The sequence below is a fragment of the Dipodomys merriami genome, unplaced genomic scaffold (genome assembly GCF_024711535.1).
Source record: "Dipodomys merriami isolate MVZ:Mamm:240054 unplaced genomic scaffold, mDipMer1.0.p SCAF_12, whole genome shotgun sequence".
Classification (NCBI taxonomy): domain Eukaryota; kingdom Metazoa; phylum Chordata; class Mammalia; order Rodentia; family Heteromyidae; genus Dipodomys; species Dipodomys merriami.
In genome coordinates, this window is record NW_027202493.1 from 34,935,711 (window position 1) to 35,001,869 (window position 66,159).

Genomic DNA, 66,159 nt, shown 5'->3' on the forward strand with positions numbered 1-66,159 from the left:
GCTACAATGACAGGCATCAGCAACAGGTGAGTGTCCAGCTTATACAATGCATCTTTATCAGTATGACCCCTTCCATCTCTCCCAACCCCATTCATCCATTTGAGTTAGTTCTATTTTCATATAAATACATTGAGATTTATGATTGTATTTATCGCCTATTGCTTTTTAATGTGAAATATTAGTAGGATCACTTCTCTTCCATTGAATACATTTTTTATTTGAATTTGTTCCTCATTTAAAAACCATGTAAAGATCATCAATTTCCTTTTAATATACCAAAATAACAAAGAGTCTTATTGATGCCATTTGGTCTGTAGCCTTGGTAATAATCACCTGCATATATTGCTCCCTCCAACAAAGTTGAGCATCGGTTACACTGGTGACCATGTTGTTTTTTCAGGTTTGCCAGACATTGGAGGATTAGGAAGACATCCACATTCTCAAAAGTGTGTGCCTTTTTTGGAGTTATGGGTTCTTATGAAAATATATGTTTTGGCTCAGATAGTAGCTTGATGCGGCATTTATGATCAGTAATGTTTTTTCAACCAGCACATGTGCCCAAGAAGACCCTGGGAAAATTTCTGAGTATTATACTAAGTATTTTACCACACCCAATAGTCTAATTTTATACATTTGATATCTCCAACATGTCTAATTCGCCATTTCCTCTATAAAGGGAGAATGCCAATTTTGGTCACATGAATTTTTGAAACTAGTCATTTCTTATTTAGGATGATTTAACTTCTATAAGTATAGTTATTAGCTCTCTCCTTAGTGCTAATTTGGAACTCAACAATAACAATAGATAGCCAGGTAGGCTTAAGAGAATCAATGTAGGGAATGACAACTAAAAGGCATTGGATTGGTCTAGACCAGGAAATGATCAAAATAAAACCAAGGGTCAAAGTAAAAAAAAAAACATTCAAAAATTAGGTCTTTCAATATAGTACCCTAAAGTGCCAAGAGTCAGAAAGTAGAGAAATGAAAAGAAATGGAGTGCCAGAAAGAAATAAGGCCCCAGACAGACACCTGAAGCAAGGGTATCTTAATTGTACAGATCAGAATTGACCAGCCGGCTCAAGCAATCAGGAATCTAATTGGACACACTCTTGGGAAGATCCACACTAAATCCCATTCTGTACCCACCAGGATTGGTTTTAAGTGTTTCCATCTGTGAACAGGAGCTAATCCCACCAGAGAGAGAGAAGAGAGCCAGAAAGAGAGAGAGAGAGAAAATAAATCCAATTCACTATACTACTATACTTGGAGTGGAATTTCACCAATTCATTACTTCAACAAAAATATACTGAAAACACACAATGGAGAAAACAAAAATTCCTACTTTGTTGCGTAGTCTACTTCCTATAGAGGCATGCAAATCATGGGGACCATAGTCACAAAGGAACACAGCTTTTCAGATTTGAAAGGTAGCCTATCTTTACTTAGGCCAAGCTGCATAAATTGCTATCCTGAGACCTTGCTCTTTTTTTTTTTTTTAATCTTTATCACATCTCTTTATTTTTATCTCATTTCACGTCTGGAGCTGTTGTGGCTCTCTACATTCTCACCCTCCCATTCTTAAAATATCTCTTGATTTTCCCATACTCTGTTGACAATGAATTCAATAGCTGCAGTACCTGGTGAAGACATCAAGAGGAGCAAGCACAAGGCTCTTGGTCCCAGAGGTCTTTGTTTCTGCAGGAGTCCATATGTCCTCAAGAAGCTGTCCGACAGGAGCAGTATATTACAGCCCACAAGGGAGGCATTAAGTCCCAGGGTGGTGAAAAGGCTATGATAACACAGGAAACTTTCCAGATTCCAGAACAGAATTAAAATCTCAGTGATTGACAAGAATCAGGAAATGCTCATAAAAAAACCTAATAAATGTATAAGAAAATGCCACTAATTGGATAAAATTTGATGAGCAAATAAACTAAAATTTAAGAGTAGGGCTATGTCTGGTCCTTCCTTATAGTCCTAGAATTGGCAGGAGTATTGTAGCAACATAAAGTACTCAGCAAACATTAGTTACCTGATGTTTTCCCTATCTTTTTTGAAATGCTGGGGATGGAACCCGGGCCTTGTACATGCTATAACCCCAGCCCTGCTGAACTAATCTTGAATGCTTGAATTAAAACCCTGAAGAACCAGTGGAACTCAAACAAAACCGGGGCACAGCAGAACTTTCCAAAGGAAGGAAACACACAGCATGAGCAAAAACAACAAAAGAGAAACATGGAAGTTGCTAGAGCTCCACTTGGATGGAACATACATAGAAAAAAAGGTGTTTGGTTTTTCTTTGGTTGGTTGACCAGTTGGATGTTTTGGTTTCAGTTTGTTGCTTGGATTTGTTTGTTTGTTTTGAGACAAGGTCTGATTATGTAACCGAGGCTGGCCTCAGACTGCACTCTCCTGCCCCAGCTGGAATTCATAGGAGTGCCCCGTGAAATGGAGAGCATATTGAAGGCCAGTGATGTGTGCCTGGGAGTATACCTCAGTTGGGAAACTGCTTGCCTAACAGACAGAAGAAGCAAATTCATCTACCGTAACACACACACACACACACACACACACACACACACACACACACACACACACACACACACACACACACACACACACACACACACACACACACACACACACACACACGTTTATTGATGCCAGGCACCAGTGGATTATGCCTATAATCCTAGCTACTCAGTAGGCTGAGATCTTAGGAACATGGTTCAAAGCCAGCCCAAGCAGGAAAGTCTGTGAAACTTTTATTGCCACTGAAGATGGTGTTTTCAGTAGCATTGTCACTTAAAACCTTGTAACCTAGCTCATTACTCAAGGCTAGCACTCCACCACTTTGTGCCACAGCTCCATTTCTGGTTTTCTGGTGGTTAATTGCAGATAAGAGTCTTATGTACTTTCCCGCTTGGGCTGGCTTCAAACTGCAATCCTCAGCTCTCAGCCTCCTAGGTAGATAGGATTACAGGTGTGAGCCACCAGTGCCCAGCTTACAATTTTTTTTTTAAATTTTTAAAGAGAGGAATAAGTGAGACCACATTTGGGTCTGTTCTACTTTTAACCTTGTTTGTGTGCTTATATCGAAAACAGTCTCAGGAATTTTCAAATAAACCCAAATGACTCTTAAGCAACAATTTTTGTTTACTGGATAAATTATATAGGATATAAAACTGCTAATAAACTCTGTGCTAGAATTCTGTAAAGGCATATTTAGGACTTTGAGATTCATGAAATATATAATCTTTGTTGAATTGTAGAGTTTGAAAGGCCTGTCATTCAGAGTTTAAACAGAGACTAGAACTTTTGTATTTGAGTCTTGGCCTTCATGATTTTGCTCATGACTCATAATGAAAAGACTTCGAAATAATGGAAATAACGTGACCTTAGAGGTCAGGCAACTTAAATTTTATTCCTGGCTTATGTCACTAAGTCATTTGGTTTTGGTCAAATTACTTGATCAAATTCTTTGCTTAAAAAATTGAGACATTTAAAGAAGTATTTAGAGTACTGACCTAGCATGTGGAAGGCTCTGGGTTCAGTCCCAGCACCACGAAGGGAGGAGGGAGTGAGATACACTTTTGGGTGACACATTCCAAGGTTCTATGACCCCTAACTTGAGCTTTATTTTGATTACTTTTGGCTGAAAAACCTAGAAGGGTCATGAATTTATTTTATTAATGTGAAATAAGCATTTACTACATTGCAGGAATTTTGTTGCATTTTTATGGGAGGAAAATAAATGACCAAAGCATCTGTGATGCACATACATTGGAGGAGTTGCATTCTAATTGATATATGAATAACAAAATACAGGAAAAAATATTGATCAGTGTTTAGGAGATTCATCCTTTCAGTTTGACTCTTTGACAAGTCATAATGATCTAAGGATAGCATTCATCATAATCATCTAAGGATATCATACAAAGCAGCATTGCCCTTTTTTTATTTTCAGTGAAATCTAGTCCAAGTAATCTTATCCCAGGATGTTTCAGTTGTTCAACATGGTCACTTGTTTTCTTGACTTTCTTTCATCCTGATAACTAGTCAAGAATATTTGCCAACTCTGTTTTTTGTTTTTGGTTTTTTGGTCATGGGGCTTGAACTCGGCCTGGGTGCTGTCCCTCAGCTCTTCAGCGAAGACGAGCACTCTACCACTTGAGCCACAGCACCACTTCCGGTTTTCTAGTGATTTATTGGAGATAAGAGTCTCACGGACTTTTCCTGCCTAGGCTGGCTTTGAACTGTGATCCCCAGATCTCAGCCTCCTGAGTAGCTAGGATTACAGGTGTGAGCCACCAGCGCCTGGCAAACTCTCTCTTTTCAACACTGATCACCCAAGATTGTTTTATACTTTTTTTATTGTAAAAATGCTGTACAGATGGGTTAAAGTTACATGAGCAAGGTAATGAGTACCTTTCCTATTGAGCATTGCTGCCTCCTCCTTTGTTTTCCCGGTAAGAATGTTAAGCCAGGCTCAGTGGCAGATGCCTGTAATCATAGCACTCTGAAGGAAAAGGCACAAGGATGCTTAGACTCCAGACTGCCTTCGTCTTGAAGGAGGAGGCCTGGTGAACAGTAACATACCCAGAGCTAGGGGGAACAAAAAGACAAGCCAAGTGTGTGAAATAAGCCAGATGAAATGTAGAAGTGGAAAAGCCAGGAAAGGAAGGGGGAGGAGGAAAAGAAGGAGGAGAAGGAGGAGGAACAGAAAGAACAGGGGGAGAGGAGGAAGAAGGGAGGAGAAGGAAGAAGAGAGGAGGAGAAGGAAGATGAGAGGAAGAGGAGGAGAAGGGGGAGGAGGAAGAAGATGAAGTCAGAAAGCAGTAAGCTTTCCTTTAGGATAAAGTCAACCCAGAGACACAGAGTTGGAATTCTCCAAAGGGAAGAACTTAAGGAGAGGGCCTTAATGTCTGCCGAAATGTGGGAGAGTCAGGAGCAGATCCATTGGGGCCCTGTGAAATTTCAAAGATGGACATTAAATGTTTGGCTGTACCTGGTGCCCGCAGGGTTAGAAGGCCAGAATTATCCCTGAGGAGGAGGAGGGGATGGCTCTAAGGGAGGACAAAGGATGAGGGGCTCAGCCCTCCGAGGCGCTGGCAGAAGGGAGGGAGCTCTCAGGAAGGGAGAGTGCCTCCGATAATGGGAAGCAGCGAGAAACCAGTGAGAAGGAGAGAGAAGGTGGATGGGGATAAATTGTAATCCTGTGCGGAAATGTCAACACGAATCCTAAGTAGCTGGGATTATAGGCCTGAGCCACTGGTACCTTAAGGAAGCTACTCGCTTTTAGACATCTGATTAGTCTATAACACAAGTACAAAAATGTATGGAATATTGATATACTGTCTTGCCAAGAGGTGAATTCAATTCCTAATTGCAGGTGTGTGTGTTTTACTTCTACTGAAGTCAGAGAGACTTGCTGAAGTGAGTTTCTGTCCCAAAACACGCTGAGACAGCACACATGGATCCAATTACTTCATTTTCTGCTGCCTCGCAATCAGTTACATCACTCATTTCAGCCAGTCTTCCAGGTCTCTGCAGACAAACTGACGGATGGCTCTTCCAACTCACCCTCCGTCCTCACTGGAAGAAGTCAAACAGCTTGCACACGCAGGGGGTGAGGTTTGTGTGTGTATGTGTATGTGTGTGTGTGTGTGTGTGTAAGTAAGATGTCTGGGGTAATCTCATTTGAAAATGAAAAAAAAAAGGGTCATAAGAGCCAGGTACTGGTGGCTTTTGCTTGTAATCCTAGCTACTTAGGAGCCTGAGATCTGAGGATGATGGTGGTTCAAAGCCAGCCCTGGCAGGAAAGTCACTGAGACTCTTATCTCCAACTAACCTCCAGAAAACCAGAAGTGGCACCTTGGCTCAAAGTCGTGCTAGCCTTGAATGGAAAAAGCTCAGGGACAGCGCCCAGGCCCTGAGTTCAAGCCCCATGATTGCCAAAAGTAAAAAAAGTAGAGACTGAGAGGGAGCAAGACAGGAAAAGCTAAAAAGAGAAGGCTCGGATGTGAAGATGTTTCAGTGGATTCTTCACCTCCATAGAAATCCTTTGCAAATGTAACTCCCACACAACGTGACAGTTGCGACCAGCCTGGGTTACACAGTGAGGACTTGTCTCACAAAACCAAATAAATAAATGAGTATATAAAGTAAGAAAGCAAAGGACAGTGAGGGTTGTTCAGGACAGCCATGTTGGTCCCAGCTGGTTTGGGGAGGTCTTGTTTTTATAGTGGCCTCATGGTCTCATGATGTCTTTACTTCTTACAGCTACTTCTACAGCATCAGCCTCTAACCACCGTGCACGCTGCCTCTATTTCCTCAGCCTATCTAGCATATGTCAGAGTGTGTGTGTGTGTGTGTGTGTGTGTGTGTGTGTGTGTGTGTGTGTGTGTGTGTGTGTGTGTGTGTGTGTGTGTGTGTGTTTGCTGGTTTTGGGGCTTGAACTCAAGGCTTCAAGCTCTCAAATGACTTGCTTGCTTACAGCTGGTGCTCTATCACTTGAGCTATGCCTCCAGTACAGCATCCCCCCACCCTCATTAATTAGTTCCAGATGGTATTTCTTAGACTGTTCTGCCTGGGCTGTCTTTGGACCATAATCATGAGGTCTCAGCCTCCAGATTAGATAGGATTACAATAATGAGTCCCTGGTGCCCACCTTTTCTTTTATCATTGTGTCTGCCTTCATTTTGGATTATTTAGGCAATGCATTTATTTATTTATTTATTTATTTATTCATTCGCCAGTCCTGGGGCTTGAACTCAAGGCCTAGGCGCTGTCCCTGAGCTTCTTTTGCTCAAGGCTAGCCCTCTACCACGTGAACTACAGCACCACTTCTGGCTTTTTCTGTTTATGTGGTACTGAGGAATCAAACCCAGAGCTTCATGCATGCTAGGCTAGCACTCTACCACCGAGCCACATTCCCAGCCCAAGGCAATGCATTTAATGCATGCATTTCATTGCATCTGCAGAGAGAGTTCATAGCTATGGGAATATTTGTAAACAATCCAGCAACAAGAGAGTTTTGAAAGAAAGGTGGATTTGCAGAGTCAGAGCTGTAGCTTTTGGATGCTTGAACCAAATGTCTCTAATTCTCCTAGGCTGTGGTCTTAGGGGCGCCCCTCTTTCCTTGAAGGGAAAACCTTATCAAATGTATGTTCTAAGCAGCACATTCCTTTCTTTCTTTCTTTCTTTTTTTTGCTCAGGGCTGGTGTTACACTACTTAAGCCACAGCTCTACTTCAGTCTTTTGTTGGTTAATTGCAGATAAATCTTACAGACTTTCCTCTCAGGTTGGCTTTGGACTGTGATCCTCAGATCTCAAGATTCTTGAGTAGCTAGGATTACAGGTGTGAGTCACTAGTGCTTGGATCCTTCCTTAAAAAAAAAAAAAAAAAAAGCATGATCTCTCATTATCTGAAAGCAATACCCATCTGAGGGTGGTAACTTTTGTAAGTCCAAAAAAAAAACCCCAAAACATAAAGAAGTCATAGAGGAACTAGTTTATTTTTGAGTAATCTGAAGGCAAAGAAATGTTGAAGGACAAAGAACAAACAGAATGTAATTTAACATTTCTTCACTAAAGAGCTGACTTTCAAAGGCCTTGAGCAGACAAGAAAATCATAGTTTCCAGACTGAGTTAGTTCAATCTTCCTTGTGTATGTTTTTGTATTCTGACCACCCATGCTACAAACCATTTTTACGGCTGAACAACATTTAAGTTTGGGAGGAAATGTTTACATTGCAATGCAGTTTGGATTTTTCCTTTTTTCCTTTGTGAACGTGACTAATTTCCCATGAGAGAATTCTGTCACCATCCGCAGGGAAGAGACAATAAAGCCCAGCATGGCGTAGTGTGTCCTGAGGACCTGCCCAGTGGATCACCACATCCCAGACAGAGGGAGCTGTTCAAATACTTCCTCCTCTCTTTGTGTTCAAAGCTCAGAAAACAGCTGTCCACTAACAAAAAATCACCTCTGGATTAATCACCAGTACACTTTACTTATACAAATGCACAAAGGTACAATCTATGTACTTACAAATTAGGCGAATAATAGCCATTTTAGGTGGTTTTGTAGACCCTGAGAAACTCAAACACCTTGGTTTAAGGGAATAAAAATGATCACTTTAATTTAAAAGCTGTGTTCAGATTTTCAAAACAGTAAAGAGTTATTGAGATGATCAGCTTTCACATTTTTTTCTAAAATTTTCCTTTTGAAATCTTAAAGTTTAGCTACAATTAGTTCAATTATTTTATCATGTTGGCAAAACTGCCAAAACTCCCAAATGTGTTGGCTTGTAGTAGCTCAAATGATAGCCCGCCTGCTAGCCTAACATGCATAATGCCATGAGTTCAAACCATAGAACCACAAACAATAGCAGCAGTAACAATAAACAAAATAAAAAGCTAACGGACAGGGCTGGGAAGATGGCTCAGTGGTAGAGCGCTTGCCTTGCATGCCTGAGGCCCTGGGTTCAATTCCTCAGCACCACATAAGCAAAATGAAAAAAGCCAGAAGTGGAGCTGTGACTCAAGTGGTAGAGCGCTAGCCTTGAGCTGAAGAGCTGAGGGCCAGCGCCCAGGCCCAGAGTTCAGGCCCCACAACTGGATCCCCCCCCCCCAAAAAAAAAAGCTAACGGACAAAATATATCTTTGCCTGTTACTTTCCATGAAAGTTTTCTGATTCAACAGAAAATTCAAATGATGTGTCAGGAACTTAAAAACATCTGAGCTTTCTTCTCTTTAATTTGGGGATTTTTCTTTTTTTGTGCCAGTCCTGGGGCTTAAACTCAGGGCCTGGTCACTGTCCCTGAGCTTTTGTGTTCAAAGCTAGTGAGCTACCATTTGAGCCACAGCTCTACATCTTTTTTTTTTTTGTCCGGTCATGGGGCCTGAACTCTGGGCCTGGGCGCTGTCCCTCAGCTCTTCAGCTCAAGGCTAGCGCTCTACCACTTGAGCCACAGCACCACTTCCGGCTTTTTTCTTTTTGCTGATGTGGTGCTGAGGAATCGAACCCAGGGCCTCATGCATGCAAGGCAAGCGCTCTATCACTGACCCACCTTCCCAGCCCATACTTCTTGCTTTTTTATAGTTAATTCAGGATAAGAATCTCTTGGACTTTCCTGCTAGGGCTGGCTTTGAACCACCATCCTCAGATCTCAGCCTCCTCAGTAGCTAAGATTACAGGCATGAGCTACTGGTGCCTGGCCAGATTTGAGAATTTAGAACCATAGGTTTTTCTCCACTCAAACTTAATTAGGCTCAATCAAACTTGATAAGGCTGTGAGGGTGGAAAGATGTGAGAAAAAAGGAAAAATGTAATGTACAATCCCACCTCTTGAGGCTGTCACATGGTTAAGGTTTTGGAGTATTCCTTCCTTTCTAAATGTTTTTTTTTTTCATTCTTCTCATTGTCATGTTGCCGCTTATTGCATAATGGAAATGTCACTCCACACATCTTACTCATGACTAACACCTTGTTCTGTCATTCTGTTCATTTGAATAATGTGAGGCATGAGACTGCTAGACTTAGGCTAATTTTTGTCCTATAATACCTCACTTTTGAAAATTGTGCCTGGGGCTGGTTTATGACTCAAGCCCTGAGCTCAAACCCCATTGCTGAAAAAATGGGGTGGGGGAAGGGAAGGAAGAATGAAGGAAAGAAAAAGAAAAAGGTAGAGAAAGACAAGTAAAAGGAAGGAAACAAAGAGAAAAAAAAATGATGACATAGTGACACATAGTGACATATACCCGTAATGCCAGCACTTGGGAGGCTGAGCCTGGAGGATGGTGAATTTGAGGCCACCCCAGGCTACATATTAAAATCTTGTTTCAAAAACAACAAATACAAAACTGAACACACCCTGCCTCCGCTCTGAGATACATAGCTTACTTTTAGGGCATTTGCCTAATTTGGTAAGGCCCTAGAGTTTGATCCTCACTGCTGCAAAATGAAAACAAACCTAGCTTTTAGAAATTTCTCTTTTTAGGGGCTGGGAAGGTGGCTCAGTGGTAGAGTGCCTGCCTTGCATGCATGAGGCCCTGGGTTCAATTCCTCAGCACCACATAAGCAAAAAGAAAAAAAGCCGGAACTGGCACTGTGGCTCAAGTGGTAGAGCACTAGCCTTGAGTTGAAGAGCTGAGGGACAGTGCCCAGGCCCAGAGTTCAGGCCCCACAACCAAACTCCCCCCCCACCAAAAAAAAGAAATTTCCCTTTTTAAAATAAATCATATTTCATAACTGATTTATGAAATACTTTGGTATAAAATTGCATTACCCTATGTTAGAAATGATGTTATTTTTGTGACATTCTCATTTCTAGAAAGATATACCTTAGGAAAGAAAAAACAAAAAATAATATTATTGATGTTTGTTTCTTTTTCTTTTTTTCAGTCATGGTACTTGAACTCAGAACCTGGGCACAGTCCCTGAGCTGCTTTTGCTCAAGGCTAGTACTCTTACTGCTTGAGCCACAGTGCCTCTTCCGGCCTTTTCTATTTATGTGGTACTGAGGAATTGAACCCAGGGCTTCATGCATGCTAGGCAAGCCACATTCCCAGCCCTTCTTTATTGACTTTTATTTATTTGTTTATTTATTTTTGTTGGTTATGGGGCCTGAATTCTGGGCCTGGGCGCTGTCCCTCAGCTCTTCAGCTCAAGGCTAGCACTCTACCACTTGAGCCACAGTACCACTTCCAGCTTTTTCTGCTTGTGTGGTGCTGAGGAATCGAACCCAGGGCCTCATGCATGCAAAGCAAGCGCTTTACCACTGAGCCACCTTCCCAGCCCCCTTCTTTATCTTTTAATTAATTTACTTTATTGTTATTATAAAAGTGATGTACAAGCTGGGCGCTGGTGGCTCACGCCTGTAATCCTAGCTACTCAGGAGGCTGAGATCTGAGGATCGCGGTTCAAAGCCAGCCCGGGCAGGAGAGACCGTGAGACTCCTATCTCCAATAAACCACCAGAAAACCGGAAGTGGCGCTGTAGCTCAAGTGGTAGAGCGCTCGCCTTGAGCTGAAGAGCTGAGGGACAGCGCCCAGGCCCAGAGTTCAAGCCCCATGACCGACAAAAAAAAAGTGATGTACAGAGGGATTACAATTACATGAGTCAAGTGATGAGTATATTTCTTGTTGTACAGTCTTCTGTCCCCTTACTCTCTCCCATTCCCTGGGGGGTTTCTAAGCATTTAAGGTGTTGATGGAAGGTAATGTTGGTGCTTTTGTTTTTGTTTTAGTTCTTCCTGCTGTTCCCAAAACTCCTGGAGTGGTCAGTCCTTTGATGTTTTTTGTGTTTTGTTTTTTTCCATCATGGGGCTTGAACTCTGGGCCAGGGTGCTGTCCCTCAGCTCTTCAACTCAAGGCGAACACTCTACCACTTGAGCTATAGCACCACTTCCGATTTTCTGGTGGCTTATTGGAGATACAAGTCTCATAGACTTTTCCTGCCCAGGCTGGCTTTGAACCGTGATCCTCAGATCTCAGCCTCCTGAGTAGCTAGGATTATAGACGTGAGCCACCGGCATCCAGAGCTTTGGTGTTTTTACAAAGGTAGGTAGTTGTCAGCTGGTACAATGCTTTCTTGGAATATGTTGTCAAAACCGAACACAGGTAAGTTCTGTTTCAGTTCAGAACAGTTTCAGCAAAATATACTCAAATAGGGTAGAGTCCTTTACAATAAGGAGTAGGTTAGGCTAATGTGAGTTGGGGCCTTACAGTTTCTATGCTTTTAAGGAAATGACAATGGGGAAAATTGCCCCTTGAACGATGATGGCTTCAGGAGATGAGGCAGTAGAGACCTTTATGCAGAAGTTTCTTCCTTTTATACACCCTTGTATGGCTCCTCTCCCTGGCTGAGGTAAAAGGTTAACAAGTGTCTTCATATTGGTATCTTTGTCACTCTTCTAGTCTTTTCAGGGGTTGTATTTAAAAACATAGATCTATAACTTCCCTATTAAAAGACTTCCAGCTGGCATTGATGGTACACTCTTTTTTTTTTTTTTTTTTGCCGGTCCTGGGCTTGAGCTCAGGGCCAGGGCACTGTCCCTGGGCTTCTTTTGCTCAAGGCTAGCACTCTACCACTTGAGTCACAGTGCCACTCTGGCTTTTTCTGTGTATGTGGTACTGAGGAATCAAACCCAGGGCTCCATGCATGCTAGGCAAGCACTCTACCACTGAGGGTGGATTCACTCCTATAATCTTGGCTATTCTCTGAGATCTAAGGATCATGGTTCAAAGACAACTTAGGCTGAAAAGTCTTTGAGACTCTTATCTCCAATAAATCTCTAAAAAGCAGCAAAGAACTAGAAGTTGAGCCATTGCTCAAGTGGTAGAGTGTGAATCTTGAGTGAAAGAGTCCAGGGAAATTGCCAACACACACACACACAAACACACACACACACACACACATACACACACACACATGCATGTAGTTTGATGCATTTAAAAACATTTATAGGGCTGGAAAGGTGGCTCAGTGGTAGAACGCTTGCCTTGCATGCCTGAGGCCCTGGGTTCGATTCCTCCAGACCACATAAGCAGAAAGAAAAAAGCCGGAAATGGCACTGTGGCTCAAGTGGTAGAGCACTAGCCTTGAGCTGAAGAGCTGAGGGACAGCGCCCAGGCCCAGAGTTCAGGCCCCACGACCGGACCCCCCCCAAAAAAAGCATTTATACTTCATGGTTTAGAATAATCTAAAGTAGCCATCTGTCTATTTACAAAACTTTTCCAGGTGAACAAATAAATGGACCTTAACTATTAATCTCAAAATACCTAGTTATTCAACATTGTGGTCAAGCTAAGAAATAAATATGAAACCTTGCTTTCATAAATAAGAATGCCTTCTTTCTCACTTAGTCTTGCTCAGGAAGACTTCCATACCCATAAATAATCTTTTAAAAAAAACAAACATCTCTTTGCAGCTCTGGAATGTGGGTGGAAATGCTATGTATTATGGTTTTTCTCAAGTAGCTAATACCTGATCTTTTCTTTCTTCTCTGTACGTTGCTTATATTGGTTCTTGCCTCTAAATCAAGAAACATTTAAAGATTACAATTTTTTAGGAGAAGGTAGATATTTATTTTCCAGTGGGAATCAGGTCAAGGAAGAAGCTCTAGAGCATCTTCACATCTCTCAAAGCACCTGTGGCAGCTGACCCCAGGCCAATATCACATCCAGTCAAGTACTGGTACATGCATGTGTACAGAAAATGCTTCATTCAGGTCTCGTATAGTGACATTTAGTGTATGTAGGGAGAAACATCATCTGCATATTTCACAAGGGAATGGAATTTGGAAAGAATTCGAATAATATATCCTCATGCATTTCTTTGTCCCTCCTTCTTTTGGTCAGTCATTGAACAGAGGGCCCTGTCTCTGATCTTTTTTGCTGATGGCTAGCACTTTGAACCACTTCTGGTTTTCTGGTGGTTAATTGGAGATAAGAGTCTCACAGGCTGGGAAGGTGGCTCAGTGGTAGACTGCTTGCCTCCATGCATGAGGCTCTGGTGCGATTCCTCAGTACCACATACACAGAAAAAGCCAGAAGTGGTGCTGTGGCTCAAGTGATAGAGTGCTAACCTTGAGCTGAAGAGGAACAGCTCCCAGGCCCAGAGTTCAAGCACCACGACTGAAAAAAAAAAAAAAAAAAAAGTCTCACAGACTTTCCTGTCCAGGCTGGCTTCAAATTGAGATCCTCAGATCTCAGCCTCCTGAGTAGCTAGGATTACAGGTGTGAGCCACCAGGGCCTGCTCATGCATTCCTTTTTTAATCCTCTTTTTCTCTTATTTCAACAACATTATAATATAGTAGTTATGAACTCTATAATCTGAATCAGGAAGATCTGGGCGCAAATCTTAACCTACCAGGTTAACTGTGTTTCCACAGTCCCTCTCTGTAAAGGAGTATAAAGTTTGATAGGAAAGGGTAGAACAGTTAAGAAGAACTCAGGGCTGGGCTTTGTCAGTGACAGTAGGGCTGCATGTTATATTTTATTTTTATTATATATATTCCATTTCACAACAAGGCTTCATATATAGCCCAGGTTGGTCTTGAACTTAAGCAGGTATTTTTCTCTCTGCCTGTCTGGTGCTAGGATTACAGGGGTTGCACTATCATACCCCATACTGAATTTTTTTAGTTGTTTATTTTGGTGGTGGTAGTATTGGGGCTTGAACTTAGTACCTCAAGTTTGCAAGGCAAAAAGTCTACCACTTCAGCCATGCCCTTAGCCCTTTACTTAGTAATTTTTTGGATCAGGTCTCAAGTTTTTGCCCAGTCTGGCCTCTGCCTCCTAAATTATTTAACTGGGATTAAAGACATGGACCACCACATTGGTTCCTAAATTTAATGGTTAATTACAATGAAGGAGTGTGGTACATAGGAAAATGGAAACATAACAGTCACTTCTATCCTTTGAATTTCCCATGCCTAGCTGGTTAGATTGCGCTTTCATGAGTGGCAGTTGGGTGCAGGGCAATTGTAGATTCCTATCTTTCTCTCTGTGGGTACAGCCAAACTTCCTGGTCACAGGGAGTTGCTGATGATATATATTCCTGGGGGACAAAACCCTGTACTTTGCATTATAATAGGTTTCAGGCCCATTACTGGTAATAATTTAAAACTGTTTGGATTCTCAGGCTTGAGGGAGGTGCTTCTGCTTTTCATGAAATGTTACTGAACAGGTGCTAAGCTCTGCAGTCTTAATGCTTTCCAGTCTCTGCTAAATCATATTTTAGAGTAAAATATTTGAATGTGTCCCAAATTTCAATAGTTACAGTAGTGAGGGAGTTCACATTTTCTAACCCCTATTTTCCATCATGTGGGTCAGATTTGAAGGACAAAATTCTCCCCTGCTGCTGGTCCACTACTGAATGGAGATAAGTGGTTGGGAAAAAAAAAAAAATTACAATTTGTTTTTATTTTTTTAAACTGTTTGCATGGTTACAAAACCATTCTGGAAATATTCTGTTGTCTTCTCTTTTTCTAACCATACCACGACGTACTGAAAGGAAGGTCCCTCTGCCAAGGAATGTTTGAAGTAGATAAATTTGTGCCTAGGAGTTGGGAGGTAATTACAAGACAAATGACTCACACATCCGGCAGAGTCACGGAGGGTTAAACTAAATATTTCAAGCTGTTATTTGGTTTGTTTACGTATGTTTATATGAGGTTAACAACTTCCACAACAGCCTTTTAGACAGTTGCTTCCAGGTGTCTTCTGTTTAGCTACGAGGCTCAGTACAGCTCCTTTCTGAGGCATATTTAGAATAGAGACAGACAGGGGCGGAGCCAAGGATAACTGGCTTTGTAAAACCTAGAATTCAGAGTTTCGCTGTTCTTCTTTGTAACTATAATATAAAGTGGGGGAAATCAAGTTGCTATGGGTAAAAGCAAGATCGTGTGTGTGTGTGTGTGTGTGTGTGTGTGTGTGTGTGTGTGTGTGTGTGTGTGTGTGTGTGTGTGTGTGTGTGTGTGTGTGTGTGTGTGTGTGTGTGTGTGTGTGTGTGTGTGTGTGTGTGTGTGTGTGTGTGTGTGTGTGTGTGTGTGTGTTGTGATCACTACAAATCTTTACAGGCCCAAAAGAAAAATTATTGGAATGAAGAACAGAGTCACTGAAATACATCTCTTGATTTGCAAGATTGACAGTCATTTATTTACTTATGTTAGATTTTGGAATGGGTGCTGGGAATTGGACTCAGGGACTCTGATTTCCTGCTTTGAGAATTTTCTTTCCTTCCCTTCTTCCCTTCCCTTCCCATCCCTTCCCTTCCCTTCCCTTTCCTTTCCTTTCCCTCTCCTTTCCCTCTCCTTTCCCTCTCCTTTCCCTCTCCTTTCCTTTCTCTCTCCTTCCTTCTCTTCTTTTTCTTTTCTTTTTTGTTATCGTCATACACAGTAGCAATGCATTTTGAAATCATTCCCTTTCTTTTCCCATTCCCTTTCTGTCATCCCCCTAAATAATCCTATCATTAGAATTATGTTCTAAGTACATGTATATGTAATATACATACATTCTTATGAATATGCATATCATTTAGGTCTAGCTTACACACATGACTGAGAATATATATTTGGCTTTTTTATTTAATTTTATTGTCAAGGTGATATACAGAGGGGTTACATAAGATAGTGAGTACATTTCTTATGGAACTTGTTACCCCCTCCCTCATTTTTCTCCCATATTCCCTCCTTCCAACCCCTCCCCCCAATATATTTGGCTTTTTAAACTTGGTTCATCTTATTCAACATAATGCCCTCCAATTCCATCCAGTTTCCTACAAATGAAATAATATCATTTTTTCCTATGGTTGAGTAATATTCCACGGTATAGACTTTTTTTTTAAATCAATTTATCAGTTGTTGCCCATCTCTGCGCTATGTTATTGTGAACACAGCTGCAGGACAAACACGGAAAATTCTGGTGTCTTTCTTGTATATTGAGTTAATACTCTGTCAGATATTTGCCCAGTAATGATGTTGTGGGGTCAAAGGGTAGGCCAATTTTTAGGGGTTTTTTGAAGAACTTCCATATAGCTTTCCATAGTGGTCACATTAGTTTACGTTCCTACCCATAGTGCATGAAGATTTCTTTTCCTCCCCAAATACTTGCCAATATTTGTTATTTCCTTGATGATGTCCATTCTGACAAATGACATGAAATCTCAGTGTAGTTTAGCTTTACATTTCCTTTATGACTAATGATATTGAACATTTCTTCCTGTATCGATAGCCATTTGTATTTTTTCTTCTGCGAACTGCCTGTTCAATTTACTTTCCCATTTAATAATTGGTGTATTTATATTCTTCTGTTGCTTAATTTTTGAATCCTTTCTATATTCTGAATATTAATATTTATCTATTGAATAGCCAGCCAAGATATTTTCCCTCATTCCATGGGTTGTCTCTTTGTTCTGGTAACTGTTTTTTTTGTGTGTATATTTGTTTGTTTTTGTGAGTTGTTTGGGTTGAATTCTGGGACTGGGCAGTGTCCTCAGCTCTTCAGCTCACGGCTAGTGCCCTATCACTTGAGCCAGAGCGCCACTTCCAGCTTTTTTCTGCTTATGTGGTGCTAAGGAATCAAACCCAGGGCCTCATGCATGCAAGGCAAGCACTCTAACACTAAGCCAACTTCCCAGCCCCGTAGTTATTTTTTTCTGTGCAGAAACCTTTTAATTTGCTATAATGCCATTCACCTGTTTTCTGGGCAATTGGGTTCTTTTTGTTTATTGATCTATTGTGGGACTTGAACTTGGGGCCTGCCACTGTCCTTGAGCTCTTTGTGCGCAAGGCTAGCACTCGACCAGTTTGAGCCACAGTGCCATATCCAGTTTTCTGAGTGGGTTTATTGGAGATAAGTCTCAAGGCCTTTCCTGCCTGGGCTGGCTTTGAACCATGATCCTCAGATCTCAGCCTCCTGAGTAGCTAGGATCATAGGTGTGAGCCACTGGCGCCTGGCCTTTATTTATTTTTAAACTCAGGATTATTTTTGTTTTATGTTTCCATATGAGTTTATTTATTTATTTTTATTTTTTGCCAATCTTGGGGCTTGCACTCTGGACACTGTCCCTGAGTTTCTATTGCTCAAGGCTAGCATTCTACCACTGGAGCCACAGCACCACTTCCGGCCTTTTCTGTTTATGCGGTACTGAGGAATTGAACCCAGGGCTTCATGCATGCTAGGCAAGCACTCTACCACTAAGTCACATTCCCAGCCCCCATATGAATTTTTTTGATTGATAAAAATACATTCTTTCTTTACCCACCATCAGTAGTTTTGGTATAGTCAGCAATCCTTCTTGTATACTCTGCTTGCCTGGCCATACTAGGAAATTGAAGGCCAAGTTAAGTACCATCAAATAAATTTTTACCACTGTCCTTTGTACCTCCACTCTTTTCTGCCCTTAGACCAGCAGACTGTGAAATTCCTTGGCAGGTATGTTGTCTTGTTCCTCTTGGAATCTGTCCAGTGTCATTTCCTGGCACCCAGTTGTTTGGAAAATATTTACTAAATGGATATATTAACTTATTTTAATAACTGTTTTATACAACAGTTTATAAAGTGACACGATTTGTATTTTTAAAATTTTACTCAACAACTTCCCTAAGTTCCAACCATACTGTAGGCGCTTGGCTAATCCTAGGGTGAAATTCAGTGGTAAACCAGATGAACATAACTTAGTAATGTTCTATATGTTCAGGCCCATAAATTCTAAGGTTATAGGCTACACAAGTTCTTGGATTCTGCGATTCAGTAGACTTGATGACTAAAAGAAAGTTTGGGTCCAACTAATCTAATGGCCTCATGTTTCAAAAGTGGTAACCAAAGTCAAGAGAGTTGAAGTGATTTGCCCTCATTTTCATATCATATTATTGCACTTCCAATCATAGTCATGAGCTCTCTTCCCAGGATTTTATCCTCAGGCATTTATCTTGCTGCCAAACATTCATTTAAGTATGTAGACAAGCTTTTTCTTTTTTTCTTTTTTAATGGATTCTTGTGAATCGTTTGCATGCCTGAATTTAATCCTACCTTTAAACTTCAGGCACACATGGCCATCTGCACTTTGTAATTTGTCATTTATATAGTTATTTATGATAATACCTTTATTTGGGGAATAAGATGGGTTGTTCCCTTCAAAGCCCTTGAGAAATGCTAATTAATGTATTTAAAAAAGAAATGTTCAATCAATGTTATAGCTAGTCTGGGCAAAAGACTGAACAAAGGCCCAATCCAACCTGACGCTTTTTTGTATAACCCATGTGCAAAGAAAGATTTTTTAATATGAAATTAAAAATGAATCTAGTTATTTTTGTCAGTTGTAGGGTTTGAACTCTGTCCCTGAGCTCTTTTGCTCAAGGCTAGCGCTCTACCACTTGAACCATAGTACCATTTCCAGTTTTTGAGTGGTTAATTGGAGATAAGAGTTTCATGGGGACTTTTCTGCCTGGGCTGGCTTTGAACCACTATCCTCAGATCTCAGCCTCCTCAGTAGCTAGGATTACAGGCATGAGCCACTGGTGCCTGCCTTCTAATCTAGTTTTATCAAAGCACAGACATGCTCATTCTGTTAAGTATTATTTCTGCTTATCAGTCCAACAAAAAAGTTGAATAATTGCTCCAAAGCCAATCTGAACCTCTGGAGAATAAATTTACTCATTCGTGCATTATGCTGTACTTCCCTTTCGATGCTTGAGACATTCAAATAGATTTAATAGAAACCAATGATTTTAATATCTTTGGGGACTAGGCTCAAAACCTAAGTCAAAATTGATCTAGGTTTTTTTTCTTACTTTTATACCTCAATATGGCTTAACAGATATTTCCTTCCTAAAAAAAAACCCCACACACAATATATATAGAGTGCTTGCAAATATTAATATCTGGCAGACAGAACAGCATTCCACAGCATATATCGAAATAATTTGTTAATGAGACAGTGAAAAACAGACTCCTTGTGGGATGTGACTACATTGTGTGATATAGGTTTTTTTTTTTTTTTATGGTTAGTATGACTCTAGCGTCTCATTCTCTATCTCTAGATAGTAAAAACTAAATATTTTATGTGAATTTAAGTGCTTAGAGTTCTTTGAAAAGGAGGTTCTGGGCTGATAATGGAAACCATCAAAAAACACTTTTTTGTTTTATTGAAGATGTGTTGAGTTCAAAAACATACAACTTCACTTTCAGCCTCAATAAAATTTACTAGCAATGCAGTGAGAAATACAAATATATATATATGTGTGTGTATAGATATATATATGCATGAAAATGTTTGCTTTCACTAGAAGTTAAATAGATGCAACTTGTTAATGAGATTCTATTTTTCTATATTAAATTACAAAAAGAAAAGCTTACATTTTCTGTTCATGTTAAAATGACATGATGAATATTAATATTTTTCAGAGTCAAAGTTTATTATTTGATGCAAAGGATTTTCAAAAATATGTAAGTTGTCATTTAAAAGAAATTACTTGAGTTGGGTCCTAGTAGTTCAAACTTGTAATCTTAGTGATTTGAGGATTGTGGCTCAAAGCCCATTTGGCAGAAAAAATCCAGGAGACTCTTGTTATAAATATGCTTTTCAAGAGCATTGTGACTCACTGGAGTCACAATTATAGAATGATAAACAGAATTGTCTCCACAAGGCGAAATTTACTTCTGTGCAAAAGAGTGAAAAACCAGCCAAAAGTCTGGCAAGCAAAGCATACAGAGCAAGCAGTCTGCTCAGGTATTTATTCCTAACACAGCAGGCCCGCCCCACTGCTCAGATTGGTTGAGCTCAGGTCACACTCTGCTCCTGATTGGCTAGGGTAAAATATCTGTAATATGATTTTGAAATAAGATTAACAGCATAGAAGTAATCGCAGAATATACCCACATCTTCTACTAGTTCTTGAACCGCCTGAGGCATGTCACAATTCCATCCTGAAAAGAAAATCTTACATTTTACAGCTCCTTCATTATCCCAAAGCAGTTCCTCTTCCTTAACAAGAGCCAAGCAGAAGTGATTAGGTGACTTACACCTGCTCTCTCTCTCGCGCTCTCTCTCGCGCTCTCTCTCTCTCTCTCTCTCTCTCTCTCTCTCTCTCTCTCTCTCTCTCTCTCTCTCCCCTCCCTCCCTCCCTCCCTCCCTCCCTCCCTCCCTCCCTCCCTCCCTCCCTCCCTCTCCCTAGCACTTATGCCTGAGTTCCATTCCATCCTCAAAGAAAGAGTTGAGGAAATGTCAACAGTGCCTTCTAGTAGAAAACCTCTTGGTCCTCCAGGGCTTATCCTTGCCTCTGAGTCTCATCTCCCACAGGATTTTCAGGATGCCTAGAGCCCGAGGTCTGACATCTTGCTCGATTTACTGCAACATTTCCTTCAGCTTTTTGAGAAGGCTTTTGAAATGCAGAATGCCCAACTAAGGCTAGGGAATTGATTTGCATAGTTTGAATGATAATAGAGTCAACAAAAATCTGTCAACAGTAAATCTGCTTTTCACTTTTATCCTAACAACCTCCAGCACTGAAAACACATTTTAAAAATTCTCCATTAAATTTTATCTTCAGGGAGGTAAAATTTGGTGGGTCTCAATTTTGTGTCTGTGGCTTAAATTGCTTTGAGTTTTGAATTAATCTCTTTAATTAAGGATTTAAGTCAAGTTTCAAGTCCTGGGGATAAGTAAACAGTTCAGTTTGAGTTTAGATAAGACACTTGGAATCTTGAGAGTTTACTTGATTTGAAATGACTTGGTCTAATAAAATCCTGTTCGGGGCTGGGAAGGTGGCTCAGTGGTAGAGGGCTTGCCTTGCATGCCTGAGGCCCTGGGTTCGATTCCTCAGCACCACATAAGCAAAAAGAAAAAAGCCGGAAGTGGCGCTGTGGCTCAAGTGGTAGAGCATTCACCTTGAGCTGAAGAGCTGAGGGACAGTGCCCAGGCCCAGAGTTCAGGCCCCACGACCGGACCCCCAAAAAAACCCCAAAACAAAAAACCCTGTTCTCACTCAATTCCCCTCACCAAAAAAGAAGCCATTTGAATAGATTTACCTTTAACAATGCTTGCTTTGCTTTGCAAGTCTTTTATTAGTATAAATTCATGTTAAGAGGGGTTTCCTTGAGACATTTACAAATAATATACTTTGACCAAATTCACTCTACATTACTGTCTCTTTTCTTGTTTTTTAGTCTCACCAGCAGCAGGCCTTGTACCATCAAGTCTGGACCTGAGATATCTACCATTTTTTTCTGTTTGAACTTTGTGGCATTTCATAACGCAGTTCCTTTGTAGCAATAATATTCCTTTTTTTTTTTGTTTTTGGTCAGTTGTGGGGCTTGAACTCAGGGCCTAGGCAATGTCTCTGAGCCTCATTAGGCTCAAAGCTAGCGCTCAACCACTTGAGCCACAGTACTAGTTCCGGTTTTTGAGTGGTTAATTGGAGATAAGACTCTCACTGGGACTTTTCTGCCTGGGTTGGCTTTGAACCTCAATCTCCAGAGCTCAGCCTCCTGAGTAGCTAGGATTATATACTGACACCTGTCTTCTTTCAGTGTTTAGGAAAAACGTCATGGCTTCTTTAATCTACCATGCAGGCATCTCTTATGTCAAGCAACTTCTTTTTGGTGGCACTGGAGTCTGGACTCAGGACTAGTGCTCTACCACTTGAACTATGCCTCCCCACAGGCTTTTTCTTAGACTTTCTACTGGAACTAGTTTCAGACTTTAATAGTCTGGATCTCAGCTTCTTGGGTAACTAGGATTATAGGTATGAGCCACTAGTGACTGGCTTCTCAAGCAATCTTTATATGACATGATCTGCATGTTTTATCCTTTACTGTTCTGAAGGGGCTTAACTTACTCTGAACCCTTACAAATACAATGTTGAAATTAGGAAACCAGGCCTTTATACCTGTGGTCTTGGACCACAGGCAACATTTGTTGCTGTAATAAATGTGGGTCAGTGTATGCTACAAATGAATTATTAGCAACTGATCTTTGAAGACAGCCAACGACTGCTAAATCTCACCAATTTCACTAACAAGTAAAAGTCTTTGTTTTCTCAGACTGGCAAGAGGCAAATATGTAGTTAATTTTTAAAAAGCTTACTTGATTTTTTTCTTATTAAATAAATAACACATGTGGCATTTGATGTTCAAAGATTACAGCAATGTTGACTTAGAACATGAACTTTTCTATAAATGCTCTTTTCCTCCTGAATCAAATAAATAAAAATGTTACAGATTTGTCAGCCATGTTTTATACTTAGTAGCACAGATAGGAAGAGGACTCAGAGCATGGGCTTTGAAGTATGATGGCTTTAAATTCTGACTCTCACTAGCTGAAGCTTTGCTTATTTATTTATTGGTCATGGGACTTGAACTCAAGGCCTAGATGCTGTCCCTGAACTCTTTTGCTCAAGGCTTGTGCTCTACCACTTTGAGCCACAGCACTGCTTCTGGTTTTCTAGTGGTTAATTTGGGATAAGTATCTCATGGGCTTTTCTGCCTAGGCTGGCTTTGAACCAGGATCTTTAGATCTCAGCCTCTAGAGTAGCTAGGATTACAGGAGTGTGCAATATATATATATATATATATATATATATATATATATATATATATATATATATATATATATACATATGCTGCTAAGAATTGAATGTAAAGCCTCATGAATCCCAAGTGTGCATCCTAACACTGAGCTACACTCCCCGCCCAGAATATTCTTTTCCTTCCCTGCTGGGTCACATTGATGCTGGTCTTTGTTTTGAGCAGTTGTGGTGACTTAGCAATAATACTGTCATTACTTTTAATTAATGAAGGATTGCATATGCTATAGAAAGGCTGGATTCAGAACCTTTGGCTGTAGAAGTAGCTACTTCATGATCATTGAGATTAAATAAAAAAACACAATAAGGTATTTTTTCCATACATATCTCCTTTCATTTTTTTCCTTCTTGAAATGGATGGCTCAAGGAGAAGCTGAAAGGAGATGTAAATTTGAACCCCAATTAAACTCCATTCTTCTGGAATTCCATTGCTGTGGCATTACAAAACAAAAACAAAAAAAACCCACTTCTTTTTACTTATTCTGGGGACAAGAAGTGGGCTTGTAAAACCCGGATTAGTTCTCAAAGGTACATAGAGATAGACAATGGAAAAGATCTTGCAAGGAAACCTCAGAAGGGCAATAAAAGACGGACAGAGAAGAAAGCAAGCTAATCCCCTGTGTTCATGGCTGGGTTTCCTCCATCTCCACACTCCGTGTAGAGTAACACCCCGTGCTTCTGGGAGGGGATTGTAAAAGCAGTGGAGATGGAATAACAAGCATATGGCTAGTTTGTGCAGAAAGGTTTTGTGCTCTTCATCCTGCCTGGGCCTACTTATTGTGAAAAACTTAGATAATTTATGTGACAGTTTTAGATAAGGTTGTCACTTAAGGGGTGAAAAGAAGGAAGAGGAAGAAAAGTCAGAATGCAGGCATTCAAGTAAGCCTGGCTGAGTAGCCTACAAAAAAAGGGGCAGAGGGCAGAATAGAAAATATATTTAGCTCTCATTTGCATACCACAGGGGCACAATTGATTGCATTGGAACCTAACGCACACAGCAGCAATAAGAGTTAGTTACAGAAAAATGCTAATGAATAGTTCTAAGTTTTAAAGGGCAAAGATTTAAACATGTGTATACCTGTCTTCTCCTAAGGAAATATTAAGTATTTCTACACTGATTTTTTTTTGGGGGGGGTTGGTTGTGGGGCTTAAACTCTGGGCCTGGCCACTGTCCCTCAGCTCTTCAGCTCAAGGTGAGCGCTCTACCGCTTGAGCCACAGTGCTACTTCCAGTTTTCTAGTAGTTTATTAGAGATAAGAGTCTCATAGACTTTCCTGCCCGGGCTGGCTTTGAACCACGATCCTCATATTTCAGCCTCCGGAGTAGCTAGGATTACAGGCGTGAGCCACTGGCGCCTGGCTACACTGATCATTGAGCTTAATGTGTGTGTGTGTGTACACTTAATGTGTAGGTGTACACTTAATGTGTAGGTGTACACTCAGCTACTCTCTTAGCTTTGTCCCTCAATGCTAGCGGTCTACCACTTGGGCCACAGCTCCACTTCTGGCTTTTTGGTGGTGATTTATTAGAGATAAGAATCTCTCAGACTTTTCCTTCCCCAGCCTGGCTTTGCTCCATGATCCTGAGGTTTTAGCCTCCTGAGTAGCCAGGATTACAGATGTGAGCCACTGGCGCCCAGCTGGTCTCTCCATTACTCTTTTTTTTTTTTTTAACATTGAAGTTAATGTGATTTTTTTTTTTAATTAAATGAGGACAACCCTCCTAAAAACTTACGACTTCTGCCTCTGTTTGGTTAGAGTGTATAGAGTATGTTTCCTGTGGGCTGAGGCCAAGGTGGGTCAGCAGAAATTGGAAACCTCCTAATTATTAGTTTATTTACTAATAATGCAAATTAGAACTTGGTTGAATGTTGATTTTTGAGGGGAGAGGGGAAAGGTGAACCTAAAGTACTAGTTACAAATAATTTGAACAAAACTTCAACGTGACCAAAGTACTTTTTATTTGCTCTAGTAACTCTCTAGACTTTTCCTTTGGTTTTAGACCATGCAATCTCTTCTCCATGACCCCTTTAGCAAGCTGAGTGACCACAAGCAAAACTCAGTCATGGATGACATCTCAGCCTGGGTGACTTCTAAGCATGATTCACAGAGAACACTCATGGGGCTCAGGGGCTGCAGTTTCCTGACTGAGATAGTATTTTATCAGTATCCATATGTTGGGTAAATAGCGTGAGAAGGTGCTTCGGTCCATCAACCCAACAACTCACCCATGGCTTGACAGGGTGAGGACATACTAAAAACTTTCCAGGTAGATGGATGTTGAGTTCTGGGCAGTTCTTACCCCCATCAAAAGCCTCCCTCCTTCTGCTTGTGAAAACAGAGCAATGCAAAAAAACCCCCCAAAATCCAAGAAAGCAAATGAAACTAGTTTATAATCATTGGTGTCACTAGATTTTTTTTTTTTTTTAATTTTTGATCAGTCATGGGGCTTGAACTGTGGGCCTGGGTGCTGTCCCTCAACTCTTCAGCTCAAGGCTAGCACTCTACCACTTGAGCCACAGTGCCATTTCTGGTTTTCTGGTGGCTTATTGGAGATAATAGTATTATAGACTTTCTTGCCTGGGCTGGCTTTGAACCGTGATCATCCTCAGATCTCAATCTCCTGAGTAGCTAGGATTATAAGTATGAGCTATTTGTGCCCAACAAAATTTGTTTTCTATAGAAGCCCTTTTTGAGATACTTTGATTTTGAAGCTTATTTATTCATTCATTTATTTACTTTTGTGCCAGTAATGGGGTTCAAACCCTGGACCTTACTCTTCATGGCTGGTGCTCTACCACAGAGCTGTGCTTCCAGTTCCTGCTTTATGCTAGTTAATATGAATCTTGAGGATTTGTCTGCCCACGCTGGCTTTGAACGGTGACTCTCAGATCTCAGCTTTGAAAGTAGCTAGGATTATAGGCATGATGCAGGGTTTCAAGGTAAACTTACTTTTAATGTGAACAGCAGTTAGTATTGCTGGTGTTAAGAGTACTGCACACTTGTGAAGGTTAAAATGTGTTTGTGACTTTAAGTATCACTATCCCATAGTACTGCGAAATTTGTGAGATTTATGTAGTCACTTAATCTCCATAAAAATTATTTTAAAAAAAAGTACTGCAGAGAAAGCAAGAAGCCAACCCAAAGTAATCACAGCTTCAATAAAACCATACTCCAATGGTTGAGGCTGGGAAGTGTGCATGCTTGTTAAAAAGGCCCATTGCTCTTTTCATTTCCTGTCATGTCATGTACAATATTGCTGTCCCAAAGGCACTGAGCGCTGCTATCCATTCTATAATACTCCCCTGTCTCAAATAAAACATAGCTTCAAGTCAACTGTTCTGCCTGGCTGTCTTGCCTAGTAAGCAAATAAAACATGGCTGAGAATAGTATTGGTGCTCAGGGTTGTTGCCTGCAAGGTTTATTCCCATGATGCTTTTCAGCTGAGTCTGTATCGTCTACTCTTAGATTTAACATCCTTAAAAAAAAGAATTAACACTTAGTAAAACAAGAAAATAAAAACTGAGAATGGGAAAAGGTGTTTAAATTCTTTGCATCTCTATTGGTGTCTACTGTATATAAAAACGGATGAAGGCATAAAGGAAGAGCTTTTGTTCAATAGTGGACTGGAAAAAACAGTTCCAAAGGTGAAAAGGCAATTAAAACCCGGAGTACTAGAATGCCAAAAGAATTTTATTTTTCCGTCCGGTGTTAGTGGCTCATGCTGCAATCCTAAATACTCAGGAGGCAGCCAGGCTGCCACGCCAGGCAGGAAAGTCCATGACTCTCTTATCTCCAATTAACCAGCTAAAATCCAGAAGAAGAACTGTGGTTCAAGTGGTAGAACACCAGCTTTGAGTGAAAAAGCTAAGGGACAGTGCCCACACCTTGAGTTCAAGCCTTAGTATTGTATACACTAGTGATCTCTCTCTCCCTTTCTTCCTTCCGTCTCTTTCTTTCTTTCTTTCTTTCTTTCTTTCTTTCTTTCTTTCTTTCTTTCTTTCTTTCTTCCTTTCTTCCTTTCTTTCTTTCTTTCTTTCTTTCTTTCTTTCTTTCTTTCTTTCTTTCTTTCTTTCTTTCTTTCTTCCTTCCTTCCTTCCTTCCTCTCTCTCTTTCTCTATAGATATTTCTCTTTTGTGTTGTATAGAAATAATTAAACATGGGGCTGGGAAGGTGGCTCAGTGGTAGAGCCCTTGCCTTACATGCCTGAGGCCCTGGGTTCGATTCCTTAGCACCACATAAGCAAAAAGAATAAAAGCCAGAAGTGGCGCTGTGGCTCGAGTGGTAGAGCGTTAGCCTTGAGCTGAAGAGCTGAGGGACAGCGCCCAGGCCCAGAGTTCAGGCCCCACGACTGGACCCAAAAAAAAAGAAAAGAAAAGAAAGAAATAATTAAACATTTTAAGTGACAAGAACACTATCATGAAGACCAAACCAAGGGCTTAGGAAAATTATCTGGATATTTTAGAAGATGGATATTGTCCATGGCTCTCATTTGCTGTCCCTTATTGTGGGCTTGTCTCTACGTTATACAGACATTATAGCTGTTACACATCACAAGAGCAGTAGAGCTAGCCATGAGTTGGAATCTCCATCCTTCCTAGGACAAAACAGGAAGGCTGGGAGAAGTTTAGTGTAATTTTATTTTTTGTCCTGGGCCTTGAACTCAGCGCCTGGGCACTGTCCTTAAACTCTTTTTGCTCGACTAGTGCTTTGCCACTTTGAGCTATACACCACTTCTGGTTTTCTGGTAGTTAATTGGAGATAAGAGCCTTAAAGTCTTTCCTGCCTGGGCTGGCTTTATACCAAGATCCTCAAATCTCAGCCTCCTAAGTAGCTAGGATGAGCCACCAGCACCTGACCTTTAATCAGTTTTGTTTTGTTTTGTTTTTTCCGGTCTGGGGGCTTGAACTCGGGCCTGGGTGCTGTCCCTGAGCCTCTTTGTGCTTAAGGCTAGTGTTATACCCCTTGAGCCACACAGCACCACGTCCAGCTTTTTCTGAGTTGTTTCTTAGAGTTAAGAGTCTCACAGACTTTGCTGCCCCAGCTGGCTTTGAACCATGATCTTCAGATTTCACCGTCCTGAGTAACTAGGATTATAGGCGTGAGCCATCAGCACCCAGCAAAAATATTTTAAAAGTTATAAGCCTGGAAATACTTTGACATTGCAAAAGTAATAATTTTCAGATTAAGTTATATACATACATATTGTCCATTGCTTTACCCATATATTTGGAAATGGAGACTAAAAACACCCTATAGATCAGCCAAATAAAATACAGAGTAGGTTTAACTTCTTTTCTCCAAATGCATCTTAGATAAGCAATCTAAAGTTTTCTCCCTTCAATGAACCACAGGACTCAATTCTATATCCCAAATGAGATATTTTTAGGTTTTACTTTAAAGTCTGCCAAGGTTACATAGTGAAATGACACAGTGACTGAGCACATAGGCTGAAAGGCTAGATAAAAGTGCATCCTGCTCAGAAATGATTACTTTAGCCTGGGGTGACTGGTGCCTGTAATCCTACCTACTCAGGAGGCTGAAATCTGAGGATCACGGTTCAAAGCCAGCCCAGACAGGAAAGTCTGTGAGATTCTTATCTCCAGTTAACCACCAGAAAACTAGAAGTGGTGCTGTGGCTCAAAGTGGTAGAGTGCTAAGCCTTGAGCAAAAGAGTTCAGGAACAGCACCCAGGCTCTGAGTTCAAGCCCTATGACCGACGACAACAACAAACCCTCAGAGACATTGCCTAGGCCCTGAGTTCAAGCCCCAACACCGGAACTCACCCCTGCCTCCCCAGAAATGATTACTTTGTTGATGTTAGAAAAATATTTAGCCTCTCTTTATTTTAAAACCACAAAAAATGTTATTGGAATCATTTGGTTATTGTTATTTATGATTCTAACAATTTCATTTAAATGGCATTCTTTTGTACTATGGGAAACATTTAATTTTCAACTTCATGCTTTACCTATGGATGATTTAGAAAATGACAAGTGGGAGTCTGAGACCTCATGAGTTCAAGGCTAGCCTGGGCTTTATAGTGAGACTCTGTCACAAACAAGTAAACAAAGTGAATACAAGCTGAGATGTAGCTCAAGTCAAAGACCTAAAATATATGTGATATTTCATGTATTATAATTCAATGCTATTATTTTCATTAACTATATGATACTTTATTATAGAAAATATTGATTTTAATTGAGTTATAATCTATCAAAAACTTTGAAACCTCTTGCTTATGAATCTGTACAAATCTACTTTAAGTCAAGCAACTTGATGATTAACAAAGAGCATTATAGTGTATTTGATAAGTCATCAAAGCCTAGAATTATAGAAATTGAAATAAAAGGACAAGGAGACATTTCTTGTTATATATTGTGATCTTAGCATTATCTGGTGTATTGTGTGTTGAATATTATGTGTCATCTGATGGACTTCTAAGTCTTTCATTTTATACTGAAGTTAAAACAATGGTTTTCTAGGTCCAGAAAAACCCAGGTTCCAAAGTTTTATTCAGATTACAATGATCCTTATGTTGTCAGAGAAAATAAATCATTATTTTTTCCCATAGAAGTGAAACAATGAATGTGCCTATTTCACAACGAGGTTCTTGATTTGATATATTTAAGATCACTTGAAAGCAGTACTAAAATTTACAAGTCAATTTACTTCTGGTCTGTGTAGACACTTTATACAGTCTCCATTAAATGACTGAGGGGGAAAAACCACCTAGATTCTTTTGCCACTCATTTAAGAGGCACTAGAACAATGCTGTGGGTGGATCGCAGGCTCATCCCCGGCCACTTGTGAACTGACAAAGACAAGCAAACACTGATAAGACATCAGAGGACCTCTGCAAAGATGTTAGCTCTTAGAGAAGCATCAGGTCCTCGTTCTTCAAATTCAGTGGAAGAGCAACCTTCCTGCCCCTCCTCCGCTGCTGCTATCTTGATGCCCTGGAATAGCTCTGATTTTCAAAGATTCAGGTTAATGGCGGACTCCTGCTTTTTCAGTTAGTATGAGGTCCATTTCCTTTTTGGTGCTGCAAGGTGGGCAGAGTTTACAAGACCAGGCTCAGATAAGCGTTTATATTCCAGGTCATTCACAGGTTTTCATTTTAGCACACTAATGGCTGCTTTTTCCCTTCTGGGTCCTGCTTTTTTTTTTTTTTTTTTTTTTGGTGGGGAGGGCTGGTTGAAGGAGAAGAGGGTGGTTGGTACTGGGGCTTGAAGTCAGGGCCTGAGTTTTGGCTTGCCTTTTCCCCTCCAGGCTAGAACTCTACCACTTGAGGCATGCTTTTGCTTCTGGCTTTCCACTGGTGAACTGGAAATAAGAATCTCTTGGGTCTGTCTACTGAGGTGTCTTTGAACTGTGATCCTCAGGTCTTAGCCTCCTGAGTAGCTAGGATTACAGGCGTGAGCCACTGGTACCCTGCCTGATTGTCACTTTGGTAGCAGTCATTTTGGTTCTTCTCGGGATAAAGCATTTGAGGAATAACAAGTTAGAAATATGCTACATGTGAGTACTAGCTTTACATTTATCCAAAGAGGGTCTTCTCTCATGCCCCCAAAACAGGACTGCAAATGTAGTGAATATAATTCATATCTGTACAAAATATGTGTTTTTAAAAAAGCAGTATTTTAGTTACTAGGACAGAAGCATGGGTTTCACCAAGACAAATTTGTCAGCTACAAATTCACATAAAATCCATTAGGGATTAAAAACAAAAACAAAAAGCACTGTGGCTCATGCCTGAGCAGAAAAGTCCATGAGACTCTTTTTTTTTTTTTTTTTAAGAGCCTCATGGACTTCCCTGCCCCGGGTAGCTTTGAACTGTGATCCTCAGATCTCAGCCTCCTGAGTAGCTATAATTCCAGGCATGAGCCACCAGTGCCCAGCTGTGAGACTCTGATCTCCATTTAACTCTCAGAAAACTGGAAATGGTGCTGTGCCTCAAAGGGGTAAAATGCTAGCTTTGAGCACAAAGAGGCTCAGGGGCTGCACCCAAGCCCTGAGTTCAAGCCCCTGGACCAACAAACAAAACAAAAAAAAACACACACAGGACAATGATATCTGTGGAAAAGGGCTAGACAAAAGATGAGTCCACTAGACAAGTAGGGGAAGAGCGTTTCAGGCAGAAAGACAACACAGCTAGCCTGTGACAGGACTTTAAGATGACCAATAGGGCCAAGGTTGGGAGGGAAAATGAGTGGCAGCCAGGAGGTAAGTGGAGACCCATAGGCCCTCAGGACTTCTTGGTGAACTTGAGTTTTGTTTTGTTTTTGGTCCCAGTCCTGGGGCTTGAACTCAGGTTCTGGGTACCATTCTTGAGCTTCTTTTCTCAAGGTGAATGCTCTACCACTTAAGCCACAACCACTTCTGGCTTTTTGGTGATCCTCAAATATCAGCCGCCTGAATAGCTAGGATTACTGGTGTGAGCCACTGGTGCCCAGCTGGACTTGAGTGTTAACTCTATCATCAACACAATGAAAAGACATTAGAAGGTTTCGAGTTGTTTTGTAGAAGGGGAGATACTGGGGTGCAGATGGTGTGCTATGGGGTGGAATGGGTACTGAGCAGATACTTGAACTCAGGGCCTTGGGGTAGAATGGGTACTGAGCAGATACTCGAACTCAAGGCCTTGACACTGTCTCTATGATTTTTTGCTCAAGGTTGGTACTTTACTCCACTTCTGGCTTTTTTGGTAGTTGGTTTGAGATAATAGTTTCACAGACGGTTTTTTTTTTTGGTTTTTTTTTTGTATTTGTCTGGGCTGGCTTCAAAGCATGGATCTTCATATCTCAGCTTCCTGATTAATTTGGATTACAGGCTAGATCTGCTAGCGCTCGGCTCTGAGCAGATTTTTAAAAGAGCCTTCTGGTCACATGTTGGAGAACGAATGGAAGAAAGCCAGTGGTAATGGGGGGGGTGTCCCAGTTTTCTTGATATCAAGTGAGTGGAGCTGGAGTTCAAGTGGTGATGAAGAGGGAAGAAAAGTGGATGGATTACATCTCTAATTAGGGCCCTTGGTAGTCAAAGGTATGGGAAAAGGCGAAGGAAAGTAATTTAGTGAGTAATGGAGGAAACACTAAAGATAAAGTGGGAATGATTATGATTTCTTTTGGTGTTGGCATGAAGCCCAATTGTTAACATGGCGTCTCTAATCTCTAACATTGAAAGGGCAAAATATGATTCATTTCAGGAAAGTTAGAAAAAAAAAACAAATAGGAACTCAGACCATTTTACATCCAACAAAATAGTATCCTGAGAAATTAAGATGAATATAGTACAGTTTTCTATTTTTTTAGACAGTTAATTTTAAATTCCTTTTATGATTAGGCCAGAGAATTTGTATTTTGGTACTGAGAACAGAAAGTTTAATTGGTCACCTCAACTCAAAATTACAGATTTTTGTCCCCACTCTGAATTCTTTTCTTATTTAACAATGAAGCTATGATGCAATTGGTAAATTACCGCCATTTGACCCACAGCATTAATGAAAACTTGTGGTGGAGAAACTTGTTTAATTTGAGCTACAGCTTACCAAAATGTGTTTTCCACATGCTCTAAACATATATGAATGACGGAAAAAATTTCAGCGGCCACAAAATTCAAAATCCTTGTGCATTGTGTGTGTGTGTGTGTGTGTGTGTGTGTGTGTGTGTGTGTGTGTGTGTGTGTGTGTGTGTGTGTGTGTGTGTGTGTGTGTGTGTGTGTGTGTGTGTGTGTGTGTGTGTGTGTGTGTGTGTGTGTGTGTGTGTATGTGTGCTGGTTCTGGGGATTGAACTCAGGGTCTTGCTGCTGTCCCTAGACTTTTTTTTTCTCCTCAAGGCTAGTGCTTTGACACTTAAGCCATAGCTCTACTTCTAGCTTTATTGCTGGTAAATTGGGAATAATATCTTGCAGACTTTTTTGCACAGGCTGGCTTTAAACTGCCCTCTTCAGATCTCAGCCTCCTGAATCATATAGGATTGCAGTATGAGCCAACAGAGCCTGGCAGAAGATTTTGTTTGTTTCTAAGAGGAAAATCAGTGGCCTGAGAGCTATATAACAGCAAAGCAGTGAAGTCCACGCTGGTCCCCTCTTGTACCTCAATCACATATTGGCTCTTACAGGACAGAGAATCAGTCTATTCTGAGATTGAGGACAATTCAGTTTATTTCCTTCCTATGTTTATCTCCTGCAAGCCTCTGGTCTTTTCTCTGTACAAATATGTCTTTTTTTTTTTTTCTGAAAAGACTTAGAACTGAAAGAGGAAAAAGTTAAAATTTAAGCTAGTTGGTCTAGTCTCTGGTTAGCTCTTCAAATAATAAATTAAGTTTGAGAAAAACTCAAAACCACTGAATAAAGTTGGCTCCTTGAATTACTTGTGAACTCTAGGTATTCTTTGTTTTCAGGTAGTACAAGTAATATATTGTTAGCTTTGTCCTTTGAACAATTTGCTTTTCAGCCAAGTGTGGTGGGGTATGCCAGTCAGCCTAGCACTCTGGGGACTGAAGCTGGGAATGGAGAGTTCAAGGCCAGCCTGGGCTACAGTACAAGACCTTGCGCCAAACAACAACAACAACAACAACAAAAACAGAAAAAAATGCTTCCATTATCAAGTCATTAGCCAGTGGATATAGTCTTTAGGTGGATAAATGCAGAAGTAGTACTGTGAGTAGTTTATTAGTCACCATTCCTGGAATACCAAAGTCTTCTTGGAAAAGAGTAATCCGGAAGTCCTGTGTGGTCTTCCTCTCCAAATCAGATGAGATATGAAGTACTTGGGCCTGTAATCAGTTAAAATACTGATAGTTGGAAGAAAAACAAACAGTGGGAAGTTTTTCTGCCTATTGTAAAGCACAATAAAATGTTTACTTATTTGCAACGTGATACTTTCCTAAATCTTCTCTCTTCTCTCTCCTTTCCCTCCCACTTCCCTCCCCCCTCTTTCTCTCTCTCTTTCTCTCTCTCTCTCTCTCTCTCTCTCTCTCTCTCTCTCTCTCTCTCTCTCTCTCTCTCTCTCTCTCTCTCTCTCTCTGCCATCTAATTTTCCCTCAAGGAATCCTTCTCTTATCTACGCAAACATTTTTCTTTGTTTGCCTCTTATTTCCTGTGTGGACCAACTCCATCTAGTGCGGGTTCCAGGAGTCAGTTTGGAACACAAGTTTTATGCATCACACCTCTTCAATTCTTAATTCTCCTTTACAGGCCTTTTAAACATGTCATAAAATGGAAAACCCTCTTTTTTTTTTTGGTCCGGTCGTGGGGCCTGAACTCTGGGCCTGGGCGCTGTCCTTCAGCTCTTCAGCTCAAGGCTAGCGCTCTACCACTTGAGCCACAGCGCCACTTCTGGCTTTTTCTGTTTATGTGGTGCTGAGGAATCGAACCCAGGGCCTCATGCTTGCAAGGCATGCACTCTACCACTGAGCCACCTTCCCAGCCCTGGAAAACCCTCTTGAATAAGAAGAATTTTAAGAATATTCTCTAGGAAGTACACAATGAAAAGTTATTGAGAGATACAATATTTTCCTTTCCTCCCTCTGTCCTTCCTTTCTTCCCTCCCTCTTCCCATCCTTTTGCATGGCAGCACACCAGGTGCTTGAACTCATGACCTCAAGATTGCTAGGCAAGCACTCCATCAACTTGAGTCATACCCTGAAGCTCAGAAAGTGTCTATTTCTAGCTTTAAAAAAATTTTTAAGTTATTTTTGAGTGTGGATCCTGTGGATTGAACTCAGGGCCTGGGCACTGTCCCTGAGCTTCTTTTGTTCAAGGCTAGCACTCTACCATTGGAGCCACAGAGCCACTTCTAGATTTTTGGTAGTTTATTGGAGATAAGCGTCTCATGGATGGTCAGCATTGTTGGCTCATACTTGAACACCTAGCTACTCAGAAAGCTGAGGCTCATGGTTCGAAGCCAGCCCAGTCAGGAAGGTCCATAGAGTCTCTCATCTCCAGCAAACTACTTAAAAAAGCCAGAAGTGGCACTTGCCTCAAGTGGTAGAGTTCTAGCCTTGAGCAAAAGAAGCTCAGGGATAGCACCCAGACCCAGAGTTCAAGCTCCAGAACTGGCCAAAAAGAAAAGAGTCTCATGGAGTTTTCCTGACTGGGCTGTTGAGATCCTCAGATCTTGGCCTCTGGAGTAGCTAGTATTAAAGATGTGAATGCCTGACTATTTCTAACATTTTATTTTTTTGTGTCCGGTCATGGGGCCTGAACTCTGGGCCTGGGTACTGTCCCTCAGCTCTTCAGCTCAAGGCTAGCGCTCTACCACTTGAGCCACAGCGCCACTTCCGGCTTTTTTCGTTTTGCTTATGTGGTGCTTATGAGGAATCGAACCCAGGGCCTCATGCATGCAAGGCAAGCGCTCTACCACTGAGCCACCTTCCCAGCCCTATTTCTAACATTTTAATCTGAAAAAAACATAAACTGTCTGTGTGTTTATTTTTATAATAGAATTCAGAGGACAATTATGTACTTATAATAATTGCATACATCAAAAAGAGAAGGCATGGGGCTGGGAAGGTGGCTCAGTGGTAGAGTGCTTGCCTTGCTTGCCAGAGGCCCTGAGTTCGATTCCTCAGCACCACATAAGCAAAAGGAAAAAAGCCGGAAGTGGCGCTGTGGCTCAAGTGGTAGAGCGCTAGCCTTGAGCTGAAGAGCTGAGGGACAGCGCCCAGGCCCAGAGTTCAGGCCCCATGACCGGACCCAAAAAACAAAATAACAAAAAGAGAAGGCATTTGTGGTAGATGAATTTCCCAAAGTCTGAAATATGTCATAAAAACTTCACGTGTTTAACCAAACATTGCTCATCAAGAAACCAGGATGGAAAACTATGAGTACAGGATTTCTTGAGAAAATCCTGATAGCTTTCAGTGTGTGGGGGATTCAGTGATTTCTCACGCCATTGCCGACCATTTGCTATAAACCTGAACTGATTGAACATCTAAAGTAAATCATGAAAAGTTCATTAACATATTGAAAAACTAATTTTGCACTTTTTGAGGGTAAGATGGAAGAATATGTTATGTATCAATAGGTTATGTACCTCATAGATCAACATGCAGACTGGAAAGGCATAATCTTTATTTTTTAGTAGACAGCTAGGTATTTAGCTGCTTTTGGAAGCACCTTGGATTGATTTGATTGTGTCTGAGGTTTTTGCAGTTATTCCATAGAGAGATTCTGCTTTACCTGTCTTCTTTATCATCTATCTTGACAATCTTCTCCTGAATTAATTGCCCAGGGCTTCTCATTTCCAGGTATTGGAGTACTAGATCAGCAGGAATAAAGGGAGTACCCGGGAAACAGCCAAATATTTCAAACCTCACTGCAGATTGTAGATTTTACTACTTGCCTGTAAAACCATATCTAGCAACAGCCTGAGGGAGTGTAAATGCTTTCAGATAATCAGTACCAGGTTTATTTTTGCAACTTCCCTTATTTTTAGCCATGCCTCAATCCAGAAAGGAAGGTCTTATCATCCTTCTTTTCCAGGGAGAACAGTAGATACAGAAACACTAAATAATTTCTCCTTAGTAGGTGAAGTTGAGGCAGAGATTTAGATCTATTGGTTGATTTTTGTGTGTGTGTGTGTGTGTGTGTCAGTTGTGGGGCTTGAACTCTGGGTCTGGGCGCTGTCCCTGAACTCTTCAGCTCAAGGCGAGTGCTCTACCACTTGAGCTACCGCTCTACTTTCTGTTTTCTGGTGGTTAATTGGAGATGAGTCTCATGGACTTTCCTGCCTAGGCTGGCTTTGAACCGTGATCCTCAGATCTCAGCCTCCTGAGTAGCTAGGATTACAGGCATGAGCCATTGGTGCCTGGCTTTTTGGTTGTTTTGAACTCAGGGCCTGGGCTTCTTTTGCTCAAGGCTAGTACTCTACCAATTTGGGCCACAGCTCCACTTGTAGTTTTCAGATGGTTAACTGGAGATTAGAGTATCATAGACTTTCCTGCCTGGGCTGCGATCTTCAGCTCTTAGCCTCCTGAGTAGCTAGGATTACATGCATGAGCCACTGGCACCTGGTTAGATCTGTTGGTTTTCAAAGCCCATGCTTGGTCTGATCCAAGGCAGTGAGCTCCTTTAACTTTGTAGTTTTCTGACCTAGGTTGCTTCTTGACTAACTTGGCTAAACAGTCACCTGGCAGCCTATCTTTGTGAAGTCTTGCTTAAGAGTGAAAAGTACAGAACAGAGGTGAGAAGAGGTGAGTTCGGTCCATCAAGCTAGGGGAACTCAGTGGCCAGCAGAATGCAGACCTGTGGCCCTGGTTCTTAGGAGGTGCAGACTTCATCTCGACAGTGTCGTGCATAGCTTCCTGTCACTGCAATACTGTCAGCATGGACTGCTTAACATCTGTCTCTCAAGTTTCAAAAAAGCAATTAGAACTGATGATTCATTTCTCTAACCAGTTGATAACTGTAGTTGGGACCCTTCGCTTTGTGCTGTCTTAATGATGATTACTGTTTTTGTATGCTATTACTGGGGCTGGAACTCAGAGCAAGGGTGCTGTCCCTTAGTTTTATCACTCAAGGCTGGCTCTCTTCCTGTTTGAGCCACACCTCTACTTCTGGCCTTTTGGTGATTAATTGGAGATAAGATTCTCAGGGACTTTCCGCCCGGGTTGGCTTCAAACTACAGTTCTCAGATCTCAGCTTCCTTTGTAGCTAGAGACACCCATGCCCAGCTGCTCTCTTATTCTTGCTATCACTTGGCTGTGTTTCATTACACAAACCATCACCCTTAGCCTGGCACAGTGCTCTTATGGGGAGACTAAATATTGTTGCATATGACCGAGTATCGAGAATGCTATGAAGCTCTCTTCCCAATATGGAGTTCAGTAAAGAATGACCACCGAGTCATCTTCCAACTTTGTTGATCTTTTCCTCCTCTTCGTTGCTGTAAATGCCCATGGATGACTTCTTCCATCTATTTGCAGAGAAATCTCTGTGGTGGGTTTCCTGGGTGCTAAATCGTTTCAAATTTGTGATCTTCCTCTGAGCAATTTTTCTTCTTTTTATGTTCTTTTCTTTTCTTCTTCTTTTCCTTTATTTGGTGTTCTTCCTCTATAATAAAAATAATTAGGAAAAAAAGGAAAAGGGATTAGCCACTTAGAAAAAGTAGACATTAACTTTGGTTATAGAAAAAATTGGCTATTCAATAATGTAGTTTTTCCTATCTGCCGGGAAAGAATTTTATACAAAGGGAAAGACGACAAGTCAGGAGAGCGAGGAAATCTGACCAATAAAAGCAGATGACTGAGCACACACTTCTGCCTGGGGAATGTTTTTGTTCAACTCCACAAAGGCTAAAGACAACATGGGAACCGTCTCTAAAATATACGAGCACTAAAATTGATGAGAAAATAAGCGAATGTGAGAACCAGGCAGAGGAGGCTGTAGGGTCTGGGTGTTGGGTTCTGGGAATCCACGGTCCAGGGCCTCAGAGCCTCTTGGGTTTTGAGGATGTCACCGGGCCTCTGAAGACTTAGGGTAGGGATTTCTCTGCAGTGGGTCTGAGGGTGAGGGACCAGAAGACGGGAAGAGTGAGAACTGAGATGTTCCTCAGAAAAAGGAAGCCTGGGCTTCCTTTTTCTTTTTCTTTTTTTGAGACGTGATATAGGTAGGTAGTCCAGGCTGGCCAAAAACCCATAATCCTTCTACCTCAGCCTTCCAAGTGCTGGGATTACATGCATCCACTTTGGGATAATGACTATATTTTAGTCTGTGTGTGTGTGTGTGTGCACGCGCACCGGTCCTGGGGTTTGGACTTAAGGCCAAAGCCCTGTCTTTGAGCCTTTTTTGCTCAAGGTGAGCACTCTACCACTTGAGTCAGAGCTTCACTTCTGGCTTTTTGATGGTTAATTGAAGATAACAGTCTCACAAACCTTCCTAATTGGGCTGGTTGGAGTCATGATTTTCAGATCTCAGCCTCCTGAGTAGTGACTGGTCTTTAGTTAGTCTTTTTCTTCTTTTAGATGTACTTGGATTTGAACTCAGGGCCTCACAGTTGCTCAGCTTACTTGCTTGGCATTCTACCACTTGAGCTATGGCTCCAGCCTTTTGGCTGGTAAATTGGAAGTAGAGTCTTGTGGACTTTTCTATCTGATCTGGCATTGAGTCTTGGTCCTTTGGATATCAGCCTCTTGAATATCTAGGATTACAGCCATGAGCCATTGGTGCATGACTTGTTTCTCTTCACATGTATGTGTAATATGTGTGTGTATCATATTTATTTACCTAACTTTTTGTTTATATATATTTGTATATATACTTATATTTACATTAAAGATTGTGGATATTTCCCCAAATATTCATCTACTTCATTTAAAAAATAACTGTCTATCCATATGTTGTACATTTATTATTTGCTTAACCATTCTCCTGTACATATTTATTTATGATTTATTTATTATTTCCTTCCATCTCTCCATCCTTTCCTCTCTCCTTTCACCTCTCCCTCTCACAAACATTCCTTCTCCTAGAGGAAAGCTAAGACTAGAAGTAGACTACTTACTGATTTTGAAGTCATGTGTTTTGGTACAGACTGAAGTAAGGAAAGATGTGGTTTGGGAGCATAAAGGAATTTTGAATGTTTTCATCATAAATACACGATAAATCTTTAAAGAAATATGTTCATTCCAATTTAAACGTGTACGTGTATTGCCACTTGATATCCCATAAACATGAAAAAATTTTATATTATGCATTAATTGAACAAGAAATTACAAATGAATCCCATATAATGTAAAATATATCTTCTTGACATTTTGTTTTTAAAATTTGATGGTGAGCTACAGTTTGAACTCAGGACCTTGTGCTAGTGATGCAGGTGCTCTACCAGCTGAGCTATGCCTCCAGTCTCCACTTACTTTATTTTTTTCTTTTCAGTACTTGGGATCAACCTAAAGCTTTGCACATTCTAAACAAGCACTCCACTGGTGAGCGTCTCTGGTCCACCTATCCAGAACTTTTTTTGTTGTTGTTTGTTTTGTTGTCTGTCATGGGGCTTGAACTCTGGATCTGGGGGCAAGTGCCCAAGGCAAGTGCTCTACCTTTGAGCCACAGTGTCACTTCTGGTTTTCTGGTGGTTAATTGGAGATAAGAGTCTCATGGACTTTGCTGCCTGGGCTGACTTTGAACCATGATCCTCAGATCTCAGCCTCCTGGAGTAGCTAGGATTATAGGTGTGTGTCCTCGGTGCCTGGATTCCAGAACTTTTTCATCTAGCAAATCTGAAACTTTTACACTTACTCAACAACAACCAAAATGTCTGAGAACCCGCTGCCATAGAAAATTAGTGTAGACAAACTATTTAAGAAGAATGGCTAGCTGGGTGCTGGTGGCTCATACTTGTAATCCTAGCTTTTCAGGAGGCTCATAGCTGATGACAAAGCTTTGTAATGAGCCCAGAAAGTTATATTGGGGAGATTCTTTTAGTTTATTTTATTTTGTCAGTCATAGGGTAGGTCCTGGGCACTGTTCCTGAGCTCTTCTGCTTAAGGCTACTGCTCTACCACTTTGAGCCACAGCTCCAGTTGCAGTTTTCTGGTGGTTAATTGAAGATTAGTCTCACAGAATATCCTGAACCATGAACATCAGATCTCAGCCTCCTGAGTAGCTAGGATTACAAGCATGAGCCACCAGTGCCTGGCTTGGTGAGGCTTTTTATCTCTAAATAACTAGCAAAAAGCTGGGAGTGGAGGTGAGGTTCAAATGGTAGAATGCCAGCCTTCAGGAGAAAAAGGTTAAGTGAGAGCACAATGCCCTGAGTTGAAGCCCCAATACACACACACACACACACACACACACACACACACACACACACACACACGATGACTAAAAGTATCATAACCTTTAAAATTTTGATTATAATGTTATATTTTTTCATAGTAGGCAAATATGTTTGTGTATTGAACTTAATTAATTTGATGATAGAGATCAAAATAGATATAAAATGATAAACATACCTAAAGAAGTATGCTTTTTTCCTAATAAAAGTATTCATTATTTGACTGGAAAATATTATCCTTAAATATTCTAACGTAAGGGCTGGAAAGGTGGCTCAGTGGTAGAGCACTTGCCTTGCATGCTTGAGGCCCTGGATTTGATTTCTCAGCACCACATAAGCAGAAAAAAAAAAAGGTCAGAAGTGGTACTGTGGCTCATGTGGTAGAGCACTAGCCTTGAGCTGAAGAGCTGAGGGACAGTGCCCAGGCCCAGAGTTCAAGCCCCATGACCCACCAAAAAAAATAAATAAATAAAAAAATTCTAAGGTATGGGTAAGAGTTACTTCCATATATTCTAAAAAATAAAAATAGGAAACTTTGTCTTATTTTTCATGTCAGAATTGACTTTAGTCACTTCCAAGTTTTCTCTTTTATTTTTCAGAAACCTTAGTTACTGGTATAATGAGAGTCAAAACTGGTACCAATTTAGTTTATTTGTAATCTAAGAATTTATACGTATCATATGAAGTTACTTAAAACAAATTACACACATGGCACAATTTATTAGGTTACTTTTATAGGGACTTTGCAATGCATAAAATATGCAGATAATTCAATTTTAAGAATTTGACTTAATACTTGAACGCCGATCCATTTTAAATCTTTTAAATGAAAAATCATTCACGGTGATTCAGGTAAAGTATGTCTTTTGTTCATAAATTCTTTTTTTTTTTTTTTTTTTTGTCGGTCGTGGGGCTTGAACTCTGGGCCTGGGCGCTGTCCCTCAGCTCTTCAGCTCAAGGCAAGCACTCTGCCACTTGAGCTACAGTGCCACTTCCGGTTTTCTAATGGTTTATTGGAGATAGGAGTCTCACGGTCTTTCTTGCCCGGGCTGGCTTTGAACCGCGATTCTCAGATCTCAGCCTCCTGAGTAGCTAGGATTACAGGCGTGAGCCACCGGCGCCCGGCTTGTTCATAAATTCTTAACATTTCCTGTTTAGATGTTTTAAGTGCAAGCATTTCATGATATATAGTATGAGTTTCTTGAATATAGCTCAAGAATTGGTCTTATAATCTGAGAGATAATAAATTCTTTATATGAATTTTTTTTTTTTTTTTGGGTACGGTCTTGGGGCCTGAACTCTGGGCCTGGGTACTGTCCCTCAGTTCTTCAGCTCAAGGCTAGCACTCTACCACTTGAACCACAGCCCCACTTCTGGCTTTTTTCTTTTTTTTTTAATGTGGTGCTGAGGAATCGAACCCAGGGCCTCATGCAAGCAAGGCAATCACTGTACCACTGAGCCACCTTCCCAGCCTCTATATGAATTGTTTTGAAATATTTCCATGGTTTTGGTATACAGGAAAGCAGAGAATATATGTAAACTACTTGGAGACAGATACCATCTATGTTTATAAGTATTGTTATGTAAAAGAAAAATTACTTTTTTTTTTGTTGTTGGTCATGGGCCTTGTGCTCAGGGCCTGGGCTCTGTCCCTCAGCTCTCTCACTCAAGGCTAGTGCTCTACCACTTTGAGCCACAGCTCTACTTTCTAGAACAATTACGTCTAGCAGGCAAAGCCAGAACATTTATACTCAGCTAATTATTACTTTTCTGAAATGTGTGTTTTATGATATTAGATAGATTCTTCCAAATCTGAATCCCTATTCAGTGGACACTAGAGATGCATGTATTTTTTCCCAATAAAAGCCTGGCATTGACGCCATATCTGAAGATCATTTCTACAATGCTGAATTTTTCCTAAAAGCACAAGACTAAAGATGGTGGGGAGAGTGAGAAAAGGATTGAACCCTGCCATGGGCTACATAAGGACTTACTCTGAAGATGGTATAGTTCTGAAACATGGACCCCAGCAGATGCCCTGTGATATGCATTGCCATATAGATACTTTGCCAAGTATACGTTCCAAGTGTGTCTAAACCACAAAGAGAGGCCTTGCTCCCAGACTTCCTAAAAGATTGACTTCTTCAAACACTAATGAGGTTAGAACAGAGCAAGATGAAAAGCAGACGTATTTTCTTGGGCAGATGATGGTGTCCACATGTTTATATAAAACACATTTTCTGAAAAGATAGGGATTTGCAGGTCAGGGTTAGAGATCGAGAATTTCCATTATTCAAGTCAAGGGAGATCCAATTCATGACATTTGAGATTCAACTGTCCGGCAGAGAGAACACAGAGAGCAGGGGCTCACCCTGATGGATGGATGTACCCCACTGGCGTTTGCTCTTCCTCTCTCTCTCTCTCTCTCTCTCTCTCTCTCTCTCTCTCTCTCTCTCTCTCTCTCTCTCTCTCTCTTTCCTCTCTCCTCCCCTTTCATCTCTTTGTCTCTTTTCCTTTCTCTTTCCTTCCTTCATTCATTTTCCCCTTCCCCCTCTTTCCTTCATTTCCCTTTCCCTTTCCTCCCTCTTTCTTTTGTTGCATATATATATATAATTTTTTTTGCCAGTCCTGCTTAGAATATAAAAAAATAAAGGAAGGAAAATGAAAGAAAAGGAAGACCAAGATAGAAAGAAAGGAAGGAAGGAAAAAAGGAAAATAGAAAAGAAAAAAGGAGTAAGGGAGGGAAGATAGAAGGAAAGTGAATAAATGAAAGCACAGAGAAACAATGCATTGATCCTTTGGAAACTGCAGTTTATCTTGCAAATACTTCGTTATTAGCAAAGAACTTCCCACACCATTCAGTATTGTTTGGGGGATAGTAAAATGGTTTGCAATTTACCTCAAATATTTATTTTTGCCAGTCCTGGAGCTTGAACTCAGGGCCTGGGCACTGTCTCTGAGTTTTTCTTGCTCAAGGCTAGCACTCTACCACTTGAGCCACAGTGCCATTTCTGGCTTTTTCTGTTTATGTGGTACTGAGGAATCAGACCCAGGGCTTCATGCATGCTAGGCAAGCACTCTACCACTAAGCCACATTCCCAGCCCTCAATACTTTTTATAAATAGCTTTCAGAATTAAACAGAGATCTGGATACTGGTGGCTCATCTGTAATCCTAGCTACTCAGGAGGCTGAGATCTGAGGATCGTGGTTTAAAGCCAGCCAGGGCAGGAAAGTCCATGTGACTTGTATCTCCAATTAACCACCAGAAAACTGGAAGTGATGCTGTGGCTTAAATGGTAGAGCACTAGCCTTGAGGTGAAGAGCTCAGGGACAGCATCCAAGTCTAGAGTTCAAGCCCTACCACTGACAAAAAAAAAGGGGGGGGAGGCTGGGAAGGTGGCTCAGTGGTAGAGCGCTTGCCTTGCATGCATGAGGCCCTGGGTTCGATTCCTCAGCACCACATAAGCAGAAAAAAAAAGCTGGAAGTGGCGATGTGGCTCAAGTGGTAGAGCACTAGCCTTAAGCTGAAGAGCTGAGGGACAGTGCCCAGGCCCAGAGTTCAGGCCCCATGACTGGACCCCCCCCCCAAAAAAAAATTTTTGATCTATGATTCCTATTGGTATATGTGAGGTTCAACCTTTCTTTTTAAAATTGTTATTATAAAGGTGATATACAGGGGGTTTACAGTTACATAAGTCAGGTAAAGAGTACATTTCCTTTGGGACAATGGCATCCCTTCCCCCACTCCCAGTTTTCCCCTCTCATCCCACCCACAAATTTTATAGTTCATTTTCAACAAAGTGTCTAATGAGAACCACTGCTGCGTTTGTTTACCTTTGTCCTTTCTGTGGCCCCAGAAGTTCACCCTTTTATCTTAAATGTTGTTGCATGCTATATACATCTATTTACATGTTGCATGTATATCTGGTTGTGGTCAAGCAGTCTGTAAGCCTCGAAACCAAACACAGAGTGTAAGTATTTAAACAAAGCAGTGAGGAGACCCGTTGAGAATAGGCAAAAATCCATTGAGCGTCATTGGTTTGGTTATTTAGTAAACCTTACCACTGGCAGAAAGAAGAGCTTCAGTAGCTGAGATGTAAAGAAATTTTCTGTAGGGGCTGGGAATGTGGCTCAGTGGTAGACTGCTTGCCTAGCACGCATGAAGTATGATTTTGATTCTTCAGTACCACATAAACAGAAAAAGCTGGAAGTAGCACTGTGGCTCAAGTGGTAGGGTGCTAGCCTTGAGTAAAAGAAGCTCAGGGACAATACCCAGGCCCTGAGTTCAGGCCCCAGGACTGGCAAAAAAACAAAAACAAAAAAATGAAAGAAAATAACTTTTCTGTATAACTGGTCTTTGGTCCCCAAAATACTTGAGAAGGCATATGCTTCCAGAAGAAAATATACATAGAAGGTAGAATAGGCCTTCAAAAACGACCAACTAGCCAGCATAAAGGAGTACACTTGTAATCCCAGAGCAGGGAAGGCCAAGGCTAGAGGACTGAAATCAGGGCTAGCTGCGGATATATAGCAAGCCTCAGCCTCCAAAATTTATCTCTTTTTTGTTTTAGTAATCCTAAATCATAGGGTTTCTGGCAATAATTTTAGGTTGTTGTTGGCACATTTTTAAGGACCCATAAAGAAATATGGTTGACATCATCTTTGGGACAGGGTGTGTGTGTGTGTGTGTGTGTGTGTGTGTGTGTGTGTGTGTGTGTGTGTGTGTGTGTGTGTGTGTGTGTGTGTGTGTGTGTGTGTGTGTGTGTGTGTGTGTGTGTGTGTGTGTGTGTGTGTGTGTGTGTGTGTGTGTGTGTGTGTGTGTGTGTGTGTGCATGTGTGTTGGTCCTAAAGGTTGAACTCGGGGCCTGGGCATTGACCTTGAGCTTTTTTTGCTCAAGGCTAGCACTCTACAACTTGAGCCACAGCTCCAGTCCCTGTTTTTTAGTAGTTAATTGGAGATAAGAGTCTCATGAACTTTCCTGCCCAGGCTGGCTTTGAACTGTGATCCTGAGTAGCTAGAATTACAAGTGTGAACCACCAGTGTCCCGCTTGGGACAAGGTCTTTGATGAATTCCTTCACCTGCAATGTATACTAAGCCTTAAGAGGAGCTCCCAGGTGGCACATCAGTGAAATTGTCCATGTCTGCTGAGGGAATTGAAAATTATCACCCACTGCCCCCACCAGGAGACACCATGGCTGTAGCTGCGGGTGGATGGGAAATGGTTTACAGGGCAAATAGCTTAGCAAACAGCTTTCCAGTAAGATTAGGTTCCTGGGAAAGTGTGTTGTAAAAATAAATCCTATTACTTTCCTCAAAAGTTGAGTTTTCTTTAAGGTTATAATTTTTTGATGCAAATTCAATATTGGTTTGTTATATATACTTTCATAAAAATGCTTGGACTCTTGACCATCTCCAATGGGAAACCATTGCTTATGTGGGTTTTAGGAACAGCCGCTATGTCTCATACTGCATGCTTTTGTTTTTCTTTTCTTTTCTTTTCTTTTATTCTCTTTCTTCCCTTTCTTTCTTTCTTTCTTTCTTTCTTTCTTTCTTTCTTTCTTTCTTTCTTTCTTTCTTTCTTTTCTTTCTCTTTTTCTTTCTCTCTTTCTCTTTCTTTCTTTCTTTCTTTCTTTCTCTCTCTCTCTTTCTTTCTTTCTTTCTTTCTTTCTTTCTTTCTTTCTTTCTTTCTGCTGTATACAAATCGAGGCTTGGAACAGGACTCAGAGGATCACTGCTGTCACTAGCCATGACCTTTAGTAACCTATCCGGAAGGTTACTCTGCAGCTATCACTGTAAGAAAGTGTCTCATCTTTAGTGTTCTCAAAACACAGGTTGCCTTTTGGTAGGAGACACACACAGATTATGTAAATACATGCATTGTATAATTGAAAGGTTATCTCAAGACTGTAGTGGAATATATATTTAGTGTCTGTGTAATTCTTTGAATGGTTAAGGTTCACCTGAATGAAGCATCTCATTTAATCTTCACTCTGAGATGGCAGCTGATTTCCTGCATGCTACAGGGCAGGAGACCAAGGCTTACAGATAGCTGGTGATACGGCTTCGTGCTTTAGAGTTAATGATGTTCTGAGAAATGAAGTATATACCAATAAAAATGAGTCACAAAACCCATTTTGGAGTGGTTTTTAACTGCTCTTGTCCTGGGAAATTTTTTTCCTTTTACAGGACAATTTTTTGTACTCATAAAAAAACCAATACATAGACCAAGGGAACAGAATACAGAACCTAGAAATTAGTTTACATAAATATAGCAAACTGTATTTATATATTTTTTGCCATGTCAGTGGTGTCAAACTAGGACTGTACTGTATCACTGGGCTGCACCCGTAGCCCCCAGACAACTGTGTGTGTGTGTGTGTGTGTGTGTGTGTGTGTGTGTGTGTGCAAGCCAGTTCCGAGAGTTGAACTCAGGGATTGGGTGCTGTACCTGAGTTTTTCTAAATCCAAGGATAGCTCTCTACCACTTGAGCCACAGCTTCATTCTCACCTTCGTTGGAGATTAATTGGAGATAAGAGCCTCACACTTTCCTGCCCAGGCTGGTTTGAACTGAAATCCCCAGATCTCAGTCTCCTGAGTAGCTAGGATTATAGTCATGAGCCACCAGTGGTTGGTTCCAGCCAACTGATTTTTGATGAAGTTGCCATGAGGACATGAAATGGAGAAAAGATAGTTATTTTTACATAGCTGTCTGAGGTGATGGAAATGTTAATTACCCTGATTGTATACTGTACATGTTTATTGAATTATCACAGTATACCCTATAAATATGTACTGAAGTTACATGTAAAAAAGATTACTTGTAGTTGGGCAAGAAGGTCTGTGAGACTCTTAACTCCAATTAATGACCAAAATGCTGGAAGTGAAACTGTGGCTTAAGTGGTAGAGCTCCAGCTTTCAGCAAAAAAAAGATCAGGGACTGCGCCCGGGTGCTGGGTTCAAATCCTAGGACTGACACAAAACCAACAAACAGATTCTTTGTACTATTTAAGAAATTAAAAAGCAAAGCAAAACCAAGATCTTAAACAGCAGCTGATGACCGCAAAGGCTGTTTTATCTTGTGTGTGGCAAACCTACTCTGAAGGTAGCTGCGGTACTTTATGTCTATAGTCAGTCCAGCTGTGGCCCAGCTGTGCCCATTCTGGTTGTTACTCGTAGGTGGATCAATAGTAAGATGCAAGACCCCCCTCCTTCCCCAAGCCAGCTTTTCTTGTTTGCATCTCAGCATTCAGAAAGTAAACTGTTTGTAGGTCTTACCTCAATAGCTTTCAGTCTCTCTTCAACAGGAGTCAACAAATCATATCCTTCAATTTACTGGATTCGTAGCTGGGTTTCTATTCATATGAAATTCATCACGAGGTGTCTAATGCTACCTGTTGGCATATCTTGCTGTCTCTCAAGTTTCTTATGCTCATCCAATAGACTTTTGTGCTCTACAAATACTGTATCTGAGCTGGGCCCACACCTGTAATCCTAGCTATTCAGGAGGCTGAGATCTGAGGATCACAGTTAGAAGCCAGCCTAGATAAGAAAGTCATTGAGATGCTTGGCTCTGATTAACCACCAAAAAGCTGGAAATGGAGGGATGGATTAAGTGGTAGAACACCAGCTGTGAGCAGAAAAAACCAAGTGAGGGGCTGTAAAGGTGGCTCAGTGGTAGAGTGCTTGCCTTGCATGCATGAAGCCCTGGGTTCAATTCCTCAGCACCACATAAGCAGAAATAGCTGGAAGTGGAGCTGTGACTCAAGTGGTAGAGCCCTAGCCTTGAGCTGAAGAGCTGAGGGACAGTGCCCAGGCCCAGAGTTCAGGCCCCCACGACCGACCAAAAAAAAAGGAAAAGAAAAAGAAAAAGCTAAGTGAGACCATGAGGCTCTGAGTTCAAGCTCCAGACAGATAGACAGATGGACAGACAGACACAGACACAGACAACCACACACAGAGTACTTTTGGATACATAGTATAGTCTATTTTCAAGAGCCAGTGGCAGCCGGGCGCTGGTGGCTCATGCCTGTGATACTACTCAGGAGGGTGAGATCTGAGGATCGCTGTTCAGAACCAGCCCAGGCAAGAAAATCCACGAGACTCTTATCTCCAAGTAACCACCAGAAAACCTGGAAGTGGCGCTGTGGCTCAATGTGGTAGAGCACTAGCCTGAGCAAAAGAGCTCAGGGACAGTACCCAGGCCCCACAACTGACACCACCCCCCACCAAAAAGAAAAAGAAAGAAAGAAAAAAAAAAGAACCAGTGGCATCCAGCAGTAACACTGACCAACTCCAAATTAAATGGCCATTTGTTACAGAATGAGCGATCTGCAGTTCTTAGTGCACAACACAAAGGCGGGTGGTCTTGGGCGTCAAGGCTGGAATGTCTTTTGTTGTCTAGCCATATATTTTACCTCTCCCCTGGGAGTGGTAAGAACATCTTGATGCTCTCACAACTTCTACACGGCCAGACCGGTTTCCCGGCTGGGTTCCCCTCACCGCCCCCCCCCCCCCAACCCCCCAGCTTGCTTCCTAGACTGCTCTTCTTTTAACTTTTACTTTTTAGGGCTTCCATTCTTACTTTGTTTTTCAACAAAATGCTGTGTGAGCAGGGAAGTTGATGTCACACGAGAGAGGGAAAATGATGCCTGGACTGTTGTCCAAGTTATTAGAGCTGAACTTGGATAGCTAATTTACTGTAATTTAATTTTAATTTTATTTAGTTTTTCCTGCTGAGGATCAAAGCCAGGGTCTCACACATGTTCACCGAGTGCCTCAGAAAGAAAATTTCAAAAATCAACCCAAGGGCTTTAAACCTTTTTCTGTCACAAAGAATACTGCTGTTCGATTTTCTATTTTTCTGAAGTTTTCCTACATAGGTTCTTACAGAGAAATTTATGGAAATGTAATGAATAAGATGATGAAAAATAAGTCACACACATAAAAGTTACTAGTGATTTTATCGATCTTCATTCTATTCTCCCTCACTGTAGAACTACTGACCTGATTTTAAGAGAACAGCTTTTAAAATTTTTTTGTTTTTTCATTCTTTTTTATTGTTACTCTAAGGGTGATGTGCTAAGGGGTTACTGTTTTAGAAGTCAGGTGATGAATACATTTCTTTTTGGACAATGTCATCCCTTCCTTCATTCTCTTCCAGTTTTTTCCTCCTGTTCCCACCCACAAGTTGTATAGTTCACTCGAGAGCAACTTTTATTTTAAGAGAATCCAGGTTACCAGTGTTGGGATTCATTCTACATGGAAAATATAATGAAGGAATTAATGATGCACATCTGTCTGGGTGCACAAAACCTCTGGGTATCAGTGTTGAGCCTAATGCTGGCATGAAGTTAGCTCCACAGGGGTAACCCCATGCACAGCAGGGAAAAACTATTTTTCTTGGATTCAGGGATTTGTGAAATATTTCCCTTTAAACGGCCAGATGCCATGGCTGCTTTCTAGAAATCAAATGGATGAACAGATATGGTGCCTGCTCCCCAAACCAGCTGTATTCTCCCCTCTAGTGACCCATGAATAAATGGATTAATAATTCTCCATTTTATTGATTCACCTCCTTCCCTAAAATATGCGTGCCAGGAGTGTTGATGCAGAGAGAATATTTTGATTTCATCTAAAACAAACTTGAAATTTGTCCTCAGAAATAAACAACTGTAGCCAGGTCTCATTCCAGTTCAGCTCAGGATTCCTGGGCTGAGGGAACTAGATAAGATGACCTTAGTCCCTGGACAAGTTGTTTATAAAGTCAGAGGGCTCATCAGGTCTAATGAGAACAGAACAGAAAACTGCAAAAAAAAAAAAAAAAAAAAAAAAGTTCTGAAAAGTTTGGATGCTAATTGAGAATCTCTAAGCCAATTCCAGTTTACCCACTTTTATAAACCAAGTTGGAATCTGGACATTGTGGCACTTTCCTCCCCTTAATTTAACTAGAGATCTTGGTGCCCATGCCTTTGGCACTCACAGAGCTATGCTAATGAGGCATTAGCCCAACATGTTTAGTCATTTGCCTCCACACTGTGGAAGTAGCTGGGGTGAGCAACATGCAAATCTGTTTCTACTTACTCCACAACTGGAAATGGACACCGTCTTCATCTACACTATTTAAGATCACACTGGTTTAGTGAGTCCTTCCTAATATTAAAATGTTCAAAGGACTTTTACCTTATGTTCAATAAAACCTAGTGAATGCCAGGCACTGGTGGCTCATGTCTGTCATCCTAGCTACTAGGGAGGCTGAGATCTGAAGATTGAGTTTTAGAGTCAGCCTGGGCAGAAAAGTCCGAGAGAGTCTTAACTCCACTTAACTTCCACTTTAAAACTGGAAGTGGAGTTGTGGCTCAAGTGGTAGAGTGCTAGCCTTGAGCAAAAATACTTAAGTAAAAACTCTAGACCCTGAGTTCAAGCCCCAGTCCTAGTACAAATCAACAACCACCACCACCACCACCAACAACAAAGCAAACCCTAGTTAGTTACAACATTAGGTAATAAAGCCTTCAGTTGGAAATAACATATTGGATACTTAGATTTACTTAGATATTACTCTGCATTCTCTCTAGGAAGGAAGTCTACTCTTTCTTTCCCAAAAGTTTGTTGCTATAGTTAACAAAGTCGATTATCAGCCTGGGTCTATCTTTATTCAAGAATACTTGAACATATGACTAAAACATTGTCTCTCCTCTACTTAAACTCACCCATGTCTTTTTGAGCTCAGAATGAAACCAGAAATCCTGACCAGGCCCCTGGTCTCCTCACTTTCCCGTTCCACCCACTCTGTCTGACCTGCTCACTAGTGACCAAGGTCTTGTGATAAGGTATAAGGGGAATAGAGGACTCTCTTAAGGTCAGATCATCAGATCAGCACTGAAAGGTTTTGTGTTCACTGGAATGTACAGGAATTTTGTCTCATGAATATTTAAAGTTGTGCCCAGGGCAGTGAACCCTTCAGTCAACAAGGAAATACACGTTCACCAGCTGTTTAGTGAACTGACATTGAGGCATTTATGGGCTTTGTAAAAAGACAGGAGTGTGTGTGTGGGGGTGGCGGGCACAGAGTCATAACTGGGCTGTGCCACAGGCTGTTTGTTCAATGCTGTGTTTGTTGTCTTCGTTCTGTTGCTTTAAGAATATGGCCACCCACGTTCTAAAATTTGTGAGTGTGCTTGAACAGTTTTTGCTGTTATTGTTGTGTTTTGGTGCTAGTTAGCATATCTTTCCAGAACAGGAGAAGCCTCCTTTGTCCTTTTGAAGACCTGTAGTATGTACTACAGCTTTAGCAAAAGGCACTCAACAAACACCTTTTCCTCTACAGTGGCTTTCAGTTCACAAAATGTCACAGAAACCAAAATACCAAAACCATGTCAAATCAACTCCCCCCTCACCCCCAGCAAAGACCCCCAACCACAGCAAAAGAAAACCAGGGATTCTTTTTTTGTCAGTCTTGGGACTTGACTCAGGGCCTGCTCACTGTCCCTGAGCTTTTGCTCAAGGCGAGCACTCTACCACTTGAGACATAGCACCACTTCCAGCTTCTTTTTCTGTGTATGTGGTACTAAGGAATTGAACCCAGGGCTTCATGCATGCAAGGCAAGTACTCTACCACTGAACCTCATTTCCAGTCCCAAACCAGAGATCCTTACAAATCACTATAGAAGTGAGAGTTCCTTTCACAAACTCCATTCATTTGTAGTTCAAGTAACGGAACATCTAGGATAAATGCGAACAGCGAACACACCTGCTCACTCAGTAGCTCACACCCTCATTCACCGAGTTGTTCAAGTGACTGACTCACAAATCACACATTACAGATGCACCCTAACAATCTGATCAGGAAATGATCGTCATAATAAGGTAACATTTATAATAGTAATATATGAAAATATAACCTCTTCCATGATCATATTTTAATTCCCACAAAAGGCCATTGTGGGTAATTTCTTACCTTCACTAACTTTCAAATAAGGAAGGTGAGTCTTGGAGCATTTGTATGACTTAAGTCATTTTGTAAGTTAGTAGTGGGATGGGATTCCGATCCTCCTCTCTCATTCTTTCATATATATTATAAATAGTATTTTCTACTAAACTCTCTGTGTAGGCTCTTTTAGGTAGAAAGCACTGTAGGGCTTTTGAAAAATATTTTATTGTATTTATCAGTCATGGCGCTTGAACTCAGGGCCTGAGCACTGGCCCTGTTCTATTTTGCCAAGTCAAGTGCTCTACCACTTTGAGCCATGGAGCCACTTCTGGTTTTCTAGTGGTTAACTGGAGATAAGAGTCTCATGGGCTTCCCTGCCTGGGCTGGTTTATAACTGCAATCCTCAGATCTCAGCCTCCTGAGTAGATGGAAAAAAATTTTTTTTGATCTGTCGTGGGGCTTGAACTGGGCCTAGGCGCTGTCCCAGACCTCTTCAGCTCAAGGCTAGTGCTCTACCACTTGAGCCACAGCGCCACTTCCGGTTTTCTGGTGGTTTATTGGAGATAAGAGTTTCACGGACTTTCCTGCCCAGGCTGGCTTTGAACCATGATCCTCAGATCTTAACCTGTTGAGCAGCTAGGATTAGGGGCATGAGCCACTGGCTCCCGGCTTTGAAAAGTATTTTAATTAGCACAAATCCTGTAGGGAGTTTTGATATGTTGACAGAGTTGGCCAACAACAACCCAAACAGCTAAATGAATTCTTAACAATCAGCACATTCTTAGATCAAACTGGAAAATGCCACTATGTTAGGAGTTATTCTAATCTGGGTTGGTGGTTTACCAGCCTTGGGCCTGGTTTTCTCCCACTGGATTCTGTGTACTGTGGGTGAGGCCCATAGGCTGTTCACCTGGCAGTTCCCATAGCCTTCCTGGGAGGGTCTGGCACAAAGATGTGGGATGTCCACTGTTTGTCAGGAAGCAGAGGACACACCTTTGATGAAGGATCATTACCCACCTAGAATATCCTTCTGATTCCCTGATGGGTCACTTGCATTTTATCACTTCCTCCTGGTTGTTAGACCAGACAGTGTTCAAAGACCAGGCCTGGTGCACAGGTGAATGGCAATATAATCAAGAGGAAATAGCTGCCCCCTGCATCTGCTTTCTTCTGAAGACACAAACACACAGTTGTTCCCCTGTTAGCTCTTCACAGTGGTCAGTGAAAAACTCAGAGGCAGTGGATGAAAGGAAACAATTCTTTATAACTGAAAGATATATAATGGCTTGGATAACATTAAGGATGGAAATGTGCAATCTATCTACCTATCCATTCATCCATTCATCTATGTATGTATGTATCTATCTCAGTCATCTATTTACCCATTTATCATCTATCTGTCTGTCTGTCTATCTATCATCTATGTATCCATGTGTCATCCTTCTATCATCTGCCTATTTTTCTGTGGTACTGAGGATTAAGCCGAGGGCTTCAAACATGTTATGCAAGCAGTTTATCATAAGCTATACCCACACTCCATCCATGACTATGGCATGCATTATATCATTTCCTTTATCCAGCAAGTGTTTTCTAGTTTTGTTTTAGTTGACTGAGCTGAAAATATAGTTTGACTTCATGAGTGTATCTAGCCTGCACCTGATAAATGGGTGGCCCCATGTTCCCTGAGTACCACTCTGAAGAGCCTTTTCAGGTGGATGGGTACCATTGGGAATTAATTTGTGTTGTGGGTCACTGAGTTTTTAAGAAGGAGGGTTATAAATAACTCAGATAAAACTTATAATGCTGTTTACAATGCTTTTTAGCTCATTCACAATTGCATGACCTTTTTTGTTGTTGTTGGTCACAGGGTTCAAACTCAGGGCCTGGGAGCTGTCCCTGAGATTTTCTGCTCGAGGCTAGCACTCTACCACTTGAGCCACAGTGCCATTTCTGTTTATGTGGTGCTGAGGAATTGAACCTAGGACTTCATGCATGCTAGGCAAGTACTCTACCACTAAGCCACATTTCCAGCCCTTGCATGAACTTTTACAGAAAAAAATTCCAGTGGGTATAGTTTTGAAATTTTATAGAATAATAAAAATATCTGCCTCATAGATTTAGACTTGGGGTTAAATGCTTAATAGAGCAGAAGTCATGTGAGCTGTTATTAGGGAGGAGTTGGAGACAGACCAAGTGTTATATTAATGAGTTTGGAATGCACACATGGACTTGGCCTGAAAGAAATGAGCCATCGATATTTGTTACCTCATTCAATAGTAGTTACTGAGAGCAGCCATCTCAGGCAGCGTTCTAAGAACGCAATGGAACAATGACTAAATCCAGCCAAATCTCTTCTTTATGGAAGGTACATGCTAAGCGATATGAAACGTGTCCTAACCTAATTCTCTTCTCAACATTGCTCTTGCTGGCCTGTGGTTTCGCTTTTGACTTTTCAAGGAAAGGCCCTCTATGGAGGTAGCATTTTTCTGTGGACAGAAGATCTTACGACTTTTAAAAAAAGTTTTCTTTTGTGTGTGTGTGTGTGTGTGTGTGTGTGTGTGTGTGCGCGTGTGTGTGTGTGTGTGTGCGTGTGTGTGTGTATGCATGTGTGTGTATGTGTGTGTGTGCGTGCGTGTGTGCGCGTGCGTGTGCGTGCGTGTGTGTATGTGTGTGCGTGTGTGTGCGTGTGTGTGTGTGTGTGTGTATGTGTGTGTGTGTATGATGGTCCTGGGACTTGAATTTGAGGCCTTGCTCTCTCACTTAGCTTTTTTTGCTCCAGACTGGTGTTCTACCATATGAGTCACACCTCCACTTCCAGCTTTTTGCTGATTAATCAGAGATAAGAGTCTTGTAGACTTTTCTGCTTGGGCTGGTCTCAAACCATGACCATGGGAGGCTTACAGGCGTGACCCATCAGCGCCTAGTTTTCTATTTGTTTCATAAGACTCTCAACACAGGGCAAGACTAGTGGCCTGTTACGTTCCTTTCCCACTCCATGCCTGGCACAGAGTGTTCTAGTGAGCTCAAAGTGTAGCTGCTGAATGGCCAGCCAGTCCCAGAAGCAAACTGTGGACTAATGGCCTCGATGTTTTGTTATCAAATAATCTGAAGGGGTAAAGATGAGCATTAGTGATAGATGGAGATGTGCTGTACAACTTCCATAGGATGAGTGCTTGAAGAGGAGAGGAAACGAATTTGCCCTTGAAGAAGGAGCAAGATTGAGGTAGCCAACAGGAGGTGGGCATTGCTGGTGGGTGAGTAGAAGCCCTGTATATGGCTGAACGGCCCCCAGGGAACCTGCTCCATTCCGCAGGCAATGGTAGAGCAGTGATGGTTTCTACCCCAGATGGGGGAATGACACGGAGATGGCGGATATTGTACGGTGTTCTTCCCAGCTACATTTGGTGCTGTTGTTTGAACTTAGAGTTTGTAGGTATTTAATGAGTTAGGCTGATGGGGTTTAGTAGTTTGTCACCAGCCTTACAAAAAGTGGAAGAGAACTGAGAGTAGGAGAGTGGATCAGCCCAAACGGACAAGGCGCTGTTTGAGGAGGCTTCCATTTCAGCTGCATATGTGCAGGTGTGCAGCACAGGTGTGTAGTGCAGGTGTGCAGTGCAGGTGTGCTGTGGCGGCTGGGGTGTGAATCATGAAGTGGCCGTATTCAGAAAAGCTCCAGAGTTCCTGAGCCAGACTTCTCCATGGGAGTTCTGATGTTAGTGAGATCTGCCTCCTTCCTCTACGTGATAGAAACACGTATATCCTCAGCAGAATGTATATTATCTTACATTCTACCCATCTGAGAGGATCCTATATACACTGGAACTAGACTACGTCAAATACAAAAGAAAAAAAGAAAGGAAAACAAATTAAAAAGACATTCATTCTCTGCTAACTATTACCATATGGACAGAGCCTCAAATCCAAGAGCCCCTGCAATAATTTCTCTTTCTCTTTCTCTCTTTCTCCTTCCTTCCTTCCTTCCTTCCTTCCTTCCTTCCTTCCTTCCTTCCTTCCTTCCTTCCTTCCTTCCTTCCTTCCTTCCTTCCTTCCTTCCTTCCTTCCTTCCTTCCTTCCTCCAGTCCTGGGGGCTTGAATTTAAGTCCTGAGTGCTATCCCTTAGCTTTTTCTCTCAAAGCTAATGTTCTACTACTTGAGCCACAGTTGCACTTCCAGCTTTTTGGTAGATAATTGGATTTAAGAGTCTCATATGACTTTCCTGCCCGGGTTGGCTTCCAACAGCGTTCCTCCAATTTCAGCCTCCTGAGTTTCCAGGATTATAGGCAGGAACCTGGGTTTTACTGTAGATTCTATGGAGTGGGGGGAGGGGAGAAGAAGAGGTATAGGTGGGCGGTTGCTTGGCAACCAAGGGTCTTGTCTTTCAGCTCACTGTGCAGGGAATGCTTGTCTTCAGCGAGTTTCAGGGAGACAAACAGTTCTCACTAATGTCAGCTAAATCATTTGTGAGACAAGGAGTTGGAAATTCTATGTCTGTCTGTGTCAGCAGCTTTAGACATGAAAGGAAAGGGCTTTCCTTTTATTCCTGTATCAGATAAACAAGGGAGTCTTCTGGTTTTACAGAGGTCATGAGAAAAGCAGCCGAGCCTTATCTACATCATGTCAGGAAATGTAGTTCTTTTTGATGAAGCCATTTCTTGGAACCTGAGTGAAAGACTTCAGAAAACGAAAGGCTGAAGCACATAGCTGTTTTTCCTTTTCTCTTCTTTTTTTTTTAAAGTTATAATTTTATTATCCTTAAGTCGTTGTACAAAGAGGTTTCAATTCAGCTTGTCAGTTTATGAGTACAATGAATCTTTTTTTTTTTTTTGCTAGTCCTGGAGCTTGAACTCAGGGCCTGAGCAGTGTCCCTGAGCTTCTTTTGCTCAAGGCTAGCACTCTACCACTTGAGCCACAGCACCACTTCTGGCTTTTTCTGGGAATCAAACCCAGGGCTTTATGCATGCTAGGCAAGCCATGTTCCCAGCTCTCTTTTCTTTTCCTTTTTCTTTTTCTTTCCTTTCTTTAATGTACTAGTCCCGGGGCTTGAACTCTGTCTGGGCCCTGTCCCGGAGCTTTGTGCTCAAGGCTAGTGCATGATCACTTTGAGCCCCAGGGCCATTTCTGTTTTTTTTTTTTTTTGTAAATTGGAGGTAAGTGTCTTGTGAACTTTCTTGCCTGAGTTAGCTTTGAACTGCGGTCCTCAGATCTCAGCTTGCCGAATAGCTAGGATTACAGTTGTGAGCCATCAGGCCACAGGTGTTCTTTGAAGGGACTCTTGTAGCTTTGTTAGTGACCTACCCTGCTGTCCAAATGGACGAGCATCAGCTATAGGAGAAACAGAGACGGAGGAAAAAGAAAACAACCAAAGGAAAATAGAACATGAAAATGTAAAGGAAAGTTCCATGGCTGGTCCAATCCCTCCCTTCCTCCTGTTGATGGATTACAAGGAGACAGGCAGGGTGGTGAAAGGGATCCACCAGGAGCTGTGGAGTTGCAGGCCTCGGTCTTATTTCTGGATTGTCTCCTGATGTACTCAGAATCTAAGACATGCAACATGTTTCTGAATCTCTGTTGCTGTATCTGAAATATGAATTGTTGGATTCAGAGTCTCTGAATCCAAGGATTACAATTTAGAATTATGGAGGGAAGCTTGTTAAAGAGATGCCTAAGTGCCACACACAGAACTGTGTTTCACGGGTGGGAATATACGGTGTCTTTTTAGTGTTTGTCTCTGTCAAGAATCAGCAGGCCCGCTGGCCTTTTACTATTTGAATTCTCTTGACTTAACATCTCATCCCCAATTCCCATGGCGTGGTTAGGGGTATCTAGTTCTGGTAGATATTGCGGCTGTTACTTTTCTTCCTTTAGGAACACAAATTTAAAAATTCGGTTGAGGCTATGACCTGCAAAGATAAAACAAAATTACAGTTCTAACTTCCCTTCCTTCCCTGGTCCTGGGGCTTGAACTCAGGGCATGCGCTCTGCCCCTGAGCTTCCTTTGCTCAAGGCTAATGCTCTACTACTTGAGCCACAGCACCACTTCTGGCCTTTCCTGTGTATATGGTACTGAGAATCGAACCCAGGGCTTTATGCCTGCTAGGCAAGCACTCTACCACTAAGCCACACTCCCAGTCCCCATTTTGGTTTTATTGGTTCTTTCTACACACTTTGTGGAGTAGAAGGCAGGCTTTATGGGCTGCTGGTGGCCCCAGCCTATGTCAGCATAAACTGGAAGGTCCTATGGTCTTTTAGTTATGGGAATGTTGTATGTCTGTAAAATAAGAATAATCTAATCCACAGAGAAACTTCCTTTTGGTAGCCCAGAGCTGATGGGGAGCAGGTTGGTTAGGAAGCTCTGTCACAATATGTATTTTGGGAATAAAAAAAAAAAATCTTACTCTGTACAAATATGTATAATTTTGGGGATATGTTTTATACATACACAGACAAAAACATAATTTTTTGGTCTCAAAGCTGTGGTATTCCCCCAGTTATTATCAATTTTCTGTGAAATTTGGTGAGTCCTGAAGTGCCAAGTACAACCACTGGAATGATATACTTTTATTGTTATTATTATTAATTATTATTATTATTGGCAATGACCAAGGCATGTGGAATTGGGTTTTAAAAACTACTTCTGTAGAAATATTAAAAGAATATGTCTGGGCTTTGGATAAGAACTTAGAAAATTCTAGTCTTTTGCCTTTTTTGGTTTAGTGGAATGAACCTCTTCCCCACAGACATACACATACACCTGTGATAACACACACACACACACACACACACACACACACACACACACAGAGCCACAACACAAATGCACACTTGCAGACGCACTAGAAATGGAACCAAACCACCCATACAGAGATGGCTATGAAAGGAAAAGCAACAGCATGACAGTCTCTCTCTGTACCTCCCTCCGTCCTCCCCTCCCCCCTTCCCCCTCCCTCCCCTCCCTCCCTTCTTCTACCCTTCCCTCCTCTGTTTTTCTCTCTCCTTCCCTTCCTCCCTCTCTCTTCCTCTGTCCCTCCCTCTCTCCTTTCCCCTCCTTGCCCCCTTCTTTCCTTCCCCTTTCTTCTCCTTCCCTCCCTCCCGCCACCTCACCTTCATTCTTCTCGTCAGGGTTAGTATAGATGGAAGCTAGCGTAAATAAGGAAAAAATAACAAAAGCCAGCAAAATGAAGGCAATTTCCAGGTTGGTGAACGGAAGCTCCATGAACTACCAGAAAATTCTTCCCCTACGAGAGAAAGCAAACATTGAGTTGGCACTCTGTAACTCAGGAGCAAATCCATGGTCTATTGTAGCATCAAATGCTTATGAGCTTTGCGAAACCTAGGAAGATACATCTATAGCTAGAATTATGTCTTTGATGATTGACGGAAACGTATTGTGGCCTCATGATTCATAACACTTGGCATACTTAAGCCTGTATCTTCTCCATGTAAATTGGAGTAGAATATGGAAGGCTGAAAGGCTTAACATTCCCTGTCAATTCTTTTTTAAACACAACTCTGGGAAAATTTCATTTATTGAAGAAGGAAGTCATATAATGTTAACCCTCTATCTGGCCTTGAGTACATACAAGTTTAGGCTAAAATCTTGGGTGTGAAATACCTTGACATTCACTAGCCAGGTGGGAAATATAAAAACAAAGCACATTTTACTGTAAAAATCTGACTTTGGAGCCAGGAGCTGGTGGCTCACGCCTGAAATTGTAGCTACTCATGAGGCTGAGATCTGAGGATCATGGTTCAAAGCCCACCTAGGCAGGAAAGTCTGTGAGACTCTTTTTTTTTTTGTCGGTCGTGGGGCTTGAACTCTGGGCCTGAGCACTGTCCCTCAGCTCTTCAGCTCAAGGCGAGCGCTCTACCACTTGAGCTACAGCGCCACTTCCGGTTTTCTGGTGGTTTATTGGAGATAGGAGTCTCACAGTCTCTCCTGCCCGGGCTGGCTTTGAACCGCGATCCTCAGATCTCAGCCTCCTGAGTAGCTAGGATTACAGGCGTGAGCCACCAGCGCCCGGCTGTCTGTGAGACTCTTATCTCCAATTAACCACTAGAAAACCAGAAGTGGAGCTGTGGCTTCAAGTGGTAAGAGCTCAGGAACAGTGCCTAGGCCCCAAGTTCAAGCCCCACGACCCCCCACCAAAAAAAAAAAAAAATCTGACCTTGGCTCTTACTTTTCTTTTCCTTGCTTCCTCCCTCCCTTCCTTCCTTCCTTCCTTCCTTCCTTCCTCCCTCCCTCCCTCCCTCCCTCCCTCTCTCTCTCTCTCTCTCTCTCTCTCTTTCTTTCTTTCTTTCTTTCATCTTTTGCCAGTCCTGGGGCTTGAACTCAGGGCCTGAGCTATCCCTGAGCTTCTTTTGCTCAATGCTAGCCCTCTACCACTTAAGCCACTACTTCTGGCCTTTTCTGTTTATGTGGCATTGAGGAATTGAACTCGGGGCTCATGCATACTAGGCAAGCACTCAACCAGGAAGCCACCTTCCCAGCCCTTACATTTCTTTTAGCAATCTTCATTGGCTGAATCCTCAAATCTAAACCAAATAAAGACAATGTGTTGACAATTCAAGCATGAAGATGTCTACTTTCAGACTTAAAAACGCAAGGCTCACGTACTGACCAGGCAACAGTAGCTCTTTTGGGGCTTATCTAGTTAGCAGTAACTTCTCCCTATCTTCCAGTGTTTACTAGACAAAGGCCAAATATTTAAACGTTTTCCAACAAAGGAGGGGAATTCTGAAGACCCAGAAAAGAGGTTTCACCACCCCCCCTCCACTATAAATAACTCATCTCAAAGTCTCCGTGGGCTATCTTGGTTAAGAAGGTAATTCATTGGACTCTCTCCTAAGGTTTCAGGTTCCTTTAAGTGTGGTTTTCAAATGACTTCACCACATTCTCTAGATGGGATACCAGGCTTGAGATAGCTTGGGTTTGCTTGCTTTCTTGAGTTCTCATTGTGGGGCGGAGGTGGGAGCGCTTCAAACATCAGATGATTTATACAGATTTCTGTGATTTTTGAATTTGGGGCTTTTAGTTTTAACATTGGACAATAGTTTGGGGGCTATTTGCTCAGAGAGTTTCAGCTTTTATAGTTTCTATAGAACTGAATTTTGGACATGCCATGTATATGGCATAGGATGCACATTTTAAAATGGAAAAATGTAAAACAGAAACCCCACAGAGTGGGTAAGGGTTTTGTCTTGGAACTGTTTGCTATTAGTGTCTGCTGGCCCAGCTTTCTGGTTAGTGATGGCTGGCATTCTAGTGGGTGTCTCTGCTACATTGTGAGTGGCTACACATTTGGGTTCTATCTCATTCCCCATCATTTGCAATAAAGCAGAAACGTTTTTTGTTTTTTGTTTGTTGGTCATGGGGCTTGAACTCTGGGCTTGGGCACTGTCCTGAACTCTTCAGCTCAAGGCAAGTGCTCTACCACTTGAATCACAGCACCACTTCCAGTTTTCTGATGGTTAATTGGAGCTAAGAGTCTTATGGACTTTCTTGCCCAGATTGGCTTTGAAGCATGATCCTCAGATCTCAGCCTCCTAAATAGTTAGGATTATAGGTGTGAGCCACTGGCTCCTGGCTCAAGAAAATATTTTTTTTTGAACAGTTCAGGGATTTAAACTTAGGGCCTTTTGCTTGTTAGACAAGTGCTCTACCACTTGAAATTTATTCCCAGCCCTCAGAAGATTTTTTTTTTTTTTTTTGGTGGTACTAGGATTTGAACTCAAGAGTCTTGAGCTTGCTTGGCTTGCTCACTCAGGTGGAGCTCCACTTCTGATCCAGTCTTCCACTCTAGCTTTTTCCTGATTCTTATGGAGATGGAGCTTAGTGGACTGTTTGCCAAGAGCTGGCTTTTAGCCCTGACTGGTTTAGAACTGTGATCCTCAGATCTCAGTCTCCTGAGTAGCTAGGATTATGGGTGTGAACCTTTAGCACATTGTTTTTGTCGGTCCTGGGGCTTGAACTCTGGGCCTGGGTGTTGTCCCTCAGCTCTTCAGCTCAAGGCTGGCACTCTACCACTTGAGTCTCAGTGTGACTTCTGGTTTTCTGGTGGTTTATTGGAGCTAAGCGTTTCCATGGACTTTTCTTGACTGGCTGGTTTTGAACCGTGATCCTCAGATCTCAGCCTCCTGAGTAACTAGGATTATAGGCGTGAGCCACCGACACCCGGCTTTCAGCACATTTTTATAAGTATAACTTTACAGACAGTTATAGCTATTTCTAAAGTAGGTTGCCAGATCTCTAAAATTTCAAAATATGAGTCTTTGAGAAAACATTCTTGGGAATTGCATCCGCACAGTGAGTGCTAGTGCTCTCTCTCCTCCATTGTCCCCCTAACATTCCTTTTGCCGTTGCTGTGCCACTGTACCCTGTCACTGTGTTCACCCATAGCTGGGATCATAGGCAAGTGCTACCACACTCAGCCACTGACTGAGGTAAAATCTTTGAACTTTTTTTTGCCCAGGATGGCCTTGAACTTCCATCCCCTGGTCTTTGCTTTCCAGGTAGCTGGGATTATAAGCTTGAGCCAGCTCCAAGAGAATCCTCACTTTTTTTGGGGGGGGGGCGGGAAGGGGGGGAGAGAGGAGTCAGTTGTGGGGCCTGAACTCTTGGCCTGGGCGCTGTCCCTCAGCTTCTCAGCTCAAGGCTAGCGCTCTAACACTTGAGCCACAGTGCCACTTCCAGCTTTTCTGCTTATGTGGTGCTGAAGAATGGAACCCAGGGCCTCATGCATGTGAAGCAAGTAGTCTACCACTGAGCCACCTTCCCAGACAGAATCCTCACTTTTAACCAGAACATTTTCCTGGCACTCAACCAGCCAACCAACCAACCCACAATATAACCCTAATAGCATCGTGTTTTACAAACTATTATGTTCATGAATTGGAGGGAGATTTTTATGGTAGGTGATAAGAAGGGTAGGTTTGGTTGCATGAGAAAAGAAGGATCTAATGACAATGTGAGAACTTGGTTTTGAGTTACACTAGGAAAAATAAAATGACAGAGGAGTTAGATTTGTAGCTCTCTTTTGTGATTTTAGGAACACGGACAGAGAAGAAAGAATGAAGCTAGGACTGCTTTGAGGGAGGATTTTGGAAGCTTTTTGCTATGTGAAATGCAGATGTTACCCCCACACTCATTAAAATGAAGTACAACGAAAAAGACTAGAGGAGGATCACCAGAGCACAAGATCCAGTCATATTGAGTCGAGTGGAGAGAATATTAATCTTCCCAAACTTCCTGGGGCACTGGACATATGGATGCCCTTTGAATACATTCTGCTGTCCATCACGGTTTGAAAGACTTCAAAAGATTGTTACTGACAATGTTCTGTGAGGTGGGGGGCGAGGGAGGGGGGAGGAAGTAAAACGGAATAGAAAGAGTGCCACCTAGTGGTGGATCTGAGTGTTATACATAGGAGGAAGTTAAAAGTTCACTCCTGAGTCTTCCTTCAGGTACCAGGCTCAAGCAAAATGGTCTGCAAAGCCCTCCTCATCTGTCCCACTGGTGTTCTATTAGTGGTTTCAGCGAGGAGACAGATCATACACAACGAGTTACTTCTTGTTCATTGTCCCGCATTCTTTCATTGTGGTAAACAGAAGTACATATCAAAGTCCGTAATGACCTTTGGACTTTTTGTAGAAATTGATAGCTGTTTGAAAAGCTATAGTGAAATAACATATATTACTGTCCAGGACACATGGCTACTGAATGGCAGAAAGCTCAGCAGTAGAGAGCGGGCTTAGCATGTGAGTCCCTGGGTTACACACACACACACACACACACACTGCAAAGATGATGCTTTTTGTAGATTTCTTGCATCCCCCCCCCCCCCCCAGGTTGTATACTTGTAGTTTGTTTTCGGACATTTATGTAAAACTGTTTGATACATAAATACATTTGATCTGTGAATCTTCTCAAGGGGTTAGCATTATCTGTTATCATTATTTTTTTCTTTCTTTATGGTTCTGGGGTCAATCCCAGAACCCTGGGTCAAGCCCAGGGTTAATATGTACCATATGAGCTGACCCACACCCCTAGCTCTGCAGTTATTATTTAGTAGCAAAGTGGAGATAACCCATGACCATTTTGCATGATAAAAATTATTTCCTCATTTATTTATTTGTTCATCTATTTATGCAAGTCCTTGGGCTTGAACTAGGGTTCTGAGCACTGTCCCTGAGCTTTTCTTACTCAAGGCTAACATTCTACCACTTGAACCACAACTTCACTTATGGCTTTTTTGGTAGTTAATTGGAGATAAGAGTCTCATGGGCTTTCTGGACCCATCTGGCTTTGAACTGAGATCCTCAGATCACAGCCTCCTGAGTAGGTAGGATTACAGGCATGAGCCACTGGTGTTTAGCAATTACCACTCTTATTATATAGATTACATTTAAGCTTAGCAAAGCTTATTCATGTCACTGTGACTAAAATATGGCTACCTTGAGCTGTCCCTTTGTTAGAAAATTCCAGGGAACCAGTAAATTTCAGATACTATCTCTGGATAGTGGACTAGTCTTTAGAGCCAACTTTTCTGTCCTTCCTTCCTTCCTTCCTTCCTTCTTTCCTTCCTATCTCCCTCCCTCTATTTTTTTTCTTTTTTGTCGGTCATGGGGCTTGAACTTTGGGCCTGGGTGCTGTCCCTCAGTAATTCAGCTCAATGCAAGCACCTGAGCCACAGCACCACTTTCCTCCCTCCCTCCCTCCCTTCCTCCCTCCCTCCCTCCCGCAGTGCCACTTCTGGCTTTTTCTGCATATGTGATGCTGAAGAATAGAACCCAGGGCCTTATGCATGCAAGGCAAGCACTCTGCCACTCAAAGCGGTAGAGCAGTAGCCTTGAACAAAAGAGCTCAGGTACAGTGCCCACGCCTCGAGTGAAAAAGAATCCAAGTTTTACAAAATCAACTAAATATTAGAATAGACACTCAGAAAAGAAGAGATACGGTTTTTACAAAATCGATATGCAATTTTTACAAAATTGACTATATATTGGAATAGACAGACAGAAAAGAAGATATGCAAGAAGATCTGTCACCAGATAAATGAAAATAAAACCACAGTGAGCTACAGGAGAATTACCAGCCACCAGAATGACTAAAGTTAAACTGACATCCCCTGAGTCAGCAGGCTGTGGGAATGGAAATTCTCACAGGAAGTGACTTCAGCATGGCGATGACGCTGTCACCCGGGGAAAAGCTCTGTCACTGTCTTCCAGAAGGAAAACTCCAGCTCCATTTGGACCCCATTCCACTCCTAGATATTTACACAAGAGCCTGAAAACATATCTGGAGAAAGGCTTGTACATATTTCTAACAGGCTTATTCGTAATAGCCCAAATTGGACAAAAC

General features: G+C 41.7%; 1 long non-coding RNA gene across 1 annotated transcript; it reads right to left on the reverse strand.

Moving 5' to 3' along the window:
* Positions 1-36,668: 36,668 nt before the first annotated feature.
* On the reverse strand, positions 36,669-59,992 carry LOC138823055 (uncharacterized). Its single transcript, XR_011370725.1, has 2 exons — positions 59,904-59,992; positions 36,669-38,144 (listed from the first exon to the last, which is right to left on the reverse strand). It is a non-coding gene; the product is annotated as an uncharacterized lncRNA (long non-coding RNA).
* Between the last annotated feature and the right edge of the window lie 6,167 nt (positions 59,993-66,159).